We start from the raw sequence: 72089 nt of genomic DNA on the forward strand, positions 1-72089 counted from the left end.
CAGACATGGCCCCGGAACACGGAGGACCGAAAGGTCGAGCATGAGTCGTATAGAAGATACGATCAACATGGAGATGTTCACCGATCTTGACTAGTCCGTCTCACGTGATGATCGGACACGGCCTAGTTAAACTCGGATCATGTTTCACTTAGATGACTAGAGGGATGTCTATCTGAGTGGGAGTTCATAATTAGATGAACTTCATTATCATGAACATAGTCAAATAGGTATTTGCAAATTATGTCATAGCTTGCGCTTTAGTTCTACTGGTTAAGATATGTTCCTAGAGAAAATTTAGTTGAAAGTTGGTAGTAGCAATTATGCGGACTGGGTCCGTAAACTGAGGATTGTCCTCATTGCTGCACAGAAGGCTTATGTCCTTAATGCACCGCTCGGTGTGCTGAACTTCAGCGTCGTCTGTAGATGTTACGAAACATCTGACATACATGTTTTGATGACTACGTGATAGTTCAGTGCGGTTTAGAATTGTGGCACCAAAGACGTTTTTGAAACGTCGCAGAACATGTCAGATGTTCCGAAGACTGAAATTGGGATTTCAGACTAGTGCCCACGTCAAGAGGTATGAGACCTCTGACAAGTTTCTTAAGCCTGCAAACTAAGGGAGAAAAGCTCAATCGTTGAGCGTGTGCTCAGATTGCCTGAGTGCCACAATCGCTTGAATCGAGTGGGAGTTAATCTCCCAGATGAGATAGTGATAGTTCTCCATAGTCACTGCCACCAAGCTAGTAGAGCTTCGTGATGAACTATAACATATCAAGGATAATTATGATGATCCTTGAGCTATTCGCGATGTTTGACACCGCGAGAGTAGAAATCAAGAAGGAGCATCAATTGTTGATGGTTAGTAAAACCACTAGTTTAAGAAGGGCAAGGGCAAAAAGGGATACTTCATGAAACAGCAAGTCGTTTGCTGCTCTAGTGAAGAATCCCAAGGTTGAACCCAAACCCGAGACTAAGTGCTTCTGTAATGAGAGGAACGGTCACTGAAGCAGTACTACCCTAGATACTTGGTAGATGAGAAGGCAGGCAAGGTCGACAGAAGTATATTGGATATACGTTATATGAATGTGTACTTTACTAGTACTCCTAGCAGCACCAGGGTATTAGATACTGGTTCGGTTGCTAAGTGTTAGTAACTCGAAATAAAAGCTGCGGAATAAATGGAGACTAGCTAAAGGTGAGATGACGATATGTGTTGGAAGTGTTTCCAAGGTTGATGTGATCAAGCATCGCATGCTCCCTCTACCATCGAGATTTGGTGTTTGCGTTGAACATGATTGGATTATGTTTACCGCAAAACGGTTATTCATTTAAGGAGAATAATGGTTACTCTGTTTATTTGAATAATACCTTCAATGGTCTTGCACCTAAAATGAATCTCGATCGTAGTGATACACATGTTCATGCCAAAAGATATAAGATAGTAATGATAGTACCACATACTTGTGGCACTGCCACTTGAGTCATATTGGTGTAGAATGCATGAAGAAGCTCCATGTAGGTGGATCTTTGGACTCACTCGTTTTTGAAAAGATTGAGACATGCAAACCATGTCTATTGGTATATATGCATGAAGAAACTCCATACAGATGGATCGTTTGGACTCACTTGATTATGAATCACTTGAGACATGCAAATCATACCACATGGGCAAAATGACTGAAAGTCCTCGTTTTCAGAGAGATGGAACAAGAGAGCAACTTATTGGAAGTAATACATTTTGATGTACGCAGTCCAATGAGTGCTGAGGCATGCAGTGGATATCGTTATGTTCTTACTTCACAGATGATTTGAGTAGATGCTGAGTGTATTTACTTGATGAAACACTAGTCTGAATTATTGAAAGGTTTAAGTAATTTCAGAGTGAAGTTGAAGATCGTCGTGACAAGAGGATAAAATGTCTGTGATATGATCATAGAGATGAGTATCTGAGATACGAGTTTGGCACACAATTGAGATATTGTGGAAGATGTTTCACAATTAATACCGCCTGGAACACCATAGTGTGATGGTGTGTCCAAACATCATAACTGCACCCTATTGGATATGGTGCATACCATGATGTTTCTTATCAAATTACCACTATCGTTTATGGGTTAGGCATTAGAGACAACCGCATTCACTTTAAAAGGGGCACCACGCAATTCCGTTGAGACGACACCGTTTATAGAAACCTAAGTTGTCGTTTCTCAAAAGTTTGGGGCTGCGATGCTTATGTGAAAAAGTTTCAGGCTGATAAGCTCGAACCCAAAGCGGATAAATGCATCTTCATAGAATACCCAAAAACAGTTGGGTATACCTCCTATTTCAGATCTGGAAGCAAAAGTAATTGCTTCTAGAAATGAGTCCTTTCTCGAGGAAAAGTTTCTCTCGAAAGAATTGAGTGGGAGGATGGTGGAGACTTGATAAGGTTATTGAACCGTCGCTTCAACTAGTGTGTAGCAGGGCACAGGAAGTTGTTCCTGTGGCACCTACACCAATTGAAGTGGAAGCCTATGATAGTGATCATGAAACTTCGGATCAAGTCACTACCAAACCTCGTAGGACCACGAGGATGCGCACTACTTCAGAGTAATGCGTGATCCTGTCTTGGAAGTCATGTTGCTAGACAACAATGAACCTACGAGCTATGGAGAAGCGATGGTGGGCCCATATTCCGACGAATGGCTCGAGGCCATGAAATCCGAGATAGAATCCATGTATCAGAACAAAGCATAGACTTTGGTGAACTTGCCCGATGATCGGCAAGCCATTGAGATAAATGGATCTTTAAGAAGAAGACGGACATGGACGGTAATGTTACCGTCTATGAAGCTCGACTTGTGGTAAAGAGTATTTTCACAAGTTCAAGGAGTTGACTACGATGAGTTTTTTCTCATCCGTAGCGATGCTTAGGTCCGTCGGAATCATGTTAGCATTAGCTACATTTATGAAATCTGGCAGATGGATGACAAAACAAGTTTCCTTACCAGTTTTCGTAAGGAAAGGTTGTATGTGATACAATCAGAAAGGTTTTGTCGATCCTAAGGATGCTAAAAGGTATGCTAGCTCCAGCGATCCTTCCATGGATCAGAGCAAGCATCTCGGAGTCAGAATATACGCTTTGATGGGGTGATCAAAGTTTTTGGGTTTATACAAAGTTTGTTAGAAACTTGTATTTACAATAAAGTGAGTGGGAGCGCTACAACATTTCTGATAAGTATATGTGAATGACATATTGTTGATCCGAAATGATGTAAAATTTCTGGAAAGCATAAAGGGTTGTTTGAAAGGAGTTTTTCAAAGGAAGACCTGGATAAAGCTACTTACATATTGGGCATCAAGATCCATAGAGATAGATCAAGACGCCTGATGATACTTTCAAAAGACAGCACACCTTGACATGATTTTGAAAGAGTTCAAAATAGATCAGCAAAGAAGGAGTTCTTGGCTGTGTTACAAGGTGTGAGTATTGAGTGAGACTCAAGACCTGACCACAGCAGAAGATAGAGAAAGGACGAAGGTCGTCCCCTATGCTTTAGACGTAGGCTCTATAGTATGCTATGCTGTGTACCGCACATGTAGTGTGCCTTGCCATGAGTTGGTCAAGAGGGTACAATGGTGATCCGGGAAAGGATCTCATGACAGCGGTCGAACTTATCCTTAGTACCTAGTGGATTAAGGAATTTTCTCGATTATGGAGGTGGAAAGGAGTTCGTCATAAAGGGTTACGTCGATGCGAACTTTGACACTAATCCAAATGACTCTGAGAAGTAAACCGGATTCGTATAGTAGAGCAATTATTTGAAATGGCTCCAAATAGCGCGTGGTAGCATCCACAAGATGACATAGATATTCGTAAAGCACACGGTTCTGAAAGGTTCAGACCCATTGACTAATAACCTCTCTCACAAGCATAACATGACCAAACCAGAACACATTGAGTGATAATCACATAGTGATGTGAACTAGATTGATGACTCTAGTAAACTCTTTAGATGTTGATCACATGGTGATGTGACCAGTGAGTGTTAATCACATGGTGATGTGAACTAGATTATTGACTCTAGTGCAAGTGGGAGACTGTTGGAAATATGCCCTAGAGGCAATAATAAATGGTTATTATTATATTTCTTTGTTCATGATAATTGTCTATTACTCATGCTATAATTGTATTGTCCGGAAATCATAATACATGTGTGAATACATAGACCACAACGTGTCCCTAGTAAGCCTCTAGTTGACTAGCTCGTTGATCAACTGATAGTCATGGTTTCCTGACTATGGACATTTGATGTCATTGATAACAGGACCACATCATTAGGAGAATGATGTGATGGACAAGACCCAATCCTAAGCATAGCATAAAAGATCGTGTAGTTTCGTTTGCTAGAGCTTTTCCAATGTCAAGTATCTTTTCCTTAGACCATGACATCGTGCAACTCCCGGATACCGTAGGAGTGCTTTGGGTGTGCCAAACCTCACAACGTAACTGGGTGACTATAAAGGTGCACTACGGGTATCTCCGAAAGTGTCTGTTGGGTTGGCACGGATCGAGACTGGGATTTGTCACTCCGTGTGACGGAGAGGTATCTCTGGGCCCACTCGGTAATGCATCATCATAATGAGCTCAATGTGACTAAGGCGTTAGTTACGGGATCATGCATTGCGGTACGAGTAAAGAGACTTGCCAGTAACGAGATTGAACAAGGTATTGGGATACCGACGATCGAATCTCGGGCAAGCAACATACCGATTGACAAAGGGAATTGCATACGGATTGATTGAATCCTCGACACCGTGGTTCATCCGATGAGATCATCGTGGAACATGTGGGAGCCAACATGGGTATCCAGATCCCGTTGTTGGTTATTGACCGGAGAGGCGTCTCGGTCATGTCTGCATGTCTCCCGAACCCGTAGGGTCTACACACTTAAGGTCCGGTGACGCTAGGGTTGTAGAGATATATGTATGCGGAAACCCGAAAGTTGTTCGGAGTACCGGATGAGATCCCGGACGTCACGAGAGGTTCCGGAATTGTCCGGAGGTGAAGAATTATATATAGGAAGTCAAGTTTCGGCCATCGGGAAATTTTCGGGTGTTACCGGTATTGTACCGGGACCACCGGAAGGGTCCCGGGGGTCCACCGGGTGGGGCCACCTGTCCCGGAGGGCCCCGTGGGCTGAAAGTGGAAGGGAACCAGCCCTTAGTGGGCTGGGGCGCCCCCCTTGGGCCTTCCCCATGCGCCTAGGGTTGGGAACCCTAGGGGGAGCTTCCCCCTTGCCTTGGGGGGCAAGGCACCCCTTCCCCCCCACTTGGCCGCCGCCCCCCTTGGAGATCTGATCTCCCAAGGGCTGGCGCCCCCCCAGGGGTCCTATAAATAGTGGGGGGGAGGGAGGGCAGCATACTACAGCCTTGGGCGCCTCCCTCCTCCCCTGCAACACCTCTCTCTCTCTCGCAGAAGCTTGGCAAAGCCCTGCCGGAGACCCGCTACATCCACCACCACGCCGTCGTGCTGTTGGATATCCATCAACCTCCCCCCCCCCCTTGCTGGATCAAGAAGGAGGAGATGTCGCTGCACCGTACGTGTGTTGAACGCGGAGGTGCCGTCCGTTCGGCACTCGGTCATCGGTGATTTGGATCACGGCGAGTACGACTCCGTCATCCACGTTCATTGGAACGCTTCCGCTCGCGATCTACAAGGGTATGTAGATGCACTCCCCTTCCCCTCGTTGCTAGATTAGTCCATAGATTGATCTTGGTGATGCGTAGAAAATTTTAAATTATGCTACGATTCCCAACTGGTGGCGGGGAAGGCGTCGCGGGGGCGTCCGGCGTCCTGCGGCTTGTCCGGGGAGACGTAGTCGAGGGAGGTGGAGTGCTTGAGCACGTCGGTGTGGCATGAGGTCGACGGTTGCCATGGCGGTGCGAGGTGGCCGGCGACAGGCGCGTAGCACGCGGGTTGCTGACGCGGATCTGGGGAAGAGGAGAAGGCGGAGAGGGCGAGGGGAAGCGCGAGGGGGCAAGTGGGGAGGGGGGCCTGAGGAGGCAGGGCGGCGGCGCAGGTAGGGGCGGCGGCGCAGTGGGTCGGGGCGGCGGCGTAGGTCGGGGGCAGCAGGTCGAGGGCTGAGAGAGGTGTGAGATTGGGGATTGGGGATTTGGGATCTTTTAGTGGGGGGAGGGTTAGCAATGGCGCACGGTGCGCCATAAACACCATGATAGCAATGGCGCACCTTCTCGTGGTGCGCCATTACTAACTTTTTATTTATTTTTTTGAATTTTTAGTTGCATGTAATAATGTTTTAGAAAATTACCATAAATTTTAAAATGTTACGATATAAGTAGTTATTACTAATTTTCAAATACTTGCGTTGCAAAACATTTATGAATTGGTAAAACATTTATGAATATGAAAAAATATCATCAAATTTTAAAAAATATTCATGAATTCGAAAAGTGCCCATGAAATTTACAAATATTCATGAGTTCAAAAAATATTAACAAATTCAATACTTTTTGTGAGTTAGAAAAATGTTCGCATTTTCAAAAAATGTTTGCAAATTTAAGCAGGAAAAGGAACACTGAAAAATAATATACCAGAATAAACATAAATAAAAATTGGTATATCAATGGCGCACCCTCTAGGGGTGCGCCATAAACACCGTGATAGCAATGGCGCACCTTCTCCTGGTGCACCATTACTAACTTTTTTTTATTTTACCAGAATAAACATAAATAAAAACAATTAAAATACCAGAAGAAAACACAAAGAAGCCCAAGGTGCCTGTAAATGATGATTTGCAACAAAACAAGAGGGAGAAGAACAAAAATTCCAAAGCCAAGAAGAAGGTGGTCGATACTTCAACTTGGTGATGGAGAAGTTATAAAAGGAAGGTAAGTACATACAACATTAATCCCCACTGTTTTGAACAAAAGAGGTTACTGGATAGAGGACTAGAACAGAAGAAATGCCATTTCCATACTTCAACTTAGTTTCATGTAATAATTGAGCTTGCCACTGACACACACACACACACACACGGCCGACACGTCGTGATTCATAAATGGAGTTCTTCTCTTGAACGGACGTCCTTTAGGTAGGGTGGTCCTGCTTCTTCTTGTGGTGTATGGTACTTCATCGTCGTCGTCATCTTCCATCTTCGGGTCGCCGTACTTGTCGAAGTCTTGATCATTGGCGACTCCATCCATTCCGATGATGTTCCTTTTGCCTCTCCTCACGACAACACGACTGGGCTTTGACGGGTCGGTAATGAAGAAGCATTGGTCCACTTGGGAAGCCAGTACCCATGGCTCATTTTTCGCGGTGACGTTTGCGCCCGCGGTCTTGGATTTGGCTTCGGGTATAACCATGGTGGTGAAATACCGGTCTTCTTTTAGGACGCTCTTGGCCCATCTGACATGGAACATCGGGACCTTCTCTCCAGCGTAGCTCAGCTCCCAGATCTCCTCGATCCTTCCGTAGTATCTATCCTTGTCGTTACCGGTGTAGGATTCCATCGTTACCCCGGAGTTCTGATAATCATCCTTTTCCTCTGTGTAGAATGTGTAGCCGTTGATATCGTACGCCTCATAGGTCATCAGGTTGTGCTCAGCGCCCTGTGACAAGGCGAATATGAGTTTTTCTTCCGCGGAAGAATCCTCATGTAAAGGGTACGACAGAAGCTTCTCCTTGAACCAACGCGTGAAACATGAGTTGTGCTCTTTGATTATATCTCCGTCCGTCCTATGTTGGCCTCGGTCATTGTACGTCTTCTCAATAAAGGTTTTGTGCTCTACCACCCAAGGATCGACCACGTCTATGTGTTGTAGCGCGACTAGGTTTGCTCTTTCAAAGTCGGCGAGTTGACCCTTGAAGTCGACATGCATTTCGCGGCGACCGTCGCGGTGACCCCATCCAGCGAGCCTGTCGAGGTGCCTGTTGACAGGCAGACCAACGGGGTTCTCGATGCCTAGATAATTCGTGCAGTAGGAGATGCACTCTTCGGTCAGAAAGCCCTTGGCTATGCTTCCATCTGGACGTGCCCTGTTGCAAACGTATCCTTTGATGACACCATTCATCCTTTCGAACGGCATCATGCTGTGCAGGAACGTCAGCCCGAGTTGGATGATATCCTCCACGATATGGACCAGCAGATGCACCATAACGTCGAAGAATGCGGGCAGGAAGTACATCTCAAGCTCGCATAGTATCACCACGATCTCTTCCTGTAGCCTTCTGAGTTGACTCAAGCCAACCGACTTCCGAGAGATGACGTCGAAAAATTTGCATAGGCCAAATAGCATTTCACGGACGTGCGCATCCATGATCCCACGGATTGCAACTGGAAGTATCTGCGTCATCAGCACGTGATAGTCGTGAGACTTCATCCCGCTGAACTTCTGCTTCGCTGAGTCTAGGTATCTGCTTATCTTCCCCGCGTAACCGTAAGGAAGTTTTACTCCTACGAGGCAGGTGAAAAACTGCTCGATCTCCTCCTGACTTAGAGTGAAGCACGCGGGAGGGCAGTCATATTCGATCTTCTTGGCCTTTTTGCCTTTGCGACGACTTTCCGTGTCCTTCGCCTCATCATCATCATCATCATCATTAGGGCGTTTTGCGTGAAGCTCCTCCCTGATGCCCATTGATTTCAAGTCTGCCCTTGCTTTCGGCCCATCTTTGGTCCTCTCTGGCATGTTGAGCAGGGTACCAAGCAGACTCTCGCACACGTTCTTCGTGATATGCATGACATCAAGGCTGTGAGGCACACGGAGGATCTTCCAGTACGACAAGTCCCAGAAAACAGACCTCGTTTTCCATACCTTCAGCAGCGGCTCTAGCGCCTTTCGCTTCTTTCCCGGCGGTGGGCACTCTTTCCAATTTTTCAACAGCTCGTCTATTTCCTCGCCGCTCCTCTTTCAACAGCGTCTTTGGGGTTCGGTTTCACCATCGAGCAGATCCTTGCGTTTTCTCCATGCGTCATCGTCGTGAAGCCACCTTTGATGTCCCATGAACACGGTTTTCGAAGACCCGGGATCTCTATCTAGCTGGCGATACGTTGTTTCATCCATGCACCTGACGCATGCACAAAATCCGTAGACCACCTGCCCTGCGACATATCTGTAACCGAGATAGTCGTGCACCGTCGTGAGCAGTGCGGCTCTCATAGGGAAATATTCTTTCGCTGCGGCGTCCCACGTATTGGCTGGCGTTTTCCACAGCATGTCTAGCTCCTCTTTCAACAGCCCCAGATACAGACTGATGTTGTTCCCTGGTTGTTTCGGCCCTTCAATTAGCATACTCATGTGAATGTACTTCCTCTTCATGCACATCCAGGGGGGAAGGTTGTACATCCACACAAACACAGGCCAGGTGTTATGTGTGCTTCTCTGGCTGCCAAACGGATTGACTCCATCGGTGCTCGCGCCCAGCACGATGTTCCTTGGATCGTCCCCAAATTCTGGGTGTTCAAAGTTCAACGCTTGCCACTGGCTCGCATCCTTAGGGTGACTCAGCATCTTGTCTTTTTTATTTATCTCCGGATCATTTCCGTCATCTTCGCTTCTTCTCCTCCCTATCCGCGTCCCAACGCAGAAGCTTTGCTAGCTTAGGGTCCGCGAAATACCGCTGCAGACGAGGAGTGATCGGAAAGTACCACACCACTTTTCGAGGAGCTTTCTTCCTCTTCTTGTATCGAGTGACGCCGCACACCGGACATATGGTAGACTCCGCATGCTTGTCCCGATAAATGATGCAATCGTTCATGCACACATGGTATTTCACATGCGGTAAATCCAGTGGACACACGATTTTCTTCGCCTCCTCGAAACTGGTCGGGCACTTGTTCCCCTTGGGAAGACGTTCGTGCCAGAATGATATGTTCTCGTCGAAGCATGCGTCGGTCATTTTGTGTTTTACCTTCATCTCCAGAGCCATGATCGTTACTTTCAGGTGGGTATCCTCGGGCCTGCATCCTTCATACAATGGAGTAACCACGTCTATCTCCAGTTGATCCAGCTTGGCTTTCTCTCGGGCAGCAGCTCTTGCGTTACCCGTCTGCTTGAGAAGCAGCTCTTGAATATGAGGGTCCTGCACCCAGTCCATCGATGGTCCATCGTCGTCTGCTCCGGCATCTTCATCTTCATGATCATGCCCTTCGTCTTGATCTTCCTCATCATCATGTCCGGCATCTTCTACATGATGACTGTGTCCTGCATCTACTTCGTGATCATGTCCTGGAGATTCTTCGTCTTCTCGCCCGCCCTCGCCGCTATTGTCTTGCTGCCCTTCCTTATTTCTTGCCTGGCCCCCATGGACGACTTCATAATCATCTTCATCACCTTGCCACCGATAGCCATCCATGAAACCACGCAAGAGCAGGTGGTCCCACACCTGTCTGGAATCCGGGTCCATAAGGCTCTTCAGCTTGCATCTTCGACACGGACATCTTATCTCCGCCTCATTCTTTTGAAGCATCTCGGCCTTTGCGGAGCTCAAAAACCTATTCACGATGCCTTCGGTCATCGTGCGGACCATGGTCGCCTGCGGGGTAGAGGAAAACGATATTTTAGAACCAAAAAAAAAATTTGGCATGACTTTGCCTAAAAATAGGACCAAAAAGAATGCATAGTGCCAAATTCTCGCCGAAACGGAAACGAATCAACATTCCGGCAAAATGTTGGCAACTATCGCATTTCAAATACCGGTACCTGCAAACACAAACATATGCAACACCACAAACATACGTAGATCTAGGCCATAAAAAGTGTGTACGTTGTTGGAGGGAGAAAAAAGTAGATCTAGAACATAAAGAAAGCTTTCCCCTTACTTACCTATCAAAAAAGGTAATTTAACCACTTAATTTGGGTGAATCTATGGTGCAAATGAGGTGAGGAGAAGGAGGCAGCCGAGACCAAGCTTGGTAGAGGTGGAGAGAATGAAGTGGGGAAAGTGAGTGTGGTAGGTGGCTGTCAAAAATATCTAGCTGCTCTCAGGTTACCAATGGCGCACCTCCTAAAAATGCGGCATTGGTAACCAGGGTTACTAATGGCGCACCTGGTGTGTGGTGCGCCATTACTAGTTTTGAAAAAAAATTGAAAAAAAAATTGTTAGTAGTGGCGCACCGTGGGTGTGGTGCGCTATTACTACTCCAGACCACGGTGCGCCACTGGTAAGTCTGGGGAGGGGGTGTGCCTAGGAGAAACTTAGAGGTGGCGCACCACACACAAGGTGCGCCATTAGTAATATGGCCACTAATGGCGCACCTATATCTGGTGCGCCACTGCCATATAGCAGTGGCGCACCACATACATGGTGGGCCATTAATGTCCATATTAGCTATAGCCGTTTTCCTAGTAGTGCGTGGAGGAGAATATTTGAGTTACGAGTTTGGTCTTCATTTGAAACAATGTGAAATAGTTTCACAACTTACGCCACCTGAAACACCATAGCATAATGGTGTGTCCGAACGTCGTAACCGAACTTTATTAGATATGGTGCGATCTATGATGTCTCTTACTGATTTACCGCTATCGTTTTGGGGTTATGCTTTAGAGACAGCTGCATTCACATTAAATAGGGCACCATCTAAATCCGTTGAGACGACAACTTATGTATTGTGGTTTGGCAAGAAACCCAAGTTGTCGTTTCTGAAAGTTTGGGGCTGCGATGCTTATGTGAAAAAGATTCAACCTGATAAGCTCGAACCCAAATCGGAGAAATGTGTCTTCATAGGATACCCAAAGGATACTGTTGGGTACACCTTCTATCACAGATCCGAAGGCAAGATATTCGTTGCTAAGAAAGGATCCTTTTTAGAGAAGGAGTTTCTCTCGAAAGAAGTGAGTGGGAGGATAGTAGAACTTGATGAGGTAATTGTACCTTCTCCCGAATTGGAAAGTAGTTCATCACAGAAATCAGTTCCAGTGATTCCTACACCAATTAGTGAGTAAGCTAATGATAGTGATCTTGAAACTTCAGATCAAGTTACTGCTGAACCTCGTAGGTTTACCAGAGTAAGATCTGCACCAGAGTGGTACGGTACTCCTGTTCTGGACGTCATGTTACTAGACCATAACAAACCTACGAACTATGAGGAAGCGATGATGAGCCCAGATTCCGCGAAGTGGCTTGTGGCCATGAAATCTGAGATGTGGTCCATGTATGAGAACAAAGTGTGAACTTTGGTTGACTTGCCCGATGACCGGCAAGCCATCGAGAATAAATGGATCTTCAAGAAGAAGACTGACGCTGACGGTAATGTTACTGTCTACAAAGCTCGACTTGTTGCGAAAGGTTTTCGACAAGTTCAAGGAGTTGACTACGACGAGACTTTTTCCCCCGTAGCGATGCTTAAGTCTGTCCGAATCATGTTAGCAATTGCCGCATTTTATGATTATGAAATTTGGCAAATGGATGTCAAAACTGCATTCCTGAATGGGTTTCTGGAAGAAGAGTTGTATATGATGCAACCAGAAGGTTTTGTCGATCCAAAGGAGGCTAACAAAGTGTGCAAGCTCCAGCGATCCATTTATGGACTAGTGCAAGCCTCTTGGAGTTGGAATAAACGTTTTGATAGTGTGATCAAAGCATATGGTTTTATACAGACTTTTGGAGAAGCCTGTATTTACAAGAAAGTGAATGGGAGCTCTGTAGTATTTCTAATATTATATGTGGATGGCATATTGTTGATTGGAAATGATATAGAATTTCTGGATAGCATAAAAGGATACTTGAATAAAAAAATCGATGAAAGACCTCGGTGAAGCTGCTTATATATTGGGCATCAAGATCTATAGAGATAGATCAAGACGCTTAATTGGACTTTCACAAAGCACATACCTTGATAAGATTTTGAAGAAGTTCAAAATGGACCAGTCAAAGAAAGGGTTCTTGCCTGTGTTATTACAAGGTGTGAAGTTGAGTGAGACTCAATGACCGACCACTGCAGAAGATAGAGAGAAAATGAAAGTCATTCCCTATGCTTCAGCCATAGGTTCTATCATGTATGCAATGTTGTGTACCAGACCTGATGTGTGCCTTGCTATAAGTATAGTAGGGAGGTACCAAAGTAATCCAGGAGTGGATCACTGGAAAGCGGTCAAGAACATCCTGAAATACCTGAAAAGGACTAAGGATATGTTTCTCGTTTATGGAGGTGACAAAGAGCTCGTACGTCGATGCAAGCTTTGACATTGATCCGGATGACTCTAAGTCGCAAAACGGATACGTGTTTATATTGAATGGTGGAGCTGTCAGTTGGTGCAGTTCTAAGCAGAGCGTCGTGGCGGGATCTACGTGTGAAGCGGAATACATAGCTGCTTCGGAAGCAGCAAATGAAGGAGTCTGGATGAAGGAGTTCATATCCGATCTAGATGTCATACCTAGTGCATCGGGTCCAATGAAAATCTTTTGTGACAATACTGGAGCAATTGCCTTGGCGAAGGAATCCAGATTTCACAAGAGAACCAAGCACATCAAGAGACGCTTCAATTCCATCCGTCATCAAGTGTCGGAACGGGACATAGAGATTTGCATGATACATACGGATCTGAATGTTGCAGACCCGTTGACTAAGCCTCTCTCACGAGCAAAACATGATCAACACCAAGACTCCATGGGTGTTAGAATCATTACAATGTAATCTAGATTATTGACTCTAGTGCAAGTGGGAGACTGAAGAAAATATGCCCTAGAGTCAATAATAAAGTTGTTATTTATATTTCCTTATATCATGATAAATGTTTATTATTCATGCTAGAATTGTATTAACCGGAAACTTAGTACATGTGTGAATACATAGATAAACAGAGTGTCATTAGTATGCCTCTACTTGACTAGCTCGTTGAATCAAAGATGGTTAAGTTTCCTAACCATAGACATGAGTTGTCATTTGATTAACGAGATCACATCATTAGAGAATGATGTGATTGACTTGACCCATTCCGTTAGCTTAGCACTTGATCATTTAGTTTGTTGCTATTGCTTTCTTCATGACTTGTACATGTTCCTATGACTATGAGATTATGCAACTCCCGAATACCGGAGGAACACTTAGTGTGCTCTCAAAGTCACAACGTAACTGGGTGATTATAAAGATGCTCTATAGGTGTCTCCGATGGTGTTTGTTGGGTTGGCATAGATCGAGATTAGGATTTGTCACTCTGAGTATCGGAGAGGTATCTCTGAGCCCTCTCGGTAATGCACATCACTATAAGCATTGCAAGCAATGTGACTAATGAGTTAGTTGCGGGATGATGTATTACGGAACGAGTAAAGAGACTTGCCAGTAACGAGATTGAACTAGGTATTGGGATACCGACGATCGAATCTCGGGCAAGTAACATACCGATGACAAAGGGAACAACGTATGTTGTTATGCGGTTTGATCGATAAAGATCTTCGTAGAATATGTAGGAACCAATATGAGCATCCAGGTTCCGCTATTGGTTATTGACCGGAGATGAGATGAGTCTCGGTCATGTCTACATAGTTCTCAAACCCGAGGGTCCGCACGCTTAACGTTAGGTGACGATCGGTATTATGAGTTTATGTGTTTTGATGTACCGAAGGTAGTTTGGAGTCCCGGATGTGATCACGGACATGACAAGGAGTCTCGAAATGGTCGAGACATAAAGATCGATATAATGGAAGCCTGTGTTTGGACACCGGAGTGGTTCCGGGTGAGTTCGGGCATTTACCGGAGTACCGGGAGGTTACCGGAACCCCCGGGGAGTATATGGGCCTTATTGGGCCTTAGTGGGAGAGAGGAGGAGGCGGCCAAGGTTGGGCCCCCCCCCCAAGCCCAATCCAAATTGGGGTGGGGGCGGGCCCCCTTTCCTTCTCCCTCTCTCCTCCTTCCTTCCTCTCCTACTCCAACTAGGGAAGGGGGGAAATCCTACTCCCGGTGGGAGTAGGACTCCCCCTTGGGCACGCCATAGAGAGGCCCGGCTCTCCCCTCCTCCACTCCTTCATATACGGGGGAGGGGGCACCCCATAGACACACAAGTTGATTGTTTAGCCGTGTGAGGTGCCCCCTCCACAGATTTCCACATCGGTCATATCGTTGCAGTGCTTAGGCGAAGCCCTGCGTCGGTAACTTCATCATCACCGTCATCACGCCGTCGTGCTGACGAAACTCTCCCTCGACCTCAGCTGGATCTAGAGTTCGTGGGACGTCACCGAGTTGAACGTGTGCAGATCGCGGAGGTGCCGTATCTTCGGTTCTAGGATCGGTCGGATCGTGAAGACGTACGACTACATCAACTGCGTTATCATAATGCTTCCACTTTCGGTCTACGAGGGTACGTAGACAACACTCTCCCCTCTCGTTGCTATGCATCACCTAGATGAATGTTGCGTGTGCGTAGGAATTTTTTTGAAATTACTGCGTTCCCCAACAGTATGGATCTCATGTAATTCTTGGAATCTATGCCTTCCACTCCCAACTAGAGATAAAACATGATGTCCTCTCATCACTTGAAAACTCTCTTTTCGTTACTTCAAGACACAAAAGCTTTGTCATTCATCGTTCAACAACTTCTCGTGCCTTTTTTCTCTTGGTCAATTTCAAGCGAATCATGCTGGAGCACGGGCATAAAGCAACCGAGTCCCACTTGAAAGAATCCAACGACACAATCTACCCATGGTCACTGGTAGAAAATAGGCCTTTAGTCCCGGTTCGCAAAGGCCATTAATCCCGGCTGTGCAACCGGGACTAAATATGCGCGACTAAAGCCCCCCCCCTTTAGTCGCGCCTCTTACGAACCGCGACTAAAGGCCCGTCCACGTGGGCGCCAGGAGTCCGTCGGGGCGGAGGACCTTTAGTCCCGGTTCTCGTGGCTAACCGGGACTAAAGGCCTCCTCCGCAGGTTTAGTTTCCTTTTCTGTATTTAATTATTTAGTGCAAACATTTTTAGTTTCCAGCACGGGCACGCACGGCGGCGCCGTTTCCGCACGCGCGCGAGGCTGGCAAGGCGCGCATCCAGTACGCGGCGACGAGGAGGACGGCAGGCAGCGGCGGGCGAGAAGACGAGGGCGAGAAGACGACGGCGGCGGTCCCCTCTTCTTCTAGGCACGCGAGGAGGACGGCAGGCGGCGGCGGGCACCTACCGGAGACGAGGGCGGCGCGGAGAAGACGAGGGCGGCGGCGCGGAGAAGACGAGGGCGGCGCCGCGGAGAAGACGAGGTCCTGGATGCGTTTGGTCCTTAGCGCGGAGAAGACGAGGGCCACGGAGAATATATAGGGCAAGCCTTTAGTCCCGGTTGGGGACACCAACCGCGACTAAAGGTACCCTTTAGTCGCGGTTGGTGTCCCCAACCGGGACTAAAGGGGTACCTTTAGTCGCGGTTGGTGTCACGAACCGCGACTAAAGGTTTTTTCGCGCCGTTTTCGTTCCCGCGCGGAAAGAGCCTTTAGTCGCGGTTCGTGTCACGAACCGCGACTAAAGGTCCTTTTTCAAATACTTTTCATTTTAAAATCTTAAAAATACAAATAATATATCAAAAAATTCAGAAAAATAAAACTAATTCATTTTAAAATCTTAAAAATAGAAATAATATATCAAAAAATTCAAAAAAATAAAACTAATTCATTTGAAAATCTTAAAAATAGAAATAATATATCAAAAAATTCAAAAAAATAAAACTAATTCATTTTAAAATCTTAAAAATAGAAATAATATATCAAAAAAATAAAACTAATTCATTTGAAAATCTTAAAAATACAAATAATATATCAAAAAATTCAAAAAATAAAACTAATTCATTGTGGCTAAGTGAAGTGAGCTGAGTCCTATATAGGGATGGGCCTTTAGTCCCGGTTGGCCAGGCCAACCGGGACTAAAGCCCCTCCCGTCCGCCAGCTGTCGACCGAGCGCGCTGGGCCCAGATAGTTGGTCGCGGGTCTCCTCCTGAACCGCGACTAAAGACCCCTTTGGTCGCGGTTCGATTATTTTGGGGACTAATGGGGACGTATGGAAGCCTCTTTTTCTACTAGTGGTGTTCGCACGACCAGCAGATCACAACCTCGAAAGTTGTGGGTCAGCGGGAACAAAACACCACAACCTCCATAACATTGGCCGCATCGGCAATAAAAACCATCTTGATGCAATTTGCTGGTGATAATCACAGCCTCGGCGGGACAGTGACATCCCATGGTGTATAGTCTGAGGTTTACCACTGACAGACACTGGCGATGGAAGTGTGAGATTGCCGGGTTATCTCCAAGGTCGAATTTCAGTGGTGGTGATTTTCTACTCTACGGTCAGTGGCTCCGTGACTGGCTATATTGCTTTGTTGTGCGTATGGTTTTTAGCTCCCGTGGATATCACACCTGGACCATATGCGCTTACATAATTTTTTTGGTGGCTACAACAGCTCGACGAAATTCAATGTCGCTCTTTTTTTTCTTCTTTTCTTTTTGTTTTCCATCCTCCTATGCATAGCATAAGTCTTCTATTACTTTGCTATTTACCTACGTGATCCACTCTATGTGCATTAATGTTGGTTGTGTGCATCCTAATTATGCAGAGGTCAAGTGTATGCCAATTATATTTTGTATCCTCTTGATGCTTCATTATGAGTTAATACAAAATTCCCTTTTTCAAATAAAAAACTTGTATTATTAGATATTGGAACGCCGAACATGCTTTGGTCCTGCGAGTCGACCAAAGATGCTCCCATCATCTGGCGGCAATATGGGAGTAGCCGACGATGATGTTTCCACACAGTCGAGAACGTTGAGACGACGTGCAAGCAAGTGTTGCGCCATCGACTACCAAAGGTGATGTGACGGTGACAACCGAATGTTGTGATGATGACGAGAACTTGTGTGGCCGGCATTTCTACTAGTCGAAGGCCTACACCGATACTACGAGCAGGGTGACGACTGGACATATGGGGGCGGGGAGGCTATGCCGATGCAACAAAATGAGATATGTCAGGCCTCTTGTTTCACTATTCACGCACATGATGTGACAATAAGGGTGAAAATCGAGCGACCACATGGGAAGGCGATACCTATTTCACAGATAGGTCACTGAATAGCGACCTACCGCACGCTCGTCCTTTGTATGGGTTGGCCCAACTTGGCTTTTACGTTTAAATTCATGAACTTTTTCTCAAATACATGTTTTTATGAAATACGGGAGCAGTTTTTAAATTCGTGAAAAAAATTCCATAAGATTTTCTGAAAATTATGGACATTTTTTGTATTTCGAAAACACAAATTGTTTTTGAATTTATTAACATTTTATAAATTTATGAACATTTTTTTGAATTCACAAAAAAAATGGATACCAAATTTTAATCTATTCACGAATATTTTAGGATTTCAGCAACATTTCTTGAAATCATGAACCCTTTTTGAATCGTGAACTGTTTTTGAATGCATGAACCATTTTTGTATTGGCGAAATTTATTTGTAGTTGGCAAAAAAATTGTATTCACAACCATTTTTGTATTTTGGTTTTGTTTAAATTTCAAACTTTTTTTCCAATTCATGAACATTCTTTTGAAAATTTGAGAAAAAATTGATTCATGACCAGTTGTTGGAATCCCGAACATTTTATCAAATATGATATTTGTGAACAGTTCTCAAATTAGTAAAAATTGAAATAAAAAACAAAAATACTATGAAAAAAATGAAAATGAAAAGAAAAAGGGGTGCAAAGTCCACACATGGGCTGGCCCAGAATGCATGATTGGTGTCTATTTGCCAACCTACGCGGAAAATAGGTGCTCCCGTGATCATACGACTCGCAAGGCGGCCGACCAGGACGGGACGTTATGTGCCGCGCGATTGCGTTGGTTTGTCGAGCAAACATGTGCGAGCGTTGCTGGACTGACCCATTGTAGCACACAGTGGCAAGAAGCAAAATCGGGAATGTAGCGACTTGGGTCGAGATGGCCACTGTAGCCTCAAGCGCATTGGTTCACTGTAGTGAACCCGACACTATATAGATGCCCGTTTTTTGCTGATGTATTTGAATATTACCGTTGTATACGAATATCAAACCTGTATAAACAAATGTTCCTGATGGATACGAAAAATGTATAACATACATAAAATAAAAATAGACATAAAATAATATATATTTTAAAAAATAATTTTGTATTATAAAATGTTAAACATGTATAAACAATGTTACTGATATATTAAAAAATGCATATTGTGTGGGAGAAAATGTTTATTCCAATTAAACAATCACCATGTATTTGTAAAATGTTAACCATGTATTCATAAAAGTGTTCAAAACATTGTATTTAAGAAGAAATAAAATGACAACATGTATTTGAAAAGCTTGAAACCGAGAAAGAAAAAAAATAAAAATGAACAAAACCGATGAAAAAAAAGAAAAGCATAAGAAAACTGAAGAACAAATTTCAGTCAAAACTTACCAAGAAATAGAAAGAAGGCTGAAGAAACAAAGAAACTGAGAAAAAAACAAAGAAAGCCAACATATAAAGAAGAAGAAAAGGAAAAAGCAAAGAAAACTGGTGAAAAATATATAATGAATAAGAAAATAAAAAGCATATAAGAAGTGCGTGTCATCCTTGTATAGGGGCCATGCTAATCTTCTCTGTATCGTTCCAATTTTATCTGATGTCCCCGAAGGGACGCATATAAGAAGTAAAAGAGAAGAAAACAAGAAGCAAAACAAGAAAGCCTGACCCTAAACAGTCGAACGCAAGCCCATCTCATCACAAACGGGCCGCGATAAAGGCACCTAATCAGCAACGGACCTGCCTACGAACTGAAATAAATAGCCATCCGCCCACGCTATAAATGATCAATCGAAGCCGGTGCGAGGCCAGCTCGGTAGTCGTTAACGGCACCAATCGCGTTCGCGATGCCGCCGCTGGCGAGGGCGTCACAGCGAATCCGATATTCCAAGAAACAAAGGGCACCGCCGCCGCCGCCGCCGCCGCCGGAGAGAGACTGGGCGGAGCTGCACCCGGACCTCATCTCATGCATCCTCCACCGGCTGGACCAGGCCGAGCTCCTGGTCGGCGGCGTGGCGGGCGTGTGCCGCTCCTGGCGCCGCGCCGCCCGGGAGGAGCCGGAGCTGTGGCGCCACATCAACCTGCGCGAAGGCATGTGGTACGTCCCCACGTTCTGCCCCGAGTTCAGCGTTAACGCCATTGTGGGGAAAGCCCTGCGGCTCGGCGCGGGGCAGACAGAGGCCTTCCTGAGCGAGGGCATCGACGACCACACGCTCCTGCTACTCGCCCAGCGGTAAGAGATTTAACAAGTTCTTCCGTGATCCTCGAACCCTCCCCATATTCTTAGGATTTTCCTGTCTTCGATTTGTTACTGCGTTCCTCTAGTGCTCGTCGTTTATTTGGTTTAGAAGGTTTTAAATTTTAGACCTCACCAAAAGTGTTTTTGTTTCGAATGAGATGCTATGCTCATTCATCACTCATAAGTCATAAGTAGGGATGCAGGCGGCCATCCTGCATAAGCATGATATTAGTTCAAACTAAGCTAAATCTGACCGGAAGAATTAAAACTAACCTGAGATATTTTGACTTGGAAACGGGGCGGATCGGGCGCCGTTCTGCATCCCTACTCATAAGTCATATCTAATGCTACCTTGCAGGGCACCCTCGCTGAAGAGCCTTCATCTCATCAAGTGCTCTGTCTCCAGTTCTCCACCCATGGATTTGCAAAGGCGATCAAGATGTTACCTTTGCGCGAGGAGCTTGAGATTTCACTGCCTTCATATTTCAATACACTGGAGATGGTTGAGCTAGTCGCGGGAATATGCCTAGAGTTGAAACACTTCAGACTTGCCATGCATGGCCATGAAGACGGGTGTATTAGTGCCGGGGTAGCATCTATGGTCGCAAGGATGCACAAGCTACGCTCCTTGCATCTTGTCCGCCTTATGCTCGACAATGAAGAGCTGGCAACCATCCTTGATAAGTGCCACGACCTAGAGTACCTTAACATGCAAGAGTGCAGCCTTGTTGACATGGATAACATGGATGACAACCTACGAGTGAAGCTTGCCCAGATCAATATGGATAACCCTGAGTACTCCAGTGACCAACAGGTTGACTATGAGTACAAGATCCTTCCTATTTATGACTACCGTGAACTTAGAGATGATTGGCATTCCTACTATCCGGATTACAACGATTCCTATGAGGAATATTGCTACTACATTGGTAGTGGTGATGGTATCGCCGATGCCGATCTCGAAGAGTATGAGAAGATACTTGACATCAAGAGCATGCGTAGGTACCTAAGCTAATATGAAACAATGTATATGTGAGTGATGTTTCGATGAAACTACCCCTTCTCATAAGCATGCACACACTCGCACAAGAACGGCCGATGCTTTGTTGCTTTAGTTTCGCCGTGGATTTTGCATTATTAATTGTTCAATGGTTGATCGTTCAAATATTTTATTCACATAAAAAATGTGAGATATCGAGAATTTCTTTATTTCAATTTTCCAGAAACAAGTTTAGCAACATGATACATCCAGGGCCGGCGCGGGGGGGGGGGGGGGGGGGGGGGGGGGCAGCCACCCCGGGCCCCCCTCTGACCAGGTATGTTGTGTGCAGCAGCAGGTCAGATCATGTCATACGTTTTCCTATTTTCATCATTGCGATCACACAAAGAAGGTAGCCGACGAGTGCGACGTGTTTTCAACGTTGCGATTCATCCATCCCTCTCACTAAGATACTAGGCCTGGCCCAATGCATGGGCGGCATGACCAATGCTGCCGAGGCCCTAGGTAGCGCACAACGCCCTCGTCTCCTTTTGTTCCGTCGTGGATGCCCATCGCCCGCCACTGACGCCAAACTTCAGGACCCAATCGCGGCTAGGCCTTCGTAGGCGATGCTACGACGGTGGCGAGGTACGCTGGTCTTCAGGCCCTTGTAAGTATAACTTCGCTCTTTTTTGATCGAATCTTGTGGGATTGTATGGATTTTCAGATTTATCCCCTTCCTTGCTCTTGATGGAAAGAAATAATCACCATACCAAGATTTAAGTTTGGCATCAAAAAATTAGGGTTTGTGATGTTACTGTTCAATTTAGAGAAATTATGAGTAGGGGCTGATGTCTACTGAAGCAGGATTAACCACTAAGTTACGTCAAATTCTGTACGAGACTTGTCGATCAATTTATGGTTTTGTAGTGATTCTGCAAAATCACTTTTCTCAAAAACATTCAGATGGTTCCTTCCTTTTATAAAAATATTTAAACATAATCTCCAGGATCAAAGTTGATAGGAAATAATTCCTTTTGGATCCGGAGATGATATCTAGTAATATACTGAGTCTTTCCACTCATCAGTTTTCTCATATAGTTTATGACATTCAACTCATTATCCGTGTTATCCCTAGAGCTTAGAAGATGGTTTGAATGCTTCAAGAACATTTTCTTTTATCAAGGACATGTATAAGGAGGCACTGGATGTCTGAATGATGGCCGAGGTATGCTGCCTGATGTGATAGTTATTGTCATACTTTAAGAAGGACTAGTAGAGTGCCCGTGCGTTGCCATGGGCTCTTGAAATAGTTTACAAGAGTTACATGTTAAATTCCACACGTACAAACAATAAAACACAAATGCAATTATTTAATAACTGAAGTTCATTTTTGCAATGTAAATTGATAACATGAAGAAAAATTAACGACATGTCCATGTAACAAACCGAGCGATGTTCCAACTAAACATCTATTACAAAACTATTAATATCTAGATGATGCGCTTAAGTAATTCTTTCACAATATCAGGAAAGTTTCCTTTAGCTTCATTCCCACGATGTTTTAGCAAGTGTAATAAAAACTGCTTCCTCAATTCATACCCATCCTGCACAAACAATACATGTAGTTATTATGAAAATTTCACGCCGAAGGTCTTAAAACATGTAACTGACAATACTCACCGTGCAAATCGGCTTGACCAATTCTTTACCGTTCCACCAGAGCATAAAATGAAAAACAAAATAGCCAGACACATTCCTGCAAAACTTTAGATTAATAATATATAGAATATAGTGATAACAAAAGTAAATGTTTTTGTTATGAATCCATTACCCGTCTATACTCGTTGGAACACCGAACGGAAATAAACGTTGCCATTTAGATATATCATAATTCCAACCAGGCAGCTTTATTTCGAGTGCTTCTTTGAAATCCCTTGCAAAACTTTTTAATTTCAGTGCATGCCGCAATTTTTTTTCCTCTAACGATTGTGATGTTTGAATAGGATCCAGAATATATAGACGACGTGCCTCTTTCTCGATGACGTACAAGATGTATCGGCCGATGGATGCATAGGGAAGATAAATCTACAAGTGGAGCTACTAGAAACAACAATAAACCATGATAACAATGGACAAAATACTTTACTTACCTTGTTGCACGATGAGATGTCATTGTCCATCCCAGGCCAGCTATCAAATAATGTTGCCAACGTCTGGATAGTTTTCTTCTCGCAAAACTTCTGACCTCGTGTTGACTCTAGCATCATGGACTAAGTAAAAAAAAGAAATATTGCTTCAACATGTTGATGCTAATGACACATAGAATGAAGAGTTACGATAACTTACACAAAATCGTAGATCCATGTAGTGCACAGGAGGGTCTGTGAACAATACTCCCTCGTCACATGCCAGCATACGCACGGCTGTGTTGAAGCAATCATTGTCCATGGGCTGCTCTATGTTAAGTATGCACTGAAGTTTCTTAAGACTTAAGCCCATTGGATCGAGTGTCGAGCTCCGGACCCATACCTTCCTATAAATTGGATGGTAAGAAGAACAATAATATACAACCTCACATTAAATATTGATACCTGATACTTACTCCAAACAACCGGCATCATCGATCGACATGATGTAGTTGCAGAGGCCGGCAAGTAATTCACGTTGGTCCGTGGGTATGATAGTGATTGGTGCAGGACGTTTGTCTTTGACTACGTCAGATGGATTGTCCAGTATCTCGAGATCAGAATTAGCTAAATTTTCTTGATCGTCAGGTTGATGGTATATGGGACCTCCTTTTAGCTTATTCAGCTCTGAATCGAGCAAAATGACAGCTAATTTTTGTCGAAAATGTTTCATATCCTCCTACAAGATATATATAAAAACAATTTATATATTATTTTGAGATAAAATAACGAGATAATGTATAAAAACGAAATACCTGGGTGAATTGGTCTGACAGTGCATGTGATGTCCAGTATTCCATATAATTTAGCATAAATAGTCCACATGATACGCTATAATATTATAAAATAATGCTTTAGAATACCACACAGATGAATCAAATAAACAAACCATTGTAACAAGTGCTTACCCATCGGTTTGTATTGCCTCATGAAACTGCTCTACAACCGTCCATTTTGTAACATTCAGATCGCGCCACTTATGACCTCTGATAAAATCCGGTCTATGCTCTACAAGTTTCAGACACTTCTCGAGTCCTAGTAACTATTTTATATATAAGAAATAGTAGGGATCAAGGCAAACAAAAACATATGTTAAGATGAATAAAAATAATAGATAGTTACCGTAGTAGCAAGGTCATTGCGTTTGACCCGAGAACCAAGTGAGTCCAATACTTGAATCTCACGTTTCTTGGCATTGAGGACTGCTAGATACCAATGGTAGCTCGGCATGTTAATCGGAATGAATAACTGCTGTAAATATCATACAAGTCACGGTCGCAATTAGATATAAATATTAAGAAATCATTATACATATGAATTAATAAAAACAATACATAATTATATGCATGGATAACGAGACAAAAACTAACCATGTCTTGCTGTAGATAAGTATTAACATGATGCACGATGCGGTGATATTTTGATGGGTCTATGTCTCTTTCCCCGTCTTCTTTTATCTGGCCAGATACAAACGTGCTAACAACGTGTACCTTTTCACCCGCTCTGTCTTGTAGATGGTCGTGAGCAAGTATGCAATATATGTAAGCATTTATCACCTGTAATCAACATTTAGATTATGTGTGCATTTTATAATATTAAATATTGTTCATATTATTAATTACAAAGTTTGTGCAATTGGTCTTACACCGTCATGTAAGAACATATCATCTTTCATAAGGCATTCCAAATCGTCGGTTGATAACAAGGCATCTCCAATGTCCACGAACTGGGTATTCTTGGGGGCAGACTTGATTGATTCGATTACTGTAATATCCCTAGGGGTACAAACACAGTCTGTCGAATTCATAAATAAATGAGCCAATTTAGCAATCAAACTGAGCAAAAATAGTTGAATACAAGAGGCAATATCACAAAAATAAGATTGATAGTAATATTAAAAAATACCTTGTGAGATAACATGTAAATTAGCATCCTTTTTTGGTTTGTTATGAGATATAACCTCTTCGACATTTTTATGTTGTGAATTTTTGTCCCCTTGCAGCAACATCGCATATGAACCCTCAATGGATTCTTTCCGTGCATCTCCAAAGTCCATATCCATGTCTTCTATATTCTGAAAAAACAAAAATATAAAAATAGACCTTTCGTGTTTTCATGTATAATATACATACAGAGGAAGGTTAGCTATATGCACCTCTTCTCGTGGTGTTTCAGTGCGGTCTGTCATCGTTACATCAGTGCATATGTCGGAACCCATCACTTTGTATCTACGATGAAATATATATGATGAAATACAAATGATGTTTTCTACTGCATAATATAATCATATATAATATCTGAAAAAATAGTAATGACGCCCAGCAGCAGCAACCATGGATGAAATTTATTTATTTTAATTCCCAATTAGTTAGTAGTAGCGCGGGGCCTGACAATCTTCTTAATAATCAAGAAAACATCAAAGCTTTTGGCTCGTGTTTGAATTTATTTACTCATACTCATTTCCTCAACTAAAATTCAGATATATCAAATGTGTTTTTTACCAGTATTTTTTTCAACTTTTATAGATATTATTTATACAGGAAACCTTTTAAAGCATCAAATGATTATGACTATAAAAATAATGGATTTTATTAGAACAATGTGAGGTGAATCAGACACGGCCGATAAAAAGAAGACCATTTCTTTTTTGGATCGGACAACGCCGTGATCAATCACAATCTCTCCCCCGTCACTGCCTAGTACAGTAGTCTACGTAGTAGTATTAAGAAAAAAACGTCGGATTTCTCAAAAAAAAACGTCAGTCATCCTCTCCACTGCCGCCTCACATTCTTCTCTGGATAGTTCCCCACCACTGCCTCACAATCTCCTCCGTTCCCCATTCTCTCCACCACAACCAGCGCTCCCTGGTCAGGCCGCCCCCTCCCCTTCGTCACCACCGCCGGCGCTCCCTGGTCAGGCTGCCCTCCCCTTTGTCACCAGCGTCGCCGCTCCCTAGCAGGCCGCCCCTCCCCTTCGAATCAGATCATAGAAGTGGCCGAGGAGGTCCTCGAGCTCGGCATGCTCGCGCCAGTGCCAGGCGCCGTTGGATGCGGACGCGGAGGCTCGGGACTTGCACGCCCTACTCTACCCTGTTCCTTCCAATCCGGCCCCGAAGTGCTCGAGGAGGCGCTCGAGGTCGGCATGCTCACCGGCGACGCTGGGTCCCTCCATCCTCCTGGTTCCCTCGCCATCGCCAAGATGAGCCTCTCCACCCTCTCCCGCGCGATCGTCCAGGTCCAGGTAATCTCTCTCTCCCTGACCCTGCCGTATGCTCCTCCCCGTCAATTCGGTTAGTCGCCAGGTGCATCGCCTCACTGAGATATCACCATGAATATTCCTTTTCAAGACTGTCCATATTTTGTTCTGTTAAAGGGCTTTGTTAGAAAATCTGATTTAACTGAGTATTATTCTGCTCTAAATTGCGGCCCCTTCTGGTTGTGAGTGGATCCAAGAGTTCACATGATGCAGTATCTTTTTGAAAGATGATACATTATCTTCATAAAAGAAAGGAAGTTGGAGGAGTTATTATTGAAGAGGGATTCAGTGGTATGTGCTTCTCAAGAGCTAAACTGGAACAAGAAGTGCATGACTCTCATGCCTACACTAACTAATCAGGTAGCATATGCAAATTTTTAACCATACTACATCCAGATATGACATTTGAATATAAAAACTGACAATTCATATTATAAAATGGAACAAAAATGGGTGTCGCGTTTATTCTTTAGAGAGTGTGTTTTCCTTTCAAGAATGTAATATGAGAAATCATCTGCTTAGTTGGTGGTTGTATTGATGATTCGGCCCTTAATGGTTTAGACTTCCCGAAGGAGAAGAAGGAGGTGCGGAAAGAGGATGGGAGCAACAAATCTGAATCAAAGAGTATGCTTTGTTGTGGATCTTCTATGGAATGTTGTTGCTAGTAACCAAGCATGCTTTCTCTTTAGTTCCTCTATGAAAGTAGCATCAAATTGGGATTTTGTTGATGATTTGCAAAGCTTAATTGAGACATAATTCTCTCAGTTCCCACTTTTGCAAATCGTGATTGTTAGTTGAAGTTAGTTGGTTCTCCCGATCCCAGTTGCTTCTAATGCAGGTCTGTAGTCCTGAGTTTAGTGGGTGATTCTGTACGATCTTGCGATGATTATAACTGCAACACTTGAGGGTTGGTAGTAGCACATGCCCAAGGCTTGATGAACTCGTATGGCTTTTGTTCTCTTTCTTTTGGAGGGGAGAACTCTTCCACTTGCTTCTGCCTTTTCATCAGCTTCCATGCTGCAGTTTGACAATTTTTATTTCGGTGATATTTTTTGGGTTCCCCTTTTCCATCTTTTATGTTTGTCGATGGGTCATTAAAACAAAAAACGGTGATGTATGAACCATTTTCACCAATGATTTATTCATTGTGTCCACCAGTGATCTTTTGAGATACTGACGCTTGTTTTTTTTTGGAATTAGGGGTGAGAATTACTTATCGATGACTCGGGCATCAACTCTTGATTTTCGGCGGAAGACACAGGGTCAGAACAACTGGTCTGGGCCGTTGCGCCTAGTAAATGTCGTCAGAAATAAATTCCCTACCTACAAGAATGGTACGAATGGGATAGTCATCAAATTTGCTGATGAGCCAGAAACGCCATTACTTAAGGAGTCTGTTGCCAAAGGGACAGCAGATCTGCTTGATCGGCGTCAGCGTCTTTCAGTCCGCGAGCTCGCAATGAAATTTGAGAAGGGCCTCAGTACTGCCACATTATTATCTAATGAGGTATGGGTCTTCCTGATTCCTGAACACTCATTTAGCAATTGGTCCAGTTATTACAGACCTTAAGTTATTGCATTGGCTTTAACTCTCAAGTTAAATGTAAACAAGTGGCTTTATTGGAGCGAGACATCCTTCTGAAGAATCTAAAGAGTGTATTGGAGTCACTGAGAGGACAAGTAGCTGGCAAATATAAGGATGAATTTGAGGAATCAGTATCTATGGTTGGTTTTTCTTCTTTTGAACCATATTTACAACCACGTGAAGGATTATTGTTCCTCAGTGCATTTTTAGAGTATCTTTAATGACGCTGCAAGTGTTCTAAACTAACCAATATGGTTTCTTAAAAGAAGTCTCCAGCTAAATATATATGCCTAAATCATCCCTTTGTTTGTGAGCACTTTAATAGTTTGACACTTTCTATAGGTGGATATTTTAGCAGTTCAGCTGTCCAAAAGAGAAAATGAGTTGCTTCAGCAGAAAACCGAGGTCACGAGAATAGCGACTTCACTGAAACTGGTGAGTTGATACTAGTACTTTGGAAGTATCTTTATTCTATGGACCTTTGTAAGCACATTTTAGTACCATGATCCATTCTGTGTTCTCTGTTTACAATGTACTATCAAATGTCATGTGTATTTTCCCTGCTTGCTACTGGCTTTGGAGGAAAACTTAGTTCCGTCGTTTTTAAATGTAAATTATCTGCTATGATTAAGCAAGCCAAGCTGAAGTTTTGCCTTTGTTGGGACTTCTGAAACAGACTATCAAACAGTACTACAAATTTGAAATGGTGTTCTTTCCTTGCAAATGCACAGCAAATTTTCAGGGGCCTGCCGATGGTTTGTTGAACAGCAAATTTTTAGGAGTTCTGCCTGATTTTCTTACCATGGTTAAGAAAATAACATGCTGGCAATGATTTGTGAGTAAAGCATGTTCCAATTCCTCTTGGATTGGCGCGTCGTTTTAGTATTTTTTATAAACATCATTTATCCATATCAAGTATGCTTAATCTTGGTATATTCCCATTTTTTCATTTTCACAAATCACTCTTTCTATATCGTTCACAGGCTTCTGAAGATGCTAGGAGAATTGTTGACGAAGAACGAACTAATGCACGCATGGAGATTGAAAATGCTAGAGCTGTTGTACAAAGAGTTCAAAAAGTACTTCAAGAGAAAGAGAACAGTTCACAAAGAATTGGAAAGCAGGTAAATTGTATATAATTTTATGAGCAGCATATTATCTTGTTTTCTGTACTTTGTACCATGCTTACCTGGAACTTATGCCTGAATCTGTATTCCTTATATATTCTTTTATTTATGTCATATACAATTACTCCCCTTGACTTCTGTACAGTTTTTCTGTTCAAAACCAGCGGTAGTTTATTTTAATTTAACTATGCAACCTTCTACGTACTGCATCATACAGCAACAGATCTTCCTGCCCAACTTTGCTTTTATTGCTTGCTTGTCCAGATGTTGTGCTTTGACACTGTCCTCAATTTGTTATATTCATTGTATTACTTGCTCTATCTTGATAATGTAGATTCATTCCGTTGGGATATAGTTGGTATTAGAGTATTACATATCCATTGTGAATAATTTTAGACTATTCCATCGAAGCATTTTGTCCTCAAGCAATTTCTATTACATGTAATGACTTAATATTATGACTCTGATGATATATATCTTCAAGCAGTCCTATTATATTTGTTTGTTTTCTGGCATGTTGAAACACTTAATAAGTTATTTGTTTGTTTTTCTGGCTCAAATATATATATGAGATTTCATTAAAAAGTTAGGCAGTCAACTATGGTCATGACTTCAAAAGTAAGGTGTATGACACACGTGCGATGTCCAGAATAGACTATTAGCCTATAATATCTGAAAGAACTGTTTGTATTCAGTTGCAGCCCACCTAATAGGACTGCTTGATTAGATCTACAGTCAATTGTATTGGCTATGATCTTTTTATAAGATGGCACTATCTCCACTGGTGTTTTTTTCGGAATTTGATGGTATGCCTGACCAAACATGATCCTAATATAATAACTGTTACCCTTTTACAGAAGAGGAAGATCTAGAAATTTGCATACCTAGAGGAACTCGCCTTCTTGATGCCCCTTGCTTACAGAAGGTACTCCTCGGGAATTTGTCCTCCAAGTCTGGGTATTTTGATCCTTTGATATCTGTGATGGGGGAAGGGAGAGTAAGGAGGGGGATGAGGGATGGCACATGAGGTTAACATATATAGGTAGGCCATGCAGGGGAAGGCTGGGTAGCAGATATCTTTCCTTTTTTCAGATATATTCTTATGTATGGTGTAGATATCTTTCCTTTTTCAGATATGTACTTATGTATGGTGCAGATATCTTTCCTTTTTTCATGAAACGCACACCTCTTAATAAATTAGAAAATATGTCAGAAATCAGAACTTACTAAATAATTAAATTGTTGTATTAATTAAATAAACAACTTATCATTGATTGCATGTAAGTTACTTGTTTGTTCTTCTAAAATTTTCCCATATAAAAACGAAATATCTTATTTGTCTATTTAAATATTTATTCTTTTTTTAATATTGTTCAATTTGAAGAGGTAAACATGAACTTTCTATATATTTTATGTGTATTTAATTAGTTCAACATGTACTATAAATCAAGTTAAATTAACAAACAAACAATCTTAAATGTTTTGTTTCTGAAAGATGGCAATTAACAGCCTTCGGATTTTGTTGTTTGCACAATCAAAACACAAATGCACCTAATGCATCATCGATCTTTTGCAAGGTCGACATCGACTGAGTACGAGCGGCCGTAGGTCACAAGGGGGCGTGGAACTGCTGCAGCCCATCTGTGACAGAGCAGACTCCTGCGAATTTGCCCAGCAGTACATCCTCTACATGGTAGTAACTTGAAGAAAATTCTTCCTTTTTGCTTCCATGACCTGATATCCTCCTCGCTGATGTATCGAGGAGCCGTGACCCGGCCTCACAGGAAGGGCCAGGGCGAAGACGTATCCCCGACAGCCAAGACACGGCCACGGTGGTGATTTTTGATGGTGAGACAGAGCAGACTCGAGCGACTTTGCCCAGCCAGGTACATCCTCTACACAACTACATGGTAGCAAATTGAATAAAATGTGACTTGATTAGTATAGTAGCTTAGTAGTAGTAGGTTCCTGTACTCGCAAGTTTATGTCGAACAATCACTGCACCGGATATGCAAGCCTGGGATTATATATGTGTGGGGGTCTGTGATATTGCGAGTACAACAGCAACCAGCCCACCAGGTTCCCTTTGAAACCACTTAGCCCGGCCTGAGTCAAATACAAGGCCACTGTCATCTTTGAAACCACTTAACCTCAGATAAGACCCCCAAGGTTGATGGTTTTAGAATGTTGATGGACAAGTCTGAGGGGGCCAAACCTAAACAAAACATTTTTTATCTAATTTTCATCACCCCTACTTGCTGAAGATCCTGCAAAAGTGTACGGGCAAAATGTGTTGAGATCAAATGGTTACTTAATTTGTTTTATTTACAAAAGACCGTAGTTTTCAAATGCCAGCTTGCTTATGGTGTACAGTTGACACAGGTATCAGATAAAATGCACACACTCGTAATCTTGTTGCACAACACTGGGATCAGATTTTTGACAACATTATACAGTAGACTGAGTAAGATATAAGTAGGGAACATTCTGTAATGTGCTTATGGATATTGATAGCAGAACAGATAACAAAATTGACTTGAAGCACAAGCCCAAACCACTGAAGCTTATGTTGGCTGATGCAGTCTAACTTCTCGCCCATCTCGCGGCTCATGTGGTTCACCGAGTCCCCTACTCCTGATTTCCTATAAACCAGGAATTACCAAATTAAACTTTGTTTCCGTGGCTAACGGCCCCAACCTGGTTAACTTATAGGCTGGTAAGTGTCTCAAAACTGGAGAGTCTCACCACCTCTTTAGCAACACCAGAGCTCTATCCTCCTCTTCAGTCAGTGGCACGCTGAGGAATTTAGCTAACTTGCTCACAACTTGCAACGGGTTTGAGGACGTATTTTACACTAAGGCACCCGCGGTGTATGTAACTCATTAAATTATGAAGTTATCATTGATTTGTATGCAACTCATTAAAATTCACAGCCTGCACACTAACATATCTACTGTTACCGTGGTTTTACTTTTTTACTGTAGGTACTGATCAATAAGAAAAACTATTCCTCTCTCATTTTTGTTACTCTATTCAGGAGCACATAAAAGATAATCAGCGTTTATTCGCTAGCTGGAATTAAAGGCAACGGCGAGAGAGCAAGATCAAGGACAACTTCAAAATTTAAGAATATATGCAAGGTATGTGCCGTATGACCGTCATATGTTTATTGACTATTCTCTAGCTGGAATGTGATTATTTCGGACGAAGAAAACCTCGTATAGTATAACAGTGCGTGTATGGATGGAGTTATACTATACGAGGTAGTATATGGTGCCTGTATGACCGTCATATGTTTGTTGACTATTCTCTAGCTGATTATTTCCGATGAAGAAAACCTCGTATAGGATGGAGTTATACTATACAAGGTAGTATATGATGCGAGGCACGGAATGTCTGAAAACATCACCTGCCGGACTTTGAGTACGTTGTGAACCTGCCATGGTCCAACACAAAAGTACTTAGGTTCACCTGGAGCAAACCTGGTCCAAACTGTCTGGTCTACAACCATAAAATTTAGATAGAAGGAAAGATAGATATACAACCAACATAGCTAGTGGATGCCACCATCAATCACTCTTTAAACTTTAAAAATATTTCAGAAAATGTCATCTGATCATCTGATCAGCACGGGCATTCAAAAAGATTATTACCTTCAAAATGCCTCCTGTTCACCGGGAGCAACAAACCTGCTCCTGACCGCACAGGTATTATAGTACAAAATATACATACAAGCCAAATTATATAGATAGAACCAAAACAAGCAGACAACGTTGAAGCAAATACGAAGCTAGAGGGTGCCATCGAAGCATTTATTCCCTACATATATATAATCCAATACATTATTCATATTGCCAAAAGGATAAATCTGATATTTGATCCCTAACAAAGCTCTATTGGCTTATTATATCTGCGACATTTCAATATGCATCAGTCCATAGTCATTCGTCCAAAAACCTCAAGGCCGCTGTAATTTCAGCTGGGATGTTTCCAGCTGCTTCATTGCCTTTGATCATCAGCATCTGGACCAGCAAGTTCTTTCTGAGCTGTATTGAATCCTAGAAAACATAAAAAAATGAATTGTTATATATATATGTGTAGGGAATAAATTGTTGAACAATGAATTGCACAACAAACCTATGTGAGTGGAAGAACATAAATTTATATTCAACAATGATATGGAAGAGAGAAACTTGTTATATATGCACCTACCGAAGTCCTGGAAATGTTATGCCCGAGAGTATCATCTTGGTGAGCCATCTCCTGTAGGAGTTTGAATCCAGAGTCCAGGCTGTGACAAAAAAACTCCATATGTTAGAACCTATACCAGTGAGGCTGTATTGTGCATGACCAATTAAAACTATTACCGCGGGGTTGTAATATAGGTATGATCTTGTGGCCAATCTACGAGTTGGGGATTCAAACCAGGCCTGTTGCAATACACTGCCAAATTCTTTCAGAACTATCAGGGCTTCCTTCTTAAGTTCCTTGTCATGAAAGTCCTCTGAGCCTAGGAATGACTCGTTAGAATGATCAATCAGGAGAGTCCTCCTATTTTCAATATTAACTGCAAGGAGGCCGTAGGAGGAATCCACCAAATACAACGGCAATAGGTACTGCAATAGGTATACAAAGTTAATGGTGAACAGATACTATACACACCAACTTTTAAGAAGGTAAATCCTTACAATGGACGGGGTCATGAGCACGTTGTATTTCGGCAAAGGCCGTACAATGACATTGTTAATCAACAAGTTGGTGCGTTCAGCTTGGCATAAGCCAGTCTGACTCAGCACCCGTGCTAGGCCATGGAATTGCAAATCAAACATATGCGTGGAGCCAACAAAGTCTGTTCCTGCGTTCCTTTGTATCGCATCGCTACTAAGCTTACGCACTGCAAGATCGAAGCAGCTCGGATTGACCCATGTATCACCTCGCATGGTGTCTTGGATAGTCCGTAGACTTAACTCGATCACGAATGGACGAGGGCTCCTTATCCATATTGTGCTGCAAACAAACCGGCATGATAAAATCAGGGTATCATAAAAATATTGTACTTCAATGTGTGGGCAAACAATAGTATATTTTTTCAAAACTTTAGAAAGGTCTGAATGTATGTACCTAAAAATTAGAGTTGTAGTGTCATTTGAGGACATAAGTACTATTTCGTAAGATAACCAAATCTATTATGATATGTTCGGTTGCAACTTGTTCCTATTAAAGTTATGATAAAATCTATAGATGGTACATGTATCATGCACCAGGACCCGTTGCAATAAACTACAGTTCATAGAAGATTTGTAGTTTAAAATAACGTGATGTGGATGGTACTAACATGGCGTAATGTAAAAGGATAATATTAGCGCATGACCAAATTTTGCCAACCACTACGTTAGATCTTAAGAACCTTATGGACTTAGAAAGGATCGCATGATCCTAACCAGTGCATGCATGCAACAACTTATGAACGTGACCAACTCATCGACGTGGATTAGGTGAAAGAACAGATTTTTACTCGGGTTTAAAATAAGAAGCCGATAATGCATAATATAATGGTACTGATCTGCAGCTAATAATTGCAAATAAATTATAGATAGAGTTTAGGGCTGCCAGAACAAACTCTAACTGCTCCTCGACTGAGGAAAGCATGACGTAGTTGTATATGTACTCGACTGCGTCGTTCACTCCATCAAAAATCGGCATTGCAGCCATTGGCACGGGCAGAAAGTCGTCTTAGCACCAGGACGAGCGAGCGAGGGGGCAGTGGACAACGGTGGACTCACAGCCGGACCATATATATGAGTGTCGGAGGGGAATCGTCCGGCACCAGGTCGGTGACGCATTAGCATGTTGTATGGATTGGAAGGTGCCCCTTATCATTCCATCCGTGCATGTTTCATTACAAATCCTTGCTAATAAAAGGACAAGCATATGTTTTTCTTCCATACTCCACTAGGCAAATAAATATACGCCGGATTATATATCTATTATATATGTCTCCCTTTCCCGATCGGAAGAAGCATAATTTAACTTTCCTTATAAACAAATCCGATTAAGGGAATATTAATGGCCACACTGGGAAACCCATTGAACGTATGGTAGGCCGGACCGGGAGATTGGACACTATAACGTTTTGGAAGGAAATGACTTTAAGGATAATTATAGTTCTAATTGACATATCCTGGCCGGGAGGAATCGTGGGCATGTACTCGGAAGGTGGCCCATATCCTTCCGTAGTTACAATATTCCATAACAGAAACTATAGGAAAACATGGCATAAAATTATTTTGGTTGCATGCTCCACCCGGCAAATGTATCAACGCCGGATTATATATTTCCTAATTTATGTCTCCTTTCCAAACTTTGCCTCCAGATATATAGAAAGAAACAATTAATTTATTTCCCAAATATACGTCAAACACGGGCGTCCGAGAAATATAAAGAAACACAACGTTTTTTCTTCTTTTGTTTTTGTCCTCCTCACCACGATCAAAAAGCCCGCGCCACTTGAAGAACTATTGTTTCCGTGTGTAGAAAGAAACACAACGCACGGGCATACGGCAATCCTTGATTCCATGTACAAAATTAATTATATTATCTTTGGAATGTCATAATGCATGATAGTATGCGATAGCATCTGTCAAGGTAAACGTATTTTCCTTTTTGCGCTGCACTGTATATTAAAAAATTTGAACCTACACTGAAAGAGATTCATACGTGTAGCTCAAATGAGAGTAGACAGGTTACCATTTGAAGTCCATTATTGACAGTTTGGTCATCAAATATATATTAGTCAAATATATAGTTCAGAACTTCACAGTATATGGCTCCGAAATATGACGACACTGTTAAATAGATTTTTTTATTGAATATCACATATTATTAAACCTCCAAGACATAAGCGAACACTTCATAATGTGACAATTGGCAACAAAATGTTGCATGCAAAGCGTTCATACATTTTTATATCTAAGACAAATTGTGCACTTGTGTACACAGATACTTCTAGCCTCCATTGTTCCTAGCTTGAACAACACCATTGACGTACGCACGTGTTTCGTCAAGTGTCATGAGGCTGGCTTCATGGATATCTACGCTAAAAATCAGTGTTATATAGTAGTGACATAGTATTACATAAAAAATACATTGACAACAAATGTAAAATAGAACGCAACCCCTACCTTGTAAAAAAATTCAAACATATGGAAATTAGTAATACCAATGCAGTAAACAAAATGTTCAGCTACCATCTTCTAATTAGTACAGATATGGTTCTATCAGCTGACTGCTCCGTATAGGATGTCAGAAATCACTGCCGGAGCACATGAATAATTTTGCAGGATGAAGTCTCCTGTTACAGACACACTTTTGGGCACTATGGCCACTACCACATGGCAACCCTGTCACAAACGGCTAGGTCACAAAGGGGAAGCTGGATAAATCTTCGTGGCTGGGAGCTCTGCGAAAGTCCTCCAAGCTTATCTTTTAGGAGTTATCTATCTCTAATAATTTATTTCTTAGATTCATGTTGCACCAGAATATCCATAAGTAATACAGAAGCTTGCTCTAGATAATTAGCTAAGATCCTTACTCGCCATGCTAGTTGCTAGGGACTTACCCAAAAGAATAATCTGGTGCATGCTCTGATCAGAAGGTAAAAAGAGAAACCTAGTATTACATGGCATCTAGAGAAGGATACACATTTTGATGAACATTTAAACAGTTGATACCTGCACAGCCAATCGTCTTGGCTGGGTGCAACCTATAAGTCGACCACCCTCAGCCCAACCAGCGTCCTTAAGATACTGCAGAACGATGCTTGCTCTCTGAACCAATCCTCGCCAGGTCCTAGATTAATGCAGCCTTGTACAATTTTTTAGGTTAGAACTCTTTCAGATCCACAGTAAACTCATGAAGGTACATGAACCAATGCAAAAAATAAAAATGAAACTCGAACTGAACTGATAAATAATTAGTTCAGACGCGTGAAAATACAAGTAATCAATCTTTTTTCCAAAGATTGCACACTTCAGCGATCAGACACGTGCATTGTCACATTCTCCAGAGTCGCACGGGCATTTGAACATATTTGCAAGTACGCAGGCTACCATTTTATTATTTATTAGATGTACATATGCAAAATATATCTTGAAAAGCTACACAAACTTCCCTTCTGCGTGTGTTGGTCTTATAATTCAGACCAATCATAATCCTATACTTCTGACCTATCAGAATAATACAGGGATAATAAGGACGCCAATAAATTTACATTCAACCATATTATCAAAATATCAAAATAATAACAATGGATATGATCACTTGCCCTAACACAAAAGTTTCATTGCATGTTCCAGGTATTTTTCAGGCCAATCATTATATCAGAATCACATATTACACATGAAATACTACGGTGGGTGACATGTACACTGCCAGAAACATTGCGATAGTAGAAAAGATATAACAGCGATGATGGTGCCAACATGACGGCTGATTATTGAAATGCAGTTAGTAGCTCAACTAAATGGAGTATACCTCCAACTATCAAAATACCAAATAAAAAAGATATATGTAAAAAAACGAATTACAATAAATCTTGACCATCACAAGAGTAAATGTTGTGTCATTACATAACCTGCCGGTCTATTAAGACCGGACTTCAGCCTGTAAGGACTTCCTTGTAGACGATGTTCTTCATCGAGGTTAGTAATGACACGGTCGGTCTTTTTCGCTTCTTTGGATTGTCCTTTTGCTTGTTGGACTTCTCCTTCGGCTTCTCCTTCTGAATGAGTATCTTTATGTTTCTCTTTGCGGTGGCTCGAGACAAAGCAACATAGAGTTGACCATGAGAGAACACGGGATTGGGTAGGTAGACACCAACAATCGGGATTGTCTGCCCTTGAGCCTTGTTAATGGTCATAGCAAAGCTAAGCCTTATAGGAAATTGCTTCCTCTTAAACTTGAACGGAAACATGTCGTTTTCAGATGGGCAGAGAGGTATTCGAGGAAGGAAGACCCTCCTGCCAGCGTGTTGTCCAATCACGATTTATGCATCAATGGTGTTCCTCTCAAAACCTCTAACAACAAGCCTAGTGCCGTTACACAATCCATTTGCTGGATCAATGTTCCTTAGAAGTATGACAGGGCAGTTCAGCTTTAGCTTGAGTGCATGCGGAGGAAGACCGTTAGGAGTCAATCCATTCAGAAACTCCTGAGCGTAGTAGCCATATGGGTCGTCCTCCGCACTGTCAAAGCTATGGTATATTACTTCATCTTCCTGAAAACGCTCTATCATGCGGATGTTTATCTTGTCGACATTGTCGTTTGTCGTGGAAAGGATTGCTCGAGATGTCATGTAATTTGAATCAGACATGTTGTCATCTATACTCGGAAACACGTGGTGAATAAGCTTCTCCAGGTCGTCAACCTCGCCTGTAGACGGCAGACAAATGTCTTCAGGGAGTAGTATGTTGCCTTGATCGTCGACTTCCTCAGTGCCATTGCCGACCCTTAGCAAGTAATTTGCAAACCACGTGTCATTATGAGGCCTCATGTTGGTGATGAGCCGAAGCTGCCGCATACCCTTCCATAGATGAGAACTTCGTAGGGTTGCATCAATTATCTGGCCCCGCGGCCCCCTTCTGACGACCGGAAGCAACAGTCTTTCCTCCAAAGGGTCGGTCGCGTATTCCCATGATGTCGCGCATGCTATTGTCCAATGCCTCGACCGCTTGTCGTTTCGTCATGCTGGCCTCGTCCCATATTATCAATGAGGCCATCCTAAGCAGCTTGGCGGTCCCAATCTGCTTCATGAAGCTGCACGAGGCTCCATCATCGCAACTCAATGGGATCTTGAACCTCGAGTGGGCAGTCCTGCCGCCAGGCATGATAGAAGCGGCGACGCCCGACGTCGCGGTAGCGATACCAATATTGCCATCGCTCCTCACCTTGGCAAGCATCGCCCTGTATAGAAAGGTCTTCCATGTACCTCCAGGGCCATCAACAAAGAATACACCCCCATCACCGCGTTCAACAACCGCTAGTATCTCATCGTATGCGGCCCTTTGCTCCAAGTTCAGGGAAGATGCCAATTTAGTATCATCCACGTCAAACTCAACAGTTGATTCCTCGATGACCTCTCTTGCCTCACCCTCGGTTGGGTCAAACGCATCATCTATGCTTGGAAGAGCGAAATCAACAATGTCTTTACCCATGGACTGCAACATACCCCTAATGTCAAGCAACACCATCTGCTCCACCTCGATAGGGGACGTGCGTGATCGACGATAGTCATCTGACATAGGATCGAGGTGCCTATCCCATAAACCACGCACGTCGCCTAGCTCGCAGTGCACCAAGATGGTTGCGAAGAGCCTCCTAAGAGAACATGGCATCGCCCACTGCTCAGCCTCAGTAAGACAGTTGTCGAGCGTGTTGTCTGCCTCGATGAGTCCCAACCTTTCAGCAGCTTCTCTAAAGCTCCCACATAGAACGTCGTCCACGGTGAGCAAGTCGTCGAAGGATGTTTTGCCCGTAACATGGTTTAGCAACACACGCAGGTAGTATCGGTCACCCTCGGCAGGATTGGCAGACACGATGCGACCTATTTGAAAACGCTCGACCCGCGGCTTCCAAAACTTCTTTTTCTTCTGCCACGTGAAGCTTCCGGGAAAATCCTTGTACAATATATGCCTAGCCCGAGGGTGTTCCTGGTTAGCCTTGAAATACTCCGTTAACATGGATTTTGAATTATTTTCGGAGGCGACAACATTCTTCAAGTCAGCCTGTGCATTGAATGCGACCCTGTGCATATTCGGGAGATGAAGAGGCAACTGCAAGACAGGTGGGTAATTGGCGCAAAGTGGAAAGCCAAATATCCTCCACATAGCCTCCGGAGGGGTGATCCACCTTGCATCAACGTATCTCTTGATCTCATCAATGTTACCATCGGCGTCGGGATGGTCGATGCTGAAAGAAGCCTTATCATGGCCCTTGTAAATGTACTTGTAAAGATATTTGACGGCCTTTATGCTAGAGCAGACCTCAACGTTGATGTGGCAATTGAACATCCGCAGCAGGTATGGGTTATAAGGCACAACCCATCTGTTGTCCAACATCTTCCCTCGGACCTTAGCACGCCTTCCATCGTCTCTACGCCGATAAATTGGGTATGAGTCCTTCCCCTGTGATGTGTTTTCATTGAACGGCCATGGGTATCTGCACTTGCATCTGTTTTCTTGCATGCAAACATTCTTCGGGTTGAGAGCACCGCATGGTCCGTGCATCATATGTTTTACCACCATAGCATACAATTCCGGATACTTATGCTTGTCTGGGAGCTCTGCGGAAATGAGTCGGTCATACTGCTCCGGGACGATAAGCTTATATTTAGAGTCCATGATCAACAAAAAATGTGTGTGGGGGAGGCCCCTTTTTTGGAACTCGACTACGTATACATATGCGACAACAACACCCAGGATATGCTTCTTGAACAACATGTCCTTCATAGCCTCTAGCTTGCCGTAGAACACGCGAGCCACAATATCAGGTCGGTCTTGCGCCGTCTGACCAGGCAGCAACTCATTCGTTATCTCTTCCCATTTAGGATTGCAAGTCATGGTCAAGAAGATGTCAGGCTTCCCATATGTATGGACAATTTCCATGGCATCCATATGCCTCTTCTTCATGTCGCGGTCGCCACCAGGGTATGTTCCAGGGAGCACTATTCTTACCCCAACAGCGCTTGCTCGCGTCTCCCCCGATGTGATTGCATCAACAACTCCTTTATACAAGTCGGCACGAATCTGCGTCTGGTTTTTCCTGTACCACCTCAACCGACAACTTTCAATCTTGACGTACATGTCGACCGCCCATTGCTGCAAGAGGCGTGCTCCACAGAGTATGGGATTGAAGATTCCAGGCCGTGTCTGCAGCATGTAACAGTAGTAGTCTCTGACAGAGACGCACAACGTGCTGTTGCCCTCTGCACATGATTGAGTACCATCAAAATGAGGATATATTCGAGAAATAAGATATTATTTGTAGCAAAATGGGACGCAGACGGCATACCTGCATCCTCATCATCATCATGGACCAGTTGAGAATGTAGTACAACCTCCTCCGTTACATTACGTTTAAGTAGCTTTGGATGCCAACCTAGCTCCCCCCTTGGATAGAATAGGGGATAAGACAACGGGTCATATGCTCCGGAGGTCACACGTATACTATGCCTTTCGTTGTTGTTACCACAAAGTGTTATCCTCCGGTCAAACCTTTTTGCTAGGTCGTTGCCCTCAACCCAAATTGCAGCGACCTCAGATGACAACGGTCTATTATATCTTCTTTGGTCAAGCCTCTTATCGGTGTTTAGGTCTATCCTATAATCATCGAGGTTGTCCTTGTGTGCACCCAAACTCCTAAATTGCTGGGAGTACGGGTTTTCTTTGAGTATGTCTACTAACTTCTTCACGACATCCTGGTCTAATTGCTTGGTGGCCACCTTACGATGAGTTATGGTTGGGTCGTCATCATAGAAGTACAACTGCAGATGTTCTGGACGGGAGCTAGGCCCGAACGAATGCCCATTGTGGTAGATGGAGCCGTGCGCACGGAATGTGTACACCCCAGACTTCATGTTTGTGTAGTTCTCATCAAGGCTGACGCCAAGGGTTGTGAAGGCGAAATGCCCGTTGAAGAACCGTATGTTCTCCCGAAAATGTCTAGAATCTGCATCCATGCTTGACCATAGCCTCATCAGCTCTGGGATTGGCTCCGGTTGTTTAAGTTCGATCTGGCCATTGTGACAGCAGAACCCGTCGGTCTCAGAGACAAACTTTTTGGCCTTGCAGTGTTTGCAGTTTGCGTCGAGCTTCAGGATGTGAGTGGTGTCGGGGATGTTTGTGTAAACAAATTCTAATGGATCAACCTCGCTAGGTATAGCAGACGACATGCTCCCTTCCTCGTCATCATCCATGTTGTCATGATCGGACCCTACGAGCATTTGTTGAAACATAACGTTCAAAACAAAAATTACAAAAAAAAAATTAACTACAATATAGATGCACGCCGTCCTACTTCATATCTCACCATACCTTCGTTGCGAAACATGTAGTACTCCTCATCCATCAATTCGGCTGCTGTCGGCTCATCGCCCACGATGCCGCTTTGTAAAAATTCGATGTCCTCTGGACATTCGTCGTTGCGAATGTCACAGTAGATAACATCATGTTAGAAGATGGTTGCTGATAATGAGCAGAAGAAAGTGACATTAGCAATTTCATACCTTCGATACCAACAATGTAATTCGTCTTGTTCGTCGGAGGGTCGCCATCAGATGAATCATCTTCGGCGACCCGAGAGACGGATGATGCGCGGCAGATTAAAGTGGGACATTCAGAGGTTGAGTTTGCTAGGTCTGGACGTGGGAGCGCGATGGATTCGTTGCATGGGGTGTTTTTTCTTCTGGCATAATTGGCCTTCCTCTGAGCACTTGACTCCCCCTTCTCAATCACTGACATGCTTTTGCGACGTTGCATTCGCTTCTCTCGTACTTTTTCATTCACTGTTTCTCTGACATCAACAGATACCTTGTCCTTATTCCGCTGATAATCTGCACGCCTCTGTGCGTTTATTTGCTCCCTTTGCACGTTTGTTAAATTTCTTTTCCGCTCATTATCACGTTGCCTCCTAGCTAGATCATTGTCATGAGTGACAACAGACGCGTCTAATGTTGAATGGGGAAATGTTGCTGCGTCACCCTCGAATTCTATATAGCTGGAGCTATTAGGGTTGGCTGGTTTCGTAATGATTTTAAAACATAGTTAGAACCAATATTATTTAAGATGTCTATAGGAAAAAAACCATGATGGTGCATTAATATGCAGCATTAAACTGTACGCATCGAGCATGATGGTGGCTATAAGAATATTTAGCTATGAGCAGCAAAACAAGATATGTAAGTCATGGTGAAAATATAGATCATGTTTTACCTGATAACGAAAGTGGACGTATGTTTTCATCATGGATAAGCTTATCCTTTTTCCTCCTATAAGCAGCTCTCCGCAGGGCGTTTCTACGATCTCTCTTGAGTTCTTCGTCGGTTTTTTGCTTTGTTTCTTGGGTGTTATTCAAGACCACATCTGATGTCGATCAGGACATTAGACAATAAAACATAACAATGACAGCAATTGATGATGGAGTACGCACAAATCGATTACCTTGTACCTCCATGTCATTAATGAGACCAGATGTGACAGTAGTTGTAGCTTGAAATGTCGTCGCATCAACCGAGAATGATGTATAGTTGGAGCTAGTTGGGTTGGCTGGTTAAACAATTGATGAAAACATGTGGAAAACTTAATCATTAAGACATGAAGTCGGGTACTGAATATAATGGTCAAAACCTTTAGAGGTTACCAGATAAAATAAGGGCCTGTGCATGTTCATCTTGGAGATTCCGATCTTTTCTCTGCCGATATGCAGCTCTCCTCAAAGCTTTTTTACGGTCTCGTTTGCGTTCTTCTTCTGTTACTTGCGTATTTTCTGTGCTATCATTCAAGTTATCTACTGATGTCTTCCTTGGGTTTCTCTCAAAAGCGAAAGGTAAAAACAACATGACAGCAAACGAGTATGGAAAAAGCACAATCATTTTACCTTTTATATTTTTATCTGCAATTACATCAGACGCTCCCGTAGCTTTAGGAGGATATGTTGATTCATTATGCGAGATTGATGTATCAACCGAGCTAGCTGGGTCATCTGATATAACATGCTTGGTTAGTATTTATTAAAATGGTTGAACCATGAATGCTAGGATGTAACATAAAATAATCTTACTTGAATTACAAAGGGGACGAAGATCAACTTTCCCGTGCTTATCATCTCGCGTGGGTTTGATTAGCTGCCCCAACATATGATCTGCCCCAACATTAGTTCCTATAGTTATCCACCACGGGCGTTCAGAAAGGAAAGAGAAGTTAAACATAATCACAAATAGTATGATTGTCAAATACGCACATATAATTAACGACATTGTAAATCTACCAAATAAGTACCAGGGATCACATATGAAGGTTGTTGAACATTTGTGATATCACATAGAGTACGACGGTGAACAATCGGTCCATCGTCTAGATGGTTTATAAAACCATCTGACTTCTTAGTGCGATAAGATGCCCGCCTCCACGCGTTGATAAGATCCCTATGGTCTACCATTTTTACAATAGGTATGAGAGTTAGAGAACAAAAAAAGTATCGATGTTGATACAACATCTATGAAACCAACACGGGGAACATCTATGAAGTCAGGTTACTATAACGATTAATTTGCATACTATAGGTATTCAGAAAAAACCAAGAGTAGTCAGCAAAATCACGCTTAAATACTTACCAGTCTTTGAAAGGGATGGCTGATTATACTCTTGTAACCTGACCATATCCTCCTCTTTTTTCTTCCGATAAGATTCACGCCTCAGTGCGTTGAACTGCTCCCTTGTTTCGCCAACATTTTTTTTTCTTCATTAAATACAGCTACTGTTGCATGCTGCTCGGAAGTTTTGTCATCTGCATTACGTTAAGCGTAAAAACCACAAAGCCCATTAAGCTCATCTGGGAGATGTCGATTTGGAAGCTGTATAAGCATGCCTGTGAATACCTTGAGTATCATCTCGTAGCTTAGTCGTACCATCCTTATTATTCTCAGAATACGACGGAATCCCGTCGTTTGGAGGTTCCCGCCCTACATCTTAGCAATCAACAAAATATACGGTATGCACGAAACATTAGCAGCAATCTTGACACAGTCTTATACCTGCATGTAAGGGTATGAAGTTTGCATTGTAGTCTCCAACATTTATCCCGCCCGTAAGGACTGCAACACATAATGCATTCTGCCACTTTCAGAAATGGACGTGAAGCAACATTTATAACCAATCTCCGGACAGTATTATACCTGATTCCGTCGAGTAGACGTTATCAACAATTTCAGCTACGGGTATGATGCTCGCATTGTGTTCTGCATCACTTCTCCCGCTTGTAAGACCTGGAAGACATTATGCATCCTGTCATATATTCAGGTCTCGCAACTAAACGAAAACATGGTAGGTTGCATCATACCTATAGTTACGTCATCTTCAGGTTGATGTTCGCCAACCGTGCTTTTTGAATTCCCCATATGCAACTATTGAATGGCAAAAATCATGAAGACAGAAATGGTAGTTATTTGATGACATTCTGGAAGGGTTATTGTTCTACATATATACTGCAACCTGTTGCTAGCATATACTGCAATTGTATTTTATTCTACATAAATACTGCAATGGCACTTTCATCTACATCTTCTACATCTCTGTACTTTCTTAGAATGCAAGTGTTTTTGTTCTATCTTCAGTTCAGCACAAGTGGAAACATACTCTAGGGTCCTGTATGGTTTGTGTTTTCTTTTTTGCCATATTTATACAAGTGCAGGATGCAGGATACCCCTTGGTAATTTTTTTTTGCCAATTGCCATCTGTAAACATGTGTACTTGAGTCTAGTTTTAACATGGAAAAAAACCTAAACTGTGTAGAACAGAAATCAATCTTGCAGGCGGATCCATCCCTGTGAAAGCACTTGCCATGGCTGTATGACATGCGATGGATGTATGGGCTGTGAGATGTATGAGATGCGATTGTATGGCATTTGAGATGTATGAGATGCGATTGACGTATGAGATGGTTTGTATACCTATTTTTCGGATCCGGGACGTGTTCTGGCCGGATCCTGGACGTGTCCGCTTATCCTCGTCCAGGATCGGCGCCGGATCCTGGATCAAGGGCGAGGAGTTCAGCGCGGCGGCGAAGTGATGGAGGGCGGCGGCGACCTGATCCAGGACCCGCGCCGGATCGTTGAGGTGTTCAGCGCGGCGGCGAAGTGATGGAGGGCCGCGGCGACCTTGTCCAGGATCGACGCGGATGGAGGACGGCGAGTGAAGCGGGGCGGCGACCTCGACCAGGATGGAGGGCGGCGAGGATGGAGGGCAGCGACTGAAGCGCGGCGGCGCAGGGATGTAGGGCGGCCACGAAGGAAGGCCTCGCTCGAGAACAGGACTCGTCGCTGGTTAACCGTCGTAGGTTTTTTTGTCGCAGGTTAACCTTCATACGTCTTTTGAGGGTCGCATGTGGATAGGTGCGGGTTCGGGCCTCAGGAGGAGGTTTTTTCGGTTTGTGATGTCTTAGTCAGAGGTGGGAGGAGGTACCAAAATAAATCGTGGGAGGTGGGACTAAAAAAACCTGGAAGCGAGACTACCAACTGCTCCCTTAGGAGTAGAGATGAACATCTTTTAAATAGCTATATAGTGAGTAGAAACGTTGTGAGGTTTGCAAATTTTCAAGGAAGCTTAAATAATTTGGCAACTTAAAAAAATCATTGAATGAGATTTATATTAATACCATAGTAAACATAATTAAATCTACCAATGTGAGAGGTCAATTTTAAGGTAAAATACAAATTATTTGATTTTGGATGCATTTTACTATAATGTTAATTAATAATATTTCACATATACATACATTGAATATTATTGTGATGTTTATATTAAGGGCCCCCTGATTTTAGTCTCGCCCCGGGCCCCATAAATCTCAGGACCGGCCCTGGATACATCAAAGTTTTTTTTTCCTTGCTTGTTTACCTTACTACTGCCTGAAAGGCTGGAACATCACATATCTTGTTGTTCCTAGCACAAGCAGATTGTGAAAGTTGGGGTGTAGAAAAATCACTCTCTTACTTAAAACCCTAAAATATAGGAGCTTGGCAGCTCATAGAGACTTGCAAGACCGAGCATCGTACGCTCCCGAAGCCCTATGATGTTGGCTGAAGCATAGAGGGGAAAACTTGTGGGTTAACTAGTGGAGGAATTTGTGTCTTGATTTGTGGCACATGTGCCATATAAACTCTCTTCCTTTTTTTCGATCGAGCGACGACGACTTACAAATTTGCCACTCTCATTATTTATCGAACAAATTGCTGCGGTTCCGTCGATGGCAAGCTCCTAACCTCCGATGGTACCGTCGCCGTGTGTTTGGGGTTCACGTGTGCGGCGGTAACCGAGCTGGTCGGCGGGAGGAGCAAGTGTTGTTCCCCATTAATAATAACATAATTAAAGGAGAGGAAAGAGAGCCTTCAGATTGAAATGGACGATGGGTTTTAAAAGCAACAACATGTATATAGTAACATCACGACTGTATACCCGTATTCCAGCACCCGACTCATCGTGCTCCGAGCCACCTCCGCAGCCGACAGCGGCATTTCTCCTTCGCGTAGCTTATGTCTGTTGGACCACCACTGCGATATGTAGACGCTGTTTTTCATCTAGCCCCCAAAGAAGATCCAGCATAGCATGCATAGACATTATTCCTTCGAGGGCTAGATGTTCCTTCTCCATTGCCAGGTCCCTCCAAACCTCCTTGACTGCTTTGCATTTTATGAAGAGATGTGCTCCGTCCTCGGCAGCTCTTCCGCAGAATAAGCAACTAGTATCCTGGATGGGAATGCCTTTGCGTGCAACATTTGTACGGAGGGCGAAAGATTCATGTTTGAGATGCCAGGCAAACATTTGGATGTTTCTCGGGCATGGTATAGCTTCCAGAGTCTTTTCCAGGAATCGTCATCTGTACTTTCAAAATTTCCAGGTATGCTCGTACTCCTACCTTGTCCTCCAGATCTCCTCAACTCCTCTAGCTGGACCTGAAGCTTGTAAGCACTCTTCACCGAGTGTAAGCCCTTGCTGTCATACAGCCAAGCAATGAAGTCATGTACACCTTCCCATAATGGAATCTGGAGTATGTGCTTGACATCATCAGGCCATAAGGTCTCCCTCACGAGCTGTTCATCCCGAGAGCCGGTTGTGGGGTCAATCAGGTCACTAACCCTCTCCAGAAGGTGGTGTCGTCGTGGTGTAATAACCCTTCTTGACCACGGTCGCGGTATCCACTGATCTGTCCAGATCTTAACTCCAGTGTCATCCCCGATCCTCCACACATAGCCCTCCTTGAACAGCCTTTGTCCGTGCAGAAGGTGCGCCATGAATAGGAGATGCCGTCCCTTGGCTCCGCCTTTAGGATATGCTTGTTGGGGTAATATCGAGCCTGCAAGATTCTAGCACATAGGGAGTCCGGGAACTGAATTAATCTCCAAATTTGCCGAGACAACATCGCCAGGTTGAAGCCGTGCATATCCCGGAAACCGAGCCCACCATGCCCCTTGGGTTCGGTCAGTTTCCTCCAGGTGATCCAGTGAGTCGTATTTTCTTTATCTTGTTGGCTCCACCAATAGTTGCCAATGAGAGAGCTTATTTCGTCGCAAAAGGACTTTGTGAGGTAGAAACAAGACATGGCAAAAGTGGGTATAGCCTGAGCTACTGTTGTAACCAGCCTTTCTTTTCCCACCTTCGCAATGAGCTTCTCCTTCCACCCATATACTCGCCCCGCAATGGCATTCTTCACGAAGGAAAACGCTTTCTTTCTTGATTTACCAACAAGAACCGGCAATCCAAGTTACTTCTCGTTCCAGTTCTCACTCTGGATTTGAAGAGCATTCTTAACAACATCTTTCACTTCCTCCCTTGAGTTTGGGCTGAACATAATAGCCGATTTTTCAAGGTTTATACATTGACCAGAGCAAACCTCATACAGGTCTAGTGTCTCGCGAAGAGCTTGGGCCTCCTCCTGCTTGGCCTTGAGAAGCAGTACTGAGTCGTCTGCAAATAGGAGGTTGATAATCCCCAAGTGCAGGGAATCATCGTAGCAATTTCCAAAGGTGGAAGTGATAAGTATGGAGTGTCGAACCCACAAGGAGCTAAAGGTAAGATCAATATTCTCTCAAGCCCTATCTGCCACTGATACGACTCTACGTACACCGAACGTTTGCTTCCAACTAGAAACGAGAAATAAAACTACGTTGTGGGTATGAAGAGGATAACTTTGTATGATATCGGAGAGCTAAAATATAAAAGTAGGTGCTGTTATCATAAAGTTAGAATATATTACTAAATAATATAAATAGCGAGTGTGGAATAATGATGGATCAGTGTCCGGAATTGTCCTAGGCAATTGTTAACAAGACCGATAGTCGTCATTGCAATTTCATATGAGGGAGAGGCATACGCTAACATACTTTCTCTACTTGGATCATATGCACTTATGATTGGAACTCTAGCAAGCATCCGCAACTACTAAAGATCATTAAGGTAAAACCCAACCATAGCATTAAAGCATCAAGTCCTCTTTATTCCCATACGCAACAACCCCCTTACTCGGGTTTGTGTTTCAGTCACTCACCAACCCACTATAAGCGAATCATGAACGTATTGCAACACCCTACAGCGGGAATCCCTCACGCTTGCGCGACACGGAGGGCACCATAGGACAGCACCAAAATAAAACAGACAACTCGTACCAATCTAGATCATCAATCAACCCAAAGACAAAGGATATCTACTCAAAACATCATAGGATGGCAACACATCATTGGATCATAATATGTGGCATAAAGCACCATGTTCAAGTAGGGATTACAGCGGGGTGCGGGAGAGTGGACCGCGTAAAAGAGGTGAGGATGGTGATGATGGTGGTGATGTTGATGAAGACGATCACTGCGGCGATGATTCCCCTCTCAATGGCACTCCGGTGCCACCAAGAGAGAGGAGGAGAGATTCTCCCCCTTGTGCTTCCTCCTCCATGGCCTTCCCCCTAGATGGGGAAAGGCTCTCCCTCTGGTCCTTGGCCTTCATGGCGATGATGGCCCCTCCGGGATCCTCCTCCATGGCCTCCGGTGATGATGGCCCCCTCCGGCAGGGTGCCGGAGAGGGCCTAGATTGATTTCTCGTGGCTACAGAGGCTTGCGGCGGCGGAACTTCCGATCTAGGTTAATTTTCCGAGGTTTCTGTATTTATAGGAATTTTTGGCGTCGGTCTCACGTCAAGGAGGTTCCCGAGCTGTCCACGAGGCAGGCCCACGCGCCCAGGGGGGTGGGCGCGCCCCCCACCCTCGTGGCAGCTCGGGACTCTTCTGGCCCAACTCCGATGCTCCATGGTCTTCTTTTGGTCCATAAAAATCATCAAAAATTGGCACGTCAATTGGACTCCGTTTGGTATTCCTTTTCTGCAAAACTCAAAAATAAGGAGAAAACAGAAACTGGCACTGGGCTCTAGGTTAATAGGTTAGTCCCAAAAAATCATATAAAATAGCATATAAATTCATATAAAACATCCTAGATGGATAATATAACAGCATGAATACTTCATAAATTATAGATACGTTGGAGACGTATCAACATCCCCAAGCTTAATTCCTGCTCATCCTCGAGTAGGTAAATGATAAAAGAAATAATTTATGAAGTGTGAATGCTAGCAAGTGCATAAGTTTGATCAATGGTAATTCCAATCACTTTTTCCTAGCATCATTATATGTCATAACAGTAGCTCATCTCATAAGACTTTTCATGATCAAGTAACAAGCTATTCACATGTTAAAGTATAGATCATAAACTTTCTTGAAAAGTAACAAACAATATTCTCAGTCATCAAACAATTGCAATTCATCTTATTTTCAGGAAGGGTCTATGTTAGAGCTTTGATTTAGCAAACTCCACATACTCAACTATCATTTAGTCTTTCACAATTGCTAACACTCACGCGATATTTATGGGTTCAAAGTTTTAATCGGACACAGAGAAAGATAGGGGCTTATAGATTCGCCTCCCAACCTTTTACCTCAAGGGTAATGTCAACAATAATAGTTCATGATGCCTTACATCCAATTGGATATATATATCAGAATCTTTCCAACACAATGGGCTTGCCAAAGGATAAAATGTAAAAAGGAAAGGTGAAGATCACCATGACTATTGCATAAGGTAGAAGATAAAAGTAAAAGATAGGCCCTTCGCAGAGGGAAGCAGAGGTTGCCATGCGCTTTTATGGTTGGATGAACAAATGCAAAAGAACGTCACTTTATATTGCCACTTGTGATATGGACCTTTATTATGAGGTCCGTCGCTTTTATTTCTTCCACATCACAAGATCGTATAAAGCTTATTTCCTCCACACTAATCAATCATACATATTTAGACAGCAATTTTTATTGCTTGCACCGATGACAACTTACTTGAAGGATCTTACTCAATCCATAGGTAGGTATGGTGGACTCTCATGGCAAAACCGGGTTTAAAGGTATTTGGAAGCACAAGTAGTATTTCTACTTGGTGCAAAGAATTTGGCTAGCATGAGGGGGAAAGGCAAGCTCAACGTGTTGGGCGATCCATGACAATATACTTTATTTCAGATATAAGAAAACATAACCCATTACGTTGTCTTCCTTGTCCAACATCAACCTTTTAGCATGTCATATTTTAATGAGTGCTCACAATTACAAAAGATGTCCAAGATAGTATATTTATATGTGAAATCCCTCTTCAATATTCTTTCATGAATTGTTCAAGTGACCAATTCTACGTTTGCTAACTTTCAATAAGTTTACTACCTATACTTATTATGTGTGAAGTCATTATTCCCCATGTTATAAGCATATGAAACATATATAAATTCAGATTTATGACATTCAATTTATTTAACAATTTACTCATAGGATATACGTGAAGCACATGAGTAAATGACAAACTACTCCAAAAGATATGAGTGAAGAACACTGAGTAGTTAAATAATTAACTAGCCATGGGAGGATTCTTTTTCATTCAATATTTCAGATCCAATGATTTTATTCGAACAGCAAGTAAAATTGGAAATACGCTCCAAGCAAAACACATATCATGTGACGAATAAAAATATAGCTCCGGGTAAGGTATACCGATAGTTTTGAAGACGAAAGAGGGGATGCCTTCCGGGGCATCCCCAAGCTTAGGCGCTTGAGTCTTCCTTGAATATTACCTTGGGGTGCCTTGGGCATCCCCAAGCTTAGGGTCTTTCCATTCCTTATTCTCCTCATATCGATATCTCACCCAAAGCTTGAAAACTTCAATCACACAAAACTTAATGGAACTTCGTGAGATAGGTTATATGATAAAGAGTAAACCATTCACTTTGGTACTGTCAAAGACAAGGTTCATAATTTTTCTCACACAATGCCTACTGTACCATATCATTTCTACAATTTATATTGAGGAATATAAGCCATAGAAACTAGAAAACAAGCAAACTATGCAATGAAAACAGAATCTGTCAGAAACAGAACAGTCTGTAATGATCTGAACAATCAACATACTTCTGCTACTCCAAAAATTATGAAATAAATTGGTGGACGTGAGGAATTTGTCTATTAATCTTTTGCAAAAATAATCAACTCAAAAGCACTCTTCTGTAAAAAATGACATATATTCTCGTGAGTGCAAAGTTTCTGTTTTTTACAGCAAGATCACATTAACTTTCACCCAAGTCTTCCCAAAGGTCTTACTTGGCACTTTGTTGAAACAAAAGCTATAAAACATGATTACTACAGTAGCTTAACCTTGTAAACACACAAAAACAGTAAGGGTAAATATTGGGTTGTCTCCCAACAAGCGCTTTTCTTTAATGCCTTTTAGCTAGGCATGATGATTTCAATGATGCTCACATAAAAGATAAGAATTGAAACATAAAAAGAGCATCATGAAGAATATGACTAGCACATTTAGATCTAACCCACTTCCTATGCCTAGGTATTTTGTGAGCACATAATTTATAGGAACAAGAATCAACTAGCATAGGAAGGCAAAACAAGTATAACTTCAAAACTTTAAGCACATAGAGAGGAAACTTGGTATTATTGCAACTCCGATAAGCATATGTTCCTCCCTCATAATAATTTTCAGTAGCATCATGGACAGCAACTTTGTTCTCATACTCAATTGGAACCTCTTCCGAAATAGTGGAGTCATTACTAGCTAAAGTTGACACTCTTCCAAATCAACTTTCATAAATATCACACTAAGATTCAACATCCTCCAAAATAGTGGGATCACTAATTCCTAAAGTTGACACTCTTCCAAACCCACTTTAAATGATAGTATTATTCATACTCCAAAAGACATAAGTGAAGTTCATGGAGCATTCTACAATTAACATAGACTAACCAATATCCAAGCTCAAAATATATAAGTGAAGCACACGAAGCATTCTATAAAACCATACTCAAAAGATTTAAGTGAAGCACAAAGAGCAATTCCATAAAATCATAATTAAAAGATATAAGTGAAGCTCATGAAGTATTATATAAATCAATGAAGGGATATCTCATGCTAGCATGGTTCTTAAAGAAAAAGAAAAACACAAAGGACACAAATCATGTGAACAAAACAAAAACCGAGGTATACCGATAATTGTTGAAGAAGAAAGATGGGATGCCAACCGGGGCATCCCCAAGCTTAGATGCTTGAGTATCCTTTGAAATATTTACTTGGGGTGCCTTGGGAGTCCCCAAGCTTGAACTCTTGCCTCTCTTTATTCTTCTCATATTGATAGCTCCTCGACCTTCGGACACTTCATCCACACAAAACTTTAACAAAAACTTGTGAGATCCGTTAGTGTAATAAAGCAAATCACTACCTTTAGGTACTGTAATGAACTCATTCTTTATCTATATTGGTGTTAAACCTACTGTATTCCAACTTCTCTATGGTTCATACCCCCCCCGATACTAGCCATAGATTCATCGAAATAAGCAAACAACACACGCAAAACAGAATCTGTTAAAAACAGAACAGTCTGTAGTAATCTGGAAGTTTGGTAAAATTCTGTAACTCCTAAAATTATGAAATAAATATGAAAATTTTAACAATTTGTACAGAAGTAATGTGCAAAAAGTTTCAGACCAATTTGACTTTCCAGTAAAAAATGTAAAATCATGCACTACAGCCAAAGTTTCTGTTTTTGTTCTGCACATAGCAAACAAGCAATCTAATCATCCCAAAACCAAAGCTTGGCACATTTATTTTTATAATACAATGTATATACACAAGGTGATAATTATTTACAGAGAAACTTCCATGAAAAATTCTACATTGTTTCAGTGAGCATGAACACAAGTGCTCAAGGTCGACCCTCACTTCTTCAATGCATAACTTTCCAATCACTTCTCTTTTTGAAAAACTTTTAAAGCATGAGAGGCAAGTAAATTTTTTTGTATTTTCGTTCTTTTAAAAAAAATTGTATGTTTCACACACAACTAAACAGAAAATAAAAAGGAAAAACAAAATCTACTTAGTGAAGAAAGCAAACAAGCACACACGAGAATATCAACCCCACGCTATTGCTCCCCGGCAACGGCGCCAGAAAAGAGTTTGATAATCCCCAAGTGCAGGGAATCATCATAGCAATTTCCAAAGGTGGAAGTGATAAGTATGGAGTGTCGAACCCACAAGAAGCTAAAGGTAAGATCAATATTCTCTCAAGCCCTATCTGCCACTGATACGACTCTACGTACACCGAACGTTTGCTTCCAACTAGAAACGAGAAATAAAACTACGTTGTGGGTATGAGGAGGATAACTTTGTATGATATCGGAGAGCTAAAATATAAAAGTAGGTGTTGTTATCATAAAGTTAGAATATACTACTAAATAATATAAATAGCGAGTGTGGAATAATGATGGATCGGTGTGCGGAATTGTCCTAGGCAATTGTTAACAAGACCGATAGTCGTCATTGCAATTTCATATGAGGGAGAGGCATAAGCTAACATACTTTCTCTACTTGGATCATGTGCACTTATGATTGGAACTCTAGCAAGCATCCACAGCTACTAAAGATCATTAAGGTAAAACCCAACCATAGCATTAAAGCATCAAGTCCTCTTTATTCCCATACGCAACAACCCCCTTACTCGGTTTTGTGTTTCAGTCACTCACCAACCCACTATAAGCGAATCATGAACGTATTGCAACACCCTACAGCGGGAATCCCTCACGCTTGCGCGACACGGAGGGCACCATAGGACAGCACCAAAATAAAACATACAACTCGTACCAATCTAGATCATTAATTAACCCAAAGACAAAGGATATCTACTCAAAACATCATAGGATAGCAACACATCATTGGATCATAATATGTGGCATAAAGCACCATGTTCAAGTAGGGATTACAGCGGGGTGCGGGAGAGTGGACCGCGTAAAAGAGGTGAGGATGGTGATGATGGTGGTGATGTTGATGAAGACGATCACTGCGGCGATGATTCCCCTCTCAATGGCACTCCGGTGCCACCAAGAGAGAGGAGGAGAGATTCTCCCCCTTGTGCTTCCTCCTCCATGGCCTCCCCCCTAGATGGGGAAAGGCTCTCCCTCTGGTCCTTGGCCTTCATGGCGATGATGGCCCCTCCGGGATCCTCCTCCATGGCCTCCGGTGATGATGGCCCCCTCCGGCAGGGTGCCGGAGAGGGCCTAGATTGATTTCTCGTGGCTACAGAGGCTTGCGGCGGCGGAACTTCCAATCTAGGTTAATTTTCCAAGGTTTCTGTATTTATAGGAATTTTTGGCGTCGGTCTCGCGTCAAGGAGGTGCCCGAGCTGTCCATGAGGCAGGCCCACGCGCCCAGGGGGTGGGCGCGCCCCCCACCGTCGTGGGCAGCTCAGGACTCTTCTGGCCCAACTCCGATGCTCCGTGGTCTTCTTTTGGTCCATAAAAAATCATCAAAATTTGGCACGTCAATTGGACTCCGTTTGGTATTCCTTTTCTGCAAAACTCAAAAACAAGGAGAAAACAGAAACTGGCACTGGGCTCTAGGTTAATAGGTTAGTCCCAAAAATCATATAAAATAGCATATAAATGCATATAAAACATCCTACATGGATAATATAACAGCATGAATACTTCATAAATTATAGATACGTTGGAGACGTATCAGAGGTGCGAGACCACAGGCGCACCATGGCAGATCCTTATTCCTGACAATTTCCCGGTCCTCTTAGCATCAAGGAGAAGGGCCGAAAGACCTTCTGCTCATATCACACAGAGATAAGGGGACAGTGGGTCGCCTTGTCGGAGGCCACATGAGGGTGTGAACTGTTCGGTAAGCACCCCATTCACTTTGATCTGGTAGCGTACGGTCGTGACGCAATTCATGACTAGATCAATCCATCTTGTGTGGAATCCCAGTTTGTGTAGCATGGCCCTCAAAAAGTCCCACTCGACCCTGTCACACGCTTTGCTCATGTCTGCCTTGACCGCTGCAACCCCTTCCTGCCCTTTCTTCTTGTTGGGGAGGTAGTGTGACAATTCATAGGCAATTAACACTTTATCGGTGATCAGCCTCCCCGGAACGAATGCACTTTGATTATCTGATATTATGTCCGGAAGAACCAACTTCAAGCGATTTGCAATCACTTTGGAAACCAGCTTATATATGACGTTGCATAGGCTAATAGGCTGGAGGTCCTTGATTCTGCTTGGATTTTTAACTTTGGGTATGAGCACCACCGTTGTGTCATTCCATCCTTCCGGGATCGAGCCTCCATTGAGTACCGAGAGAACCTCATCTACCACTTTGTCTCCCATGAATACGGGCAACTCTTTGGCTGCGTCCCAAGCAAAACCCCAGTTGACAAATGGCACCCTCCAGCGGACTCAGTTTACAAGATCAATATTGACGGCTCTTTTGTGCCCGGGCAGTCACATGCTGGCTGGGACATGGTGGTCCGGGAAAGCGATGGCACCCTCGGCTTTTCCAGAGCGGGACGACAGGAGCATGTCTACGACGCCTTTGCTGCCGAGATTTATGCCATGTCACATGCCATAACCACAGCGGCAGAGATAGGCCTGGTCCAAGTGGTGTTTGAGACGGACTCACAACTGGTCTCTGAAGCCCTCGACATGGGGAGGGTGGACTCATCCGCTTACGCTGCTGTCATTGAAGACATGAAGTATCAACTCAAGCTTTGGTTCTCCCAGTTTTGTATTTCTATGTGTATAGGCGTAGTGCCAATAATGTAGCACATGAACTTGCCTCTCTAGGTCGTGCGTATGAACCTTACCACTTCTCAGAGTGGGTGTCGGATGTCCCAGCCTCTGTGGCTGAGTGTGTCTTGGGTGATATGGCCAACCACCGTTGATTAATAAAGCTTTGCTTTCTCTCAGAAAAAACATCACGACTGTATAAGAGCCGAACCCATAATCTTGTCCTGGTTCAATATAGTTTCCCATAATATTCAAGAATGGTATCGCATGCGAGTCTTCCGGTGTGGCGGCCAACCCACATCTCTCTCATGCATGGAAAGAATGACATCAGTGAGATTTTCTCAAAAGTCTCAAAATTATAAGGGTTTTATCTTACAAACAGTTAATCCAATTGATGATCCACTTTTCTCATTGTTGGCTTCCTCATGGCGTAATCTGCAAAGAAAACTTGATCTCAAGTTTTGGTAATTGGTTTTCGTTAATACTTGCCAGATTACTATCACTTACTTGACATTTCATTATTAGCCACTCAATTTCCAGATAAAGTTAGCTTGATTTTTGGGGTACTGAACATCAATATAGCAATACTTATGGTATATCTAGGTGTGTTTTAGCAAAACTGTTTTGGTTAATACTTAAATATCTAGTTCGACATAATATTGCAGTGTATAAAAGTACATAAATTATTGCCTTGTAAAAATACACGGTCGTCATGCCAACTGTTCATTACTAAGATAAAGAACACAGTAACATAATCTGGCAAGTAGTGACGAGGATAAAAAAATCATCAAAACATGTCAACATGGAGTCTTATCGGAAGCCCTCGCGAGGACAAACCCACCAATGAAGACGGGTCATGGATCGAATAACTGTTCATTAGACAAATCATTTTAAAAAATTCAATTTGGCAATTAATGTCGTGATGTCAAAATGATGTGGGAGATTCTTTCATGCATGCATGTGCTCGCCCTTTTAGGGGGTAATCCATTGAAGAGCCTCTGCATGCGAGAGCATAATTGTTTTATGTGTGTGACATCGCCATGTGTTGGACTCAAATATCTAAAGGGCAAGGAAAATTTTGAAGAAACAAAAATAAAACTATCATATTCCAAATTGGGAAATAAAATCATATGGACACATTTGACACTGTTACTTTATTTTATTTACAGTCTTTCCTTTCCCATTCTCGTCAAAATAAAATATTAGAAAAAAAAAATGAAGGACTAGCCCAAGGTGTCTCCACATTATGAAAATATTTTGCAGTTTTTCTTACTGAAAAATTCAACTTTATTTTAATTTTTTACTCTTTAATGATATTTCAGTCCTTATTCTTTAAAATAATCCGTGGTTTTATCAGATTATTTCATGCTATCAATCCGATTTTTAAATTTATTTTTGATCATCCTCATGTTCCTCCCTCCATTTAATACTCGTAAAATTATAGTGTATATAATATATTTAAAAGTCAAACCTTGTAAATTTTGATTAGGTTTATAAAACATTATCAACATTTGCAATACCAAATCAATACCATTAGATTCATCATGAAACATATTTTTATATGGTATATATTCCGTAACGGAAATATTCATTTTTTTTGGTTAAAATTTACAAAGTTTGACTTTTTCAAAAATGTTATATATATAGAAAGAAGGGAGTTTCTAGACAAGTTTCTCTTTAGTTCTTTACGCCTCCAGTAAAAGCAACTATACTCGTATGCCTAAAAAGCAAGTATACTAGGCCAAGCTAGGAATGAGCCAGAGCCAGCGACTTCGCATGCGAGTTCGAAGTTTGACATGTGCGGGTGGACGTTCGCATTTTCTATTTTAGCTCGGATTAGACGGTGCGGCGAGCGGCATCAAGGTGTGCCGTCTCAGCCAGAGGAGAGGCAAGGAGGCAAGCTGGAGGCGAGGGGCTGGAAGAGGGGAGGCATGAGCCAAAGGCGTGTAACTGAAGGAGTAAGAAGACCTAGTTGGTTGGAGAAAAAATACCAGAATAACGGCTGTTCGATGTTAAATGAACCGTTTGCATACGCATTGCATATAATTAGCTACTACGGTTACATGACAAAATTGTAATGAAAACCTCTATTCATACAAACAAAATTTGGACATGTCAAAACAAATGGTACAAAGCTGGTGTGTTTCACATCTATGCTATGAGCACAAAACTCCAAATGTAACACATCCGCCATCTAAGGTAAGGAACTTCGAGTCGTGGCTGCTCCACTACGCTGAGGTCTTTTGAATTTAACTTTGTTGCCTTCCCGTGCACGAAACATATGGGCATGTGTCGTGGGTCAGTTTTGGGGCGAGGGGCTGAGAGAGACAGAAGAATGATTCATTTGGATCGACAAGCCATTTCGCGAATTAGTAGAAAATTCCTCTATCCATATCTATTCTATCTTTATATGACCGGCCATAAAAAAGTATTTTTATGGCATGCGGGATGATCGCTTCTAGTAGCCACATATCAGTTGCGCTCAATATGTGGGACCTCCATTGGATCAAATCTTTCGCTTTAAGAAATTTGGACCTAGTGAAAAGGACTATAAGCCTTCGTGCAAACAAGCAAAGTAGAAGCAAGACGAGGAAGCGGAGCTGTCGTAGAAGCAGTTGCTTCCCCCGAAAATATACAATACAACAGTAGCGACCATGGGTAAAAAATCCCCTAGTTTAACGAGTTTGTTGCTTTTCCCAGGTCGTAGAAGCGCAACTACTTATTGATTGATCACCTTTCTTTTATATGTGTTCAATTTAGTACAATAAAAACTACAACTAGATCAAAGCGGAAGGGCCACTCACTATAGAAGCTTTAACTAGAAAAGCCCTAGCCAATAGTCTAGTTTAGTAGTCGGACAAACCCCTATGCTCATGGCATGTTCTTGATATTGATTGAGTTGGAGGGAGTCAAAGACTACCACAGAATCCTTCAATGGTCACCCGGTGACCTTTTTCACCGAAGTGTCACGACAGTCCATATAATCTCCAATGGGGATCAGTCGAAGAAAGCTCAAATACCTTCCCTTCATTTGCTTCGCGGGAGTCGCACACACACTACTAGGAAAACGCTTATACATAGGCGCTTAGTAGTAGCGCTAGAAAGAAGTAAACGCTGCTGCTATTTAGCACATAGTAGTACTGTAGTAGCGATGTGAAGCAGAAAATCGCTACTACTATATGGGACCAGATGAGGCCACCGACTGTTTTCATAGTTGTAGCGGTGTACAGAATCAAACGCTACTACTAATAGTTTAGTAGCAGCGGTTGGTTTTACTGCACCGCTACTGCTAATGGGCCCCGCTTAATAGTAGCGCTTTTCGTGGAAAGCGCTACTACTAAGTCCAATAGCAGCAGCGCTTTTTGCAAAGCAGCGCTACAGCTAGTTGCGTCTGGTGCCACCTTTTCCACCCCCTTCCCCTCCCTCTCCCCCACTTTGCCCTCTCTCCCCCTCCTTTCCCCTCTCCCCTCTCCACTCTAGCTCCACCATTGTTTCTCTTCTTCTCTCTTCCTCCTACCTCACTTCTCTCCTCATTAATGGCACCCTCCTCCATAAATGGCCTCTCTCTTTCTCCTACACCTCTCTTCTCTCCCCCATTAATGCCCCCATCCACCATAACCCCTCTCCATTAGTTAGCTAGCTAGATTCACCTCTCCTCCCCAACAACTAGATCTAGCTAGCTATTTAGCCAACCACCCTCCTCCACATCATCTAATTAACCGCGTGCTCTCGGTCTCTCTCGGGAGATATATATAGGTGAGTAAAAAGTTGTTCATTTCAAGAAGAGTATGTGTGTGAATGAGAATATGTGTGTTTGGGATATATATATATATATATATATATATATATATATATATATATATATATATATATATATATATATATATATGGAGAGATTTGTGCTAGTGACATGCCCTCGAGTTGCTTATGTTTTGCCGAAATGTCGATTTATTTCCGTTTCGGTGAATTTCGAGCAAACTCATATGTCCTATTTTTAGGCAAGGTCATGCCAAAATTTTATATATATGACTCTGAAGCATGCATTATTTATTTCATAACCCTTTTGCTTGTTATACCGTGCAGTCGGTCATGAAGGTGAGTGGATGGAAGGTGGAGCGGTACATGCAATCTGCGGTGATGGACATGTATGCAAATAATCGGACTAGGATTAGATGTCTGTGTGCAAGATGCAAGGAAGGAGTCCTTTTGGACCCTTTTGATCGTGGCACTTTGAAGGCGCACCTGCTGATGAATGGTTTCATGGATGGCTATACTCGGTGGATAAGTGAAGAAGATGATGATGAGGAGGACGTCCACATGGCAGGGAATAACGACATGGGGCTAGACGAAGAGATGATCGATCGACAAGAAGACGATGGCGCCGGACATGTCGGTGGGGAAGAGTCCGGAAATGATGACGGCGGTGGAGAAAATTCCGGACACGGCGAAGAAGAGTCCGGACATGGCGGAGAAGAGACGGCGGTCACGCCGCAGTATTCAATGCTACTAAGTGCAGTCGTGCATGACCCTCATGTTCGAGACCTCCTTCGCAAGAGTACGACTAGCGAGAGAGCTGCTTCTAGAGAGGAGGCCAAGCTGGCGCAACTTGAAGTAGACTCGAGGACTCCATTGTATGGCAGTTGCAATCCGGGGTGACCCGCTTGAGTTTCACGCTCGAACTTCTAAAGACGAAGGCCAAAAACAAATGGACAGACAAAAGCCTCGATGAGCATTTGAAGTTTCTACATAATAAAGTTCTTCCCGCGGGGAACCTGTGTCCTACTAGTGTCGAGGAGGCCAAGAAAATCGTTTTCCCTTTTGATTTGCCGCACATTAGGTACCACGCATGCATCAACGATTGCATCATTTATCGGGGGAGCATGCGGGGAAAACCAGTTGTCCAGTGTGCAATGCTTCCCAATACAAGAAGGCAGGAAAGAAAGCTCCTCAGAAAGTTGTATGGTACTTTCCGATCACTCCCCGTCTGCAGCGGTATTTCGTAGATCCTAAGGAAGCAAAGCTCATGCACTGGCACGCAGAGAGGAAGAAGCCCGACGATGGAGATGATCCGAGGCTGAGACACCTCGTAGATGGTAGCCAGTGGAGAGCATTCAACGCCGTATATGGATTTGCTACAGAAGATCCAATGAACATCGTGCTTGGTGCGAGTACCGATGGCATGAATCCGTTTGGAAACCAGAACACCAACCACAGCACATGGCCCGTGTTTGTATGGATGTACAACCTCCCCCCATGGAAGTGCATGAAGACAAAGTACATACACATGAGCATGCTGATTCAAGGGCCGAAACAACCGGGAAATAGTATTAACCTGTATATGGGGCTTCTGCAAGAGGAGCTAGACACATTATGGAAAACACCGGCATGGACATGGGATGCCAGCAAAGGAGAATATTTCCATATGAGAGCCGCGCTGATGACGACGGTGCACGAGTCAGGCCAGGTGTGCCACAGATACTGCGGATGCACGAGGTGCATGGATGATACAACGTCTCAGCAGCTTACGTCAACGAAAGATGGTGGGTCCGAGAAAATCTTGTACATGGGGCATCGTAGATGGCTCGAGAAGGATGACCCATGGAGAAAGCATGGAGATCTATTCAATGGGTTGGTTGAGCTTCGAGGACCTCCACGTAAGAGGAGCGGCACTGAAATCAATGAGCTGTTGAGAAACTGGGAACAATGCCCCGCGCCGGGAAAGATCAAAAAGGTGCCGGAGCCGCTACTGAAGGTATGGAAAACAAGGTCTGTTTTCTGGGACTTGGAGTACTGGCCCAATCATGACACACCTCATTGCCTTGATCCAATGCATATCACGAAGAATGTCCTCGAGAGCTTGCTTGGCACACTGATGAACATGCCGGAGAATACCAAGGATGGGCCGAAGGCAAGGAAAGACTTGGAAGATTTGAAGATCAGGAAAGATATCCACCGTAAAAAGTTGATGGAGGAGACGCAGACAGAGACGGAGGAGGGGGAAAGGGGCAGAAAAGTCAACAAGAAGGAGGAGAATTATTTCCCCCCTTCTTCCTTCACCTTAAGTGTGAAGGAGATCGATCAATTCATCAAGTGCCTTACGGGAATCAAAGTCAGTTCCGGTTACTATGGGAAGATAAGCAGATTTCTAGACCCCAAGAAGAGAAGGTTCGGCGGGATGAAGCCTCATGACTGTCACGTGATGATGACGCAGATATTCCTGGTTGCCATTAGAGGGATAATGGAGAAGCACGTCCGTGACACGCTTACTGGTCTCTGCAACTTCTTCGACATTATATCTCAAAAGTCCATAAGTGTGAAGCAGCTCCGAAGGCTACAGGAAGAGATCGTTGTCATACTATGTGAGCTTGAGATGTAATTCCCGCCTGCGTTCTTTGACGTCATGGTGCATCTGTGTGTCCACATCGTGGATGACATCATCGACCTCGGGCCGACATTCCTTTACAGCATGATGCCGTTCGAGAGGATGAATGGGGTCATCAAAGGATTCGTTCGTAACATGTCCCGTCCGGAAGGGAGCATCGTCCAGGGGTATCTGACGAATGAGTGCGTCTCCTTTTGCGAGAATTATATAAGCGTCGGAGACCCTGTTGTTGGTTTGCCCGTCAAGAAGCACGATGGGAAGCTTGAAGGAGATGGTCACAACAACGGCCGGAGGGAATTGCACATGGACTACTCGGATAGACGGAACGACTTTGACAGGGCTAACTTAGTAGTGCTACAACACCTAGATGTGGTAGATGATTATGTGGCACAGCACAAAGAAACCATCGCAAAGAAGTACCGTGATAAGGGGATGCTCAAGACGGACGACGAAGTTACTGTAGAGCACAACGCCACTTTCTTGCGCTGGTTTAAACAACAAGTTCTTGAAAATCCCCCGGAAGAGGGCAGTTCGGACGGATTGCTCGTACATGCCTTAGCACATGGCCCCGCGCCCAAGCTCGCGACCTATCAGTCCTACGATATCAATGGGTGCACGTTCTACACGGAGGCCAAAGACATGGACAGTGATTACCAGAACTCTGGGGTGACAATTCAATGCGTGACTGACGCCAACGGCACAACTGAGAGATTCTACGGAAGGGTCGAAGAGATCTGGGAGCTTGACTATGCTGGAATGCACGATGCGACAATGTTCCGTGTCAGATGGGCCAAGGACGTCGTAAGAGAAAACAAGTATTTCACCACCATGTCTATACCCGACGCGAAGAGCACTCCCATGAACTTTAACGTCATCACCAAAAATGAGCCATGGGTACACGCTAAGCACGTGACACAATGCTTCTTCATAACCGACCCGGCCAATACTAGCCGTGTTGTCGTGAGGAGATGCAAAAGGAGCATCGTCGGAATGGATGGAGTAGCCAACGAGGAAGACTACGACCAATATGGCAACCCGATGAGGGAAGATGACGATGATGATGAAGCATACGTGAAAAGAAGAATCAATACTACATTACCTAAGAAAGATCGTAATCCATGGCTCCGGAAAAGTCACAAGGAGGGGCTCAACTACTCGGGAACGAACAAGAAAGGGAAGAAGCTCAATGTGAAACGTCGTCGACGCAGCTGATCACAAACCTACATCTATATATATGTATCTATTTTGTGTACGCACTTAAGTAACCGTTATCGGTCAACTAATATGTTACCACCACATGCATGGTTCCGGTGATATGCGCGCAGTGGGGGAGAGGGAGACGCTGTCGTCAGGAGAAAAACAAAAAAACAAAAGGGAGAAAGCAGTACAAAAGAAAAATGAAAGTAAATAGAAAAAAAGGAAAATAATAAAAGCAAAGAAAATTAAAAACTAGAAAAGGAAAATAATAAAAATTGGAACAGTTAGCAGTAGCGCTGGACTGAGAATAGTAGCTATAGCGCTTTGTTCTAGAAAAGCGCTACTACTATGTGCCATTAGCAGTAGCGCTGCTTTACAACCCAGCGCTATAGCTAACTTAGCTATAGCATTGGTTTGTAAAGCAGCGCTACTGCTATCTTGAGTTAACCTCAAATTTGGCCAAGCGCCAAGTCCCAATTCTCCCCCGGCCACTCTCCCCACACCCTCTTCCCCCCACTATGTCGCCGCCGCCATCGCCCTCGCGCCGTCCGTCGCCCTGCTCGGCCTCGACCGCCGGCCGTCGCCCCCTGGCCGTCGTCGACCTCGTCGCCGGCCGTCTCCCGAGCCCGAGTCGTCGACCACAACGTCGCCCCACCTCTCCCCTGCCCCTGCGCCCGCCCTCGACCTCGCCGCCCCTGCGCCCGCCCTCGACCTCGCCGGCCCTCGCCCCGCGCCTGCCCTCGACGTCGCCGCCCTCTCCACCGCCCCGTAAGCCTCTCCCTCTCCTCTCCCCTACCCTCCTCTCTCTCTCTCTCTGCTCTCTCTCTCTCTAATTTGGATGTATGAACCCTAGCTAGGAGATGTAGCAGAGAGAGAGAGGAGATGTATGAACCCTAGTTTAGGGCAATACTTTAGGAAATTTAGCTTAGTGCAATTTAGTTTAGGGCAATTTTGTCTAGGGAAATTTAGTTTAGGGTATATAAAATACCTATAAATTTATAAAAACAGTAGCTAAAACAGTAGCAAATTGGTTTTTGTAGGTATAAAAAACAGTAGCTAAAATTTATAAAAAACAGTAGCTAATTCGTTTTTGTAGGTATATAAATTAGCTATAAAAGACAGTAGCAAAATTTATAAAAAACAGTAGCTAATTAGGGCAGTAGCAAATATAGCTAGGGCCACTCAAATAAAAACCAGTAGCAAATAAAACCCTAGATGATGTTTTAGGAGCATATAGCCTATACAATGTTGCTGTTTTTAACACTTGGTTAATTTGCTAAGTCCTCGAAATTTGTCATATGATGTTATATGAACTTGTGCCAATTGTCGAAAAATATCTGAGTGGCCTATGTTTTGTCAGAATGTTTATTCATTTCCGTTCCGGCAAATTTCAGGCGCTCCATATGTCCACTTTTTAGCAAAGGTCATGCCAAAAATTTCCATGATTTTCTGCATGACTTGTGCTAGAAACTAGGACATATGGAGTGCTCGGAATTTGCCGGAAGGGGAATGAATCAACATTCCGACCAAATATAGGCCCTTTTTTTCTTTTCATTATATCTTTTATTTAGAATTGTTGAATAGGAAACATGTCTACCGACGCCGAAGTCACGGGTGGTTCTGCTCGCCTCGAAAACCCCATCGAGGCAGCAAATCACTATTTCGATTACCTGGACCAACACCAGATGGGGTTGCATGGTGGCGGCAGTGGCACCAACGCCGACACCGACACTGGCACCGACACCACCCCCGAGACCGGCAACGATGTTGTCGTAGCCGGTAAAGCACCGAAGAAGAAGAGGACACGAAGATGAAATGAGCTTGGCATCGGACAAATTGTGGTCACAGAGATGCACCCTAAGAAGTTTGAGCCAACGGCGCCGGAGGAAGCGCGCTCGTGCTGGGACAATCAACTTGGATGCATCCTCAGGGAAACCGCCAACATCAACGACAAGAGGTTGAGGCAGATACCACATATGGAGAACATGCTCCTAAAGAAGTTGCACAATAGGTTCTTGTTCCCCGGCCGCAATGAAAAAGAATATGAAGATCCGTGGAAAGACATCGCCATGACAAAGATAAACCACAAGGCGATGGTGACATTCACCAATGACTTGTCCTCCTGGAAAGTTCGGGTGAAAAAAGCGATTGTGAAGAATGAACCGTGGTCCAAGATTCATGCTGATAATCCGTCAATAACGGAAGAGGACTTTGCAAAATTCAAGGAGAATTGCGCTAAAGAAGAAGTCAAGGCAAAGTCGGAGAAAATGAAGGCGCTCCAGGCCAGGAACACGCCTCCCCACTGCCTCAGAAGCCGTGGTTACGAGGGGAAGAGGGTCATATGGGCCAAGGAGGATGCCGAACGTGAAAGTCACGGAATCCCAGACCCCTTGGCGGAGTTCATCGACCCACTGGAGCATGACTGGATCATGGCCCGGTACAAGTGGGACAAAGAAAAAAAGCTCTTTTACACGGACCCGATCACGAGGGACTTCATGAGACTTCTGGTAATTGTTATATTACCACATTATCATATTATAGCTTCCAATCAATTCAACTGCAAGTTTTGTCACATTAGTAAACCATCCACGTTCCTTTTGCAGAAAGCGCAACACCAAAAGGCAGCCGAAAGCGACGAGTCGTCATAGTCGTCGGCGAGGCCCAAGTGGGACACCCCATTCAACCGGGCCCTGAACATACTGAAGAAGGTCCCGGTGGACAAGCCGCCGTCCTATGGACGTGTGCACGGCGTCGGAGATGGCGCCTCGTGGAAGACATGCTACCACGAGGAGCCTGATGAAAGAAAGAAGACACGGGCCGTCACTCAGCAGAGCATCGACGAGAAGGTCAAGATTGCGGTTGATAAGAGCAAAGCTGAGAGCAAAGAAGAGTAGCTCGGGGCCGTCAATGCAGCGGTCACTGACGCGGTGGTCAGCTTGCTTCCGGCACTTTTTGATTTCATGAAGAACAATCCAAATGCACGGCCGGAGGACTTTCCCCTTCCCAGCTTTGTCGGGAGCAATTCGGCGAACACCAGAGCACCAGCACCTGCTCAAGCAGCCGCAAAAGGTCTTGCTCCTGTTCATAGCAGCCCGACCTCCGTCTCTTGCATGCTCGGTGGGCCTTCATCGTTGGCTGACCTCGACACCCTCACGGTAATTACGTGCCATACACTTTTCACCAGCATGTCTATAGTCTTCCGTTTCAGTTGCCTTTCGGATGTTTAACGTCGCAGACATGTCTCCTTCGTGGGCCGACAACACCCCGTGCACCGTACTCTATGACATCAAGGGCCAGAAGGTGGTCGTGGGAAAGGCAACGATCGTGAAGCCAAAGGACCGCATGTTCCACAACCGAGAGATGCCCGATGGCGTCTTCAAGGTTAACGTGGCCAGTGTCTTTACGGGCTTCGAGGATTTGCCTCCTCCGGTACCAGTCGATGACAACGAGACCCCTAAGATGATTGGCGCATGCAAGGGCTGGTTCTTTCCTTGGCCGAAGTCTCTTCCTCGTCTCGAGGCGCCCAGTATCGCGCCAACACCACCTTCCCAAGAAGGTATGAACACCACCCCACCTACCACATTACCTGCACCTGTCGTGGCGAGTGATAGCAGACGACGCGAGGGAGAGCCTCCATTAGTGCCTGATGATGCAGCCCCGTTGTTAAAGAAGCAAATGTTGATGATGACATGGAGGATGATGATGATGACCCAGACAAGTATTTCAATACCGCCTATGATGACGGAGGATTGATGGCTCAGGACGGCGAAGAATCAGGCTATGAGCGTGGAGATGATGACTTGATGCTGCCTGATTTGCCGGAGCCGGAACGTCCTAAGGCAGAATGCAAAAAGTCTCTCTTCAAGCGATCCTCGCAGGAGACGCCTCCAGATGCCGCCTGTATCCAGCAACCCCCCGAGGGTCGTCCACTGATTAGCCCGACGACACTAGGGGTGGTGGTTAGGGAAGGTATGGTGGGCTCACTACCGCCACCCGGCAAGAAGCAAAGGAGGAGACCGGACAAGAAAGGCCCTAAAGGCGCCAGAGCTGCTTCAAGCAGCCAGCCGCCTCTGAAGGTCGAAGGTAAGAAGCCTTTCCATGTCGCTGGCGACCCGATCCTACCTGCCAAAGCGCTAGAGCACATACTAAACAATGATCTAAGGAGACTCCATGAAGATGTGCTGGCCAGAGAGAAAAGCCTTCTGATCGCGGAAAAACCTGGATACCCGCTTTACGCGGCTAAGATGCCGGCTGGGAAGTTGTACGTCAAGAACTGGCCCACGAATCAGTTCATCATGCGATTTGACTACATCTACGACATGTTCCACATGACCAAGCTGGATTTCCAGTTCATCCGCATGTATGCGTTGTATCTGAACTACTTCATCAGGGTCGAGAACATCAAATATATCTGCGTCACGGACCCGTACTATATGCACGAGAGCTTCTTGGAAGTTTGCAAAGAGCACCGTGACTATGCGAGCAAGTACCTCGGCGAATTCATGATCGCTAATAAGGACAAGGAAGCAATTCTTGTGCCTTATCATCCCACGTAATTCATCCGCACATATCCTTTGTAAGTGTTAATCATTCCTTTGCAAGCATGGAGGCTAATTTGAGGTGTACTTAATTTGCGCAGCGGGGGGGGGGGGCGTTGTCCTCATCGTTCTGTACCCGGAATACTCCCATGCTATATACTTGGACTCATCGAAGAACATCAGGAAAAAGGATTGCAAGCACATAAAGAGTGTTCTCAATAGTGCCCTGTTAACCTTCAGCCTGTCTGCTGGATATATCAAGGTGAAAAAGTACATGAATCGCGGGCTGGCTTTCGGTCATAAGACCGACTTCTGCTACATCCAGCAACCACACACCAGTAGGGCTGATGGATTCTACCTCATGCATCACCTGCTCGAGTACAGAAGGGATAATCAACGCCTTCGCATGTCACCTACTACCAACGATGCCGAGATTGTCAGCTGGGCCACAAGCATAGGAAGTACACCGGATCATCGAATCAGAGCTGAGTTTTATCACGTATAGTGTGAACTTGCCCAAGTGATCACGAAGCAGGTCCTCGAACCAACAGGGATGTTCTACCATGGTCCAATCACGCGGGAAGATGTCCGAGCACTACTAATCGCTCAGCGTCTGGACCTGAAGCCTTTCAAGAAGCTCGGGTGCTTCCTCCCTGACTATGAAAATTGGACCGCCGACATGGAGGACTGATTGTTGATGACAATGCATGTGTCACTACTGTCTTTTTCTATGGCAAAACTTTGAATTTATGCACGGCGAAACTATGTGATGTAACTAAACTGTGGTCCTGAACTAGCGTAGATCGCTCTAGTTAATTAGTTTGGGTATGAGGAACTTTGTCATTTATGTTTACTATTGGTTGCTTGTATTTTTCTCCCGGTTACCTCTTTGTTTTCTTAAGTACATTATGTTGCATGTTATCGTTCAATTCATCAACTCACGATGCAGGTATATAGATCAGAGATGGCGAAGGGCTACTACGCCGTGTACGTTGGGAGGGTTCTAGGAGTCTACGACCACTGGGCAGCCGCTCAGGCCCAGGTGCACAGGTACCCGGGTGCTAGCCATAGTGGGTTCGATAGTAGAGCCGAAGCGGAAAGTAGTTACTTGAGGTGGACACTCCAGCATGAGTAGGGGCGGGACCGCCTCTACTACATTGTCGCGCTCTTGCTCATGCTAATCGCTCTTCTCTTCTACATCATGGTTTAGATAGAGATGATGAAACTTGTATGTGTGCCATGACCATGCAGTTGCACTTATTCAAGACATGACATTATCACACTTGTGTATCGCTATTTTCGAGATGTGATGATATTTGTGTTGAATGATGATGATGGTATGATGAGTGATACGTCTCCAACGTATCTATAATTTTTGATTGCTCCATGCTATATTATCTACTGTTTTGGACATTATTGGGCTTTATTATTCACTTTTATATTATTTTTAGGACTAACCTATTAACCGGAGGCCCAGCCCAGAATTGCTGTTTTTTGCCTATTTCAGAGTTTCGCAGAAAAGGAATATCAAACGGAGTCCAAACGGAATGAAACCTTCGGTAACGTGATTTTTAGGAAGATTATGATCGAGGAGACTTGGACCCTACGTCAAGAAACAAAAGAGGAGGCCACGAGGTAGGGGCGCCCCCCCCCCCCCGACGCGCCCTCCACCCTCGTGGGCCCCCTGTTGCTCCACCGACGTACTCCTTCCTCCTATATATACCTACGTACCCCCAAACGATCAGATACGGAGCCAAAAATCTAATTCCACCGCCGCAACCTTCTTTACCCACGAGATCCCATCTTGGGGCCTGTTCTGGAGCTCTGCCGGAGGGGGCATCCATCACGGAGGGCTTCTACATCATCACCATAGCCTCTCCAATGAAGTGTGAGTAGTTTACTTCAGACCTTCGGGTCCATAGTTAGTAGCTAGATGGCTTCTTCTCTCTTTTTGGATCTCAATACAATGTTCTCCCCCTCTCTCGTGAAGATCTATTCGATGTAATCTTCTTTTTGCGGTGTGTTTGTTGAGACCGATGAATTGTGGGTTTATGATCAAGATTATCTATGAACAATATTTGAATCTTCTCTGAATTCTTTTATGTATGATTGGTTATCTTTGCAAGTCTCTTCGAATTATCAGTTTGGTTTGGCCTACTAGATTGATATTTCTTGCAATGGGAGAAGTGCTTAGCTTTGGGTTCAATCTTGCGGTGTCCTTTCCCAGTGACAGTAGGGGCAGCAAGGCACATATTGTATTGTTGCCATCGAGGATAACAAGATGGGTTTTTTATCATATTGCATGAATTTATCCCTCTACATCATGTCATCTTGCTTAAGGCGTTACTCTGTTTCCATGAACTTAATACTCTAGATGCATGCTGGATAGCGGTCGATGAGTGGAGTAATAGTAGTAGTGCAGGCAGGAGTCGGTCTACTTGTCTCGGACGTGATGCCTATATACATGATCATACCTAGATATTCTCATAACTATGCTCAATTTTGTCAATTGCTCAACAGTAATTTGTTCACCCACCGTAAAATACTTATGCTCTTGAGAGAAGCCACTAGTGAAACATATGGCCCCCGGGTCTATCTTCATCATATTAATCTTCCAACACTTAGTTATTTCCTTTGCTTTTTACTTTGCTTTTATTTTACTTTGCATCTTTATCAAAAAAATAC

General features: G+C 43.6%; 2 protein-coding genes, 1 long non-coding RNA gene and 1 other non-coding gene across 6 annotated transcripts; 2 read left to right on the forward strand and 2 right to left on the reverse strand.

The window, feature by feature from the left end:
* Positions 1-19515: 19515 nt before the first annotated feature.
* On the reverse strand, positions 19516-19617 carry LOC120967529 (U6 spliceosomal RNA). Its single transcript, XR_005761280.1, has one exon. It is a non-coding gene; the product is annotated as a U6 spliceosomal RNA (small nuclear RNA).
* Positions 19618-19848: 231 nt separating this feature from the next.
* LOC141025815 (uncharacterized) lies at positions 19849-20238 on the forward strand. The gene has a single exon (XM_073501739.1). The coding sequence runs from the start codon at positions 19849-19851 to the stop codon at positions 20236-20238; it is 390 nt and encodes a 129-aa protein (XP_073357840.1).
* Positions 20239-26543: 6305 nt separating this feature from the next.
* Positions 26544-31046, forward strand: LOC141025313 (stomatal closure-related actin-binding protein 1-like). Of its 2 annotated transcripts, XR_012186797.1 has the most exons (7): positions 26544-27023; positions 27225-27287; positions 27864-28388; positions 28591-28683; positions 29232-29372; positions 30233-30300; positions 30953-31046. XR_012186797.1 is itself a non-coding variant. In XM_073500620.1 (6 exons), exons 3-6 carry the CDS (start codon positions 28386-28388, stop codon positions 30245-30247), a joined length of 252 nt encoding a protein of 83 aa, XP_073356721.1. In that variant the 5' UTR covers positions 26544-27023; positions 27225-27287; positions 27864-28385; the 3' UTR covers positions 30248-30648. The 2 variants fall into 2 exon arrangements, 1 of the variants encoding a protein (XP_073356721.1); XM_073500620.1 differs by lacking the exon at positions 30953-31046 and having other exon boundaries at positions 30233-30648.
* Positions 31047-36228: 5182 nt separating this feature from the next.
* Positions 36229-44127, reverse strand: LOC120966161 (uncharacterized). Of its 2 annotated transcripts, XR_012187155.1 has the most exons (6): positions 44025-44127; positions 43788-43913; positions 43589-43693; positions 43361-43510; positions 37106-37238; positions 36229-36466 (listed from the first exon to the last, which is right to left on the reverse strand). It is a non-coding gene; the product is annotated as an uncharacterized lncRNA (long non-coding RNA). The 2 variants fall into 2 exon arrangements; XR_012187154.1 differs by having other exon boundaries at positions 43788-44108.
* Between the last annotated feature and the right edge of the window lie 27962 nt (positions 44128-72089).

This window comes from Aegilops tauschii, chromosome 6, assembly GCF_002575655.3.
Source record: "Aegilops tauschii subsp. strangulata cultivar AL8/78 chromosome 6, Aet v6.0, whole genome shotgun sequence".
NCBI classification, from domain to species: Eukaryota; Viridiplantae; Streptophyta; class Magnoliopsida; order Poales; family Poaceae; genus Aegilops; species Aegilops tauschii.

Coding starts and splice junctions, on each gene's coding strand:
- LOC141025815 (XM_073501739.1), top strand. CDS start 19,849: ATGCCGCCGCTGGCGAGGGCGTCACAGCGAATCCGATATTCCAAGAAA.
- LOC141025313 (XM_073500620.1), top strand. Junction 28,684..29,231: donor TAGCGACTTCACTGAAACTG/GTGAGTTGATAC, acceptor TATCGTTCACAG/GCTTCTGAAGATGCTAGGAG.